This window comes from Coptis chinensis, chromosome 4, assembly GCF_015680905.1.
Source record: "Coptis chinensis isolate HL-2020 chromosome 4, ASM1568090v1, whole genome shotgun sequence".
Lineage (NCBI taxonomy): Eukaryota > Viridiplantae > Streptophyta > Magnoliopsida > Ranunculales > Ranunculaceae > Coptis > Coptis chinensis.
The window spans coordinates 24,781,338-24,842,285 of record NC_141459.1 but is presented as its reverse complement, the minus strand read 5'-3'; the positions used below and the strand labels follow the sequence as shown (position 1 = coordinate 24,842,285).

The 60,948-nt window shown below is 36.5% G+C and overlaps 3 long non-coding RNA genes across 3 annotated transcripts; 2 read left to right on the top strand and 1 right to left on the bottom strand.

The window, feature by feature from the left end:
* Window positions 1-8,358: 8,358 nt before the first annotated feature.
* Window positions 8,359-9,402, bottom strand: LOC147502850 (uncharacterized). The gene is made up of 2 exons (XR_015220069.1): window positions 9,041-9,402; window positions 8,359-8,732 (listed from the first exon to the last, which is right to left on the bottom strand). It is a non-coding gene; the product is annotated as an uncharacterized LOC147502850 (long non-coding RNA).
* Window positions 9,403-12,320: 2,918 nt separating this feature from the next.
* LOC147502849 (uncharacterized) lies at window positions 12,321-42,753 on the top strand. Its single transcript, XR_015221818.1, has 5 exons — window positions 12,321-12,469; window positions 14,355-14,459; window positions 14,670-14,747; window positions 42,403-42,484; window positions 42,606-42,753. It is a non-coding gene; the product is annotated as an uncharacterized LOC147502849 (long non-coding RNA).
* Window positions 42,754-42,770: 17 nt separating this feature from the next.
* LOC147502848 (uncharacterized) lies at window positions 42,771-50,246 on the top strand. Its single transcript, XR_015221817.1, has 11 exons — window positions 42,771-42,862; window positions 43,036-43,094; window positions 43,252-43,349; window positions 43,431-43,507; window positions 43,966-44,192; window positions 45,081-45,366; window positions 45,471-45,543; window positions 47,457-47,517; window positions 47,954-49,420; window positions 49,751-49,863; window positions 49,942-50,246. It is a non-coding gene; the product is annotated as an uncharacterized LOC147502848 (long non-coding RNA).
* The last annotated feature ends 10,702 nt before the right edge of the window (window positions 50,247-60,948 follow it).

Below are 60,948 nucleotides of genomic sequence, written 5' to 3'. Positions count from 1 at the left end.
TTAAATTGGGAATTTGGGCATATATGATATATCTGTGTTTACACTTCTCTAAGAACCCAGTAATCAAGTGAGTGCAAACAGAGCTGCTGACTTCATGGCCAAGTCTTGTGAGATGAGAGATCATACTATAAACTATAGCATTGGACCTTTTGTTCAAAATCTAGCTGTAATTCTAGCAGAAGATGCTAATGGAGTTGTGTACAACAGATTTTGAATTGATATTAATGCAGGTTGAGCTGAGGTACCTCTAAACATTTCAAAAAAATAAAAATAAAAGTGAATGGAAGCTGAAATATAAAGAATATTGAACAGGGGATCATACTATATCTAAAACCAACAACACCTCTCCTTTTTTTCCTTCGTATTGACTTCATGGACTTTGAAACAACTATGTTGTCTTTATACCTGATCCCTGATCATATGTGGATATAGGGGTGTAATACTCCCCGGGGGAGGGGGGTGTCAAATAGTGATGGATCGGGTCGGGGCAGGTCTAGGGGATGCAAATCCAGTGGTTCCCGATGGGGTGGAGCGGGTGGGTTGAAGTGTAATGTCTTAGTACCATCACCCGGCCTGTTGGGTCAGCTTACGATGTGGGTTTTGGGTGGGTCATCCGGGTCGGGTGGAAATTATCATTTTAACCCAATTTCACTAAAAAAAAAAACTTTCAAATTCTATAAGTAATATATTTCCAATTCACAATATAAAGAAAAAAATAGAATCAATCAATGAAAAATAAACAAAAATAAAAAAAACTTGAACTTGAACCCAAAACCATATCTGCAAATTTGAAACTTCTTTATCGTGATTTATCATTTGTAAATTGATTATTTTCCATAGCATGATAAAATGAAGATGAGAGCGAAAATCTATGGTACAAAACAGTCAAATATAAACTAAAAGAATTCGAAATTAATACAAAGATGAACAATTCATCTTCTCCAAAATTCGAAAGTTGAATTTAAACTTTTGATATTTGCTTAATGTTCAAACTTGAATATTTGAAATTGATGTTGAACTTATAAGTTTATATTTATATCTCCCAAATTCCTACAAAAGTTAAAAAAAAATATAAACAAAATACAAAAATATTAGACTTGAGTTTTGAAATTGTGCAGGTCAACGGGGTTGGGTTAACGACTTTTGACACGATGCGGGTCGGGCGGCTTGACGGATCGGGTTTGAACATAGAACCTACACCCATAGCCCGACTACGTAAAAACAGTGACGGGGCGGGTCTGTTTTCGGGTTGGTGCGGATTTGGGTGGCGGGTGAAGACCGGGTGTCGTACCGGATGATGGGTCAACGGTTTTTTTAACACTCCTATAGTCCTATGTGGATAATATTTACACCTATCATCATATTAGGGCATCTCCTCAACGTAAGTGCCATTAAGATTTTACACCCTAATTGTATACAATTGTATAGCCTATAAATATCCACACTCTATACTCTCCAATGGAAAAGTGTAAAAAAAATTAGATTTTAAACTCGTACGTCACTTAAAGTGACGTCTCTCTTTAATTTAAACTGGGAAAGTGACGTCTGAGTTAAAAAATTACTTTAGAATTAAAAAGAGACGTTACTTAAAGTGACGTTCGAATTTTTTTTTACTCAGACGTCTGTTCGAGTGTCGCCCGGGCTTTTTATTAGCTGATAGCGAAAAGGGAAATTCACACCCTCTCTATCAACTAATACTCTATTATATACTGTATAACACCCTATTGGAAAGAGTTTTTGATATTTGGGGTGTAAAATTTCCACTATATACGGTTTACACCCCCATTGGAGATGCCCTTACCATTGCAAACAAGGCGGAGCGGGGCAAGGGCACCACGGCACTTCAACTTCACCAAAAAAAAAAAAACTATCACTGATATGGCGCAAATGATAAGAAAGCTAAAAAAAATAAAAAAGGGTGGCATGTACGTGCTGACTCGAGGACGATGATGGATTGCGACTCTTACGTCTTTGGATCATATGATTCCAGTGAGCAAACAATGCCCACCTGCACCAAGGAAACCGAAATCACTCCCAACGAAGAAAAGAAAGGCATCCTCAAATGTTTGCTATAGTAGAGAATGGAACTGATTTTTCCTCTTTTAGTCCCAGATCTAGGCCGCAAGATCAAGAAATCGCGTATCTCAGACTTCACCACAAACTAACTCATTATCTATCAGCTTGATGATATTTGGTATGCAAATTGTGTTATTATGTATTTAGTAATTTCAAAGTTTCATGGGCTACTGAGGTAGAAACGAAACAAAAGGGATGTGTTGATGTCTGAATTCTCACTATATGAATGATCAATATTTGGTTTGATACTTTCTGAAATCTCAGATTTACGTTCATTTTCAGAAATAGTACTATAACAAGAATTGATTTTCATAATAGAATTCTTCAATAGAATAACAATAGGATGATTTCTAAAAACACAAAACATTCGGGAGGTGAAACTTCCTGTTGAGGGAATTGAACTTCAAGCTGGTCTCCTCGGCTGCTTCAAGCCTTGGATGTTGATTGCTTCCGATCGTCATATCTTTAGGATTTATGACTTAACGAGGTTGTACTCGGGTTGTGCGGCCACCTTTTCTGCTTGATCTGCAACTGCTTCTTCCTGACTCTTGGGCTCTGACACTCTTACCTTCTGGCTCGAAAGCGAGATCGATATCCTGGAACTCTTAAGCTGCCATTGAAGCAATTATTGAACCAAAAGCAAAGCACATAATATATTACTTCTTTGTATAATATGTCTTGATCCTTGTGAGTCGTTTGCTGTTTTCGATAAGCAAAAGTTGATCTATTTTGCTCGACTTTATCCCGTTGATTTTTCAGAGATAGATCAGATGGAATTATCTGATCAGCTTGAGAATTATATTATTGATGTGCGTTCCGATATTAAGTTTGACAAAGTAAATGGAATTAGCGGTTTAGCCAAAAAAAATAGTTGAGACGCAAAAAAAGACATTGTGTACCCACTTGTGTATTTGTTGATTAAATTGGCGCTGATTTTACCTGTTACTACTGCTACCATGGAGAGGGCATTTTCTGCTATGAATATCACAAAGAATCGTCTGTGTAATCGGATGGCGGATGAATAGTTGAATGATTATTTAATAACATATATTGAAAAGGAAGTTTTTGATAGCATTGATACCGAGTTGATCTTGCAACGCTTCCAAAAGATAAATGATGACAAAAAAAGCCACCGAAGACAATTATGAATAAGTATTTGTTTAGATTGAATTATTTTTTCTTTTTTTTATTTTTTTTATATTACATTTATTACAATTATTTTATATGATTTTTTTATGTTCGAAATATACTTGTTTTGTGATTGGGTTTAAATTTTTAGTTAAAAAAAATTAGTGTATTGTTTTTTTTTATGCTTGGTTTTTGGGTGGCTCACCCTCACTTACATTCCTCCTCCGCCACTGATTGCAAATATGTAATTGAGCGAAGATCTTTTATTTTTGTGTGTGTGATTCCGCCGTCTCCGCGTATGTACGTGTGGGCCGGGTGCTGTGAGAATCATGCGTCAAAAAAAGAGTTTTATTGTGTATGATACATGATAACGTGATGTAGGTATGGCGTATGGGAAACGTTACCTAATCTAATTAATACCGTCATTGATTATTTGGCACATTTGGATAATATAAACATGAGCTGATGAGCACTCTTGATACAGCTTGCTAACTTTGGGTAGGCATTATTAGGATCAGAGTGCAACAAATACAATAGTATTGACTCGAGGGAAGTACACAAATGATGGGGAAGTTAAGGTCTTCTTCTAAGTTCTGCTGAACTTTCATGTTAAACTGGGTATATATCTATGTTTACACTTCTCCAAGAACCTAGTAATCAAGTGAATGCAAGATGAAATATAAAGAATACTGACCAAGGGGATCAGATTATTTAGTGTTTTTGAAAAATGAAACGCCAACAACACCTCTCCTCTCTGTTTTTTTTTTTCTTGGTATCGACTTCTTCATGAACTTTGAAACAACTATGTTGTCTTTATACCTGATCGTATTCATAATATTTACTCATCACCGTATTTTTTCTCATCCTGTGCCACGTTCTTTTCTGTCCTCGGCTCTGTATTGAACACTCTGCAAAAATAACGGCTACCAATAATAATGACAACGAAAATGGTGGTGATAACCAAGTTGCTATCTCCATGAAGCCTTCTGTCCCTTATCGTGGCGGGGTTGGTGGTGGAGGTGACGGCGGTAGGGGGTGGTGGGGGAAGGTAAATACCGTGGTGGGTTTTAAGAATCGAAAACTTGATCATAGATCTATTTGAGGTTTACTTGCAGGATTAGACTTCATTGGATTTTCTTCTACTTTTCTTTGATATGATGCAACGAAAAAAATTGTTGCAGTATCAAGGCATACTTGTTACCTTCTCATTCACTTACTAAAATTTAAATAATGCCAAGCAATATCTTAAAATATAAAGATATAATACTGTATACGAAGATAACTAATAAAGCTTTGAGCCTTGTACTCCAAAACTGGACTAAACTAATGAATGCAGTCCCAAATGCATATAGATATTGATCGATCAAGAGACCAGATCATATAATTTGGACCATCAGACTTGTTCATCTAGTCCTTTTTGCACCATTTGATTTCCTTCTGATGTGTGAAGAAGGCCAACTTGCAATGAAAAGAATTGAAGGGCAAGATTAAAGGTCAACAATCTCGAGATGATAAGATGATTTTCATGATCAATACATATACTCATGGTTTTGATCAGTTCCGTAGCTCTATAAGGACCAAAAGAGTTAATGAGCATATGGTGGAGACTGGAGCTTACTAGTCGTATGTCACTTAGGCATACTTAAATTGAACCAGAGGAAGCCTTTTGCATGTGAGATATGCTATATATCTAGTTCAGTAGTTCTAGCTATAAAGTCGCTCATTCTCCTTTCTACCCTACAGTGTTTGAGAAAAATTCCCTATACTAGTTGAGCATTTGGTCCAATAGTACGTGTTTTTCCCAACTCAAAAACCACCCCCATTTCTCTTCCTTTTCCTGGGCTTCTTCATGGACGACCATATATTCATAATCATCGGCCTATTTTCCATCTTAGGAGCCGTGTTGTTTCTTTGCATGATCTGTTTATGTGTCACTGATGAAAGGACTGTTGGGTGGTACTTCACTACGTGAATTTTGTAACCGGTGTGCGTCTGCCTTAATTCTCTAAATATTTAAAAAAAAAATAAAAAAATAAAAAATAAAATAAACAATACATTCTTCATAAAATGGATTCTGGGTTTCTGGCAAATTCTTTTCTAGATTTCCAATTTATTTGAGAATAATGAAATTTCTTTGAACCAAACACTGCCTTAAAGTCAGAAAGAGACGCCAACTGAAATCGAAAAGACAAACTTAGACACGAAACACGATTACCCCGGCCTGCTTGCTAGTCGTACCTCGCTTGAACTTACGTAGATTGAACCATTGAAGCCTTTTGCTTGTGGGACACGCTATTTAGTTCTACAAATAAAGTCTTAGCTCAATCTCCTTTCTACCATACAGTTTTTGAGAAAAACTCCTGTTATTTATGCTAGGAGATACATATGGTGGTTAGCTTGTTAGGTTAAAGGGATTGAGTGTGTAGAAGAAGAAGAAGAAGAAAGGATGGAGGCACAAGAAGAAGGTAGGGTTTAGAGTATATTTACCCTAACCTACAATGCATGTATTTATACTAGAAATGGAATAACCTAAATAGCAACAAACTAAATAAGGTACGGTCTCACACTTATAGAATGTGTGAGACCGACACTACATACTTCAACACCCCCCTTCAAGTTGGAGCATAGATATCGCTCATGCCCAACTTGTTACCAATATAACTCAGAACTGGACGAATCACTGGTTTGGTGAAGATATCAGCTAACTGATCTCGAGAAGCCACATAAGGAGTACTTATCTCCTTTGTTTCAACCTTATGTCTGACATAATGACAATCTACCTCTATGTGCTTAGTTCTCTCATGAAATACTGGATTAGAAGCGATATGAATGGTCTGCCCGATTTGTCACAATGAAAGGGATCGGTAGTCGCATACCTCTAAACCTAACTCATGTAGCAGACATTTAATCCACATTAACTCACTCAATCCCTTGAGCCATAGCTCTATACTCAGCCCTCTGACTAGACTTTGACACAACTGTTTGCTTTTTTTTACTCTTCCATGTCACCAAATTTCCACAAAGGAAAGTACAATACCCAAGTGGTGGAACGCCTATCCGAACCGATCCCCGTGATAATCAAGATCCGAATATCCAACAACATCAAAATTTTCATTAGAACGATAGACCAATCCACCACTGTGAGAACCTTTCAAATACCTCGAATCATTTAATAACGCCCGGTAGTGAGGAATCCGTGGTGCATGCATATACCGAGATACTACACCGACCGCAAAGGAGATATCGGGCAGTAATAGTAGCATAGATCGCCTTTCCCACCAATCTACGGTATCCCTCAATATCGGCATACATCTCTCCAACATCCGACCGAGTTTGTCGTTCAATCCATAGGAGTCTCATCGGGCGAGCTCCTAAATTACCGTTTCATCGAAAGCGTGTCTAATACATACTTTCTCGTGAGAGATGAATTTCACCAGGAAACGGTAACTTCAATGCCTAAGAAATACTTCAGTTCTCCTAGATCTTTGGTCCGAACTGCCTTGAGATTGACTTTAAGTCGATCAATACCCCCGCTTGTCGACCGTGACAATGATATCATCAACATACACAACTAAGACAATAATCCCTTTGCGGGTCTTTCGGTAAAACACGGAATGATCATATTCACACCTAGTCATTCCATTAGCCATCAAAACCTGACTAAAAGTTCGCAAACCAAGCTCTAGGAGACTGCTTGAGCCCATAAAGAGACTTCTTTAATCAATAGACTTTCCCCCCTTGAGCAACAAAACCAGGAGGTTGAACCATATAGATTTCCTCCAGAAGATCGCCATGTAAAAAGGCATTCTTAACATCCAACTGAAACAGAGGCCAGTGATGATGAACGGCAAGAGAAATCACAATACGCACAGAGGCGAGCTTTGCAACCGGAGAAAACGTCTCGGAGTAATCAATACCATATGTCTGGGTAAAGCCTTTTGCAACCAGACGAGCCTTTAAACGAGAAATAGTACCATCCGGATTATGCTTAATAGTGAAAACCCACTTACAAGCAACCGCTTTCTTCCCAGAAGGAAGATCTGTAAGAACCCAAGTGTCATTAGAATACAAGGCACTCAACTCCTCGTCCATTGCTTGCTTCCAGCCAGGATGAGATAGAGCATCCCCAGTAGTTAGTTTCGACGGGACAGACGCACAACAAGGACGTAGCAAAAGACTTGATGATGGTGGTAAATGATCAGTGGAAACATACTTAGAAATAGAATACTGAGCATACTTACTAGGAAGACGCATATTGGCAGGTGGACGTTCAAGTTTTCAGAGTGCAATCGGAACATCAAGGTCAGATGGAATGGCAATAGGATCCACGCATTATTGGGAAGAGGTGAGAGGCAGCGGAGCAGTTGACTTTCGCCTCAAACTCGAATGGCAACTGAAGGAAGGTTGGGCCAGCGCCTCCTCGAAGGCTATCGATGAAGCGGTAGCCCTTCTTCACTCACTCCCTCATTTTCACCAAGATCATATCCAGCACCACCAGATGGCATAACACAATCCTCAAATGGTTCAGAGGACATCTTCCCCTCTGAAGAGTAAAACGGGACATCTTCAAAAAAGGTAACATCAGCACAGACAAATGATTTGCGCAGATGAGGACTATAACACTTGTACCCTTTCTGTGTACGTGAATACCCAAGGAAAACACACTTAATAGCACGAGAGTCTAACTTATCACGACCTGGCTTAAGATTATGAACAAAGCAGACACAACCAAAAATCCGAGGGGGAAGATGGAAAGAAGATTGACTAGGAAAAAGAACAGAGTATGGTGTTTTGCCTCCTAATACTGAAGAAGGCATACGATTAATCAAGTATGTGGCAGTAAGGACTGCCTCTGCCCAATAAAACTTTGGGAGATTTGTTTGAAACATTAAGCAGCGGGCGACTTCAAGAATGGGTTCGTTCTTTCTCTCAGCAACCCCATTTTGTTGAGGTGTATCCACACAGGAGGTTTGATGTGTAATTCCATGGTCATCTAAAAAACTCTGGAATATTGTAGAGGTATAGTCTTTGGCATTATCAGTTCGAAAAACATGCATGTGTGCAGAATACTGATTAGTAATCTCAGCATAGAATTTTTGAAAAACAGAGAATACTTGAGAACGATTTTCCATAATATAGACCCAACAAACACGAGAAAAATCATCTATAAATGTAATAAAATACTTGGCTCCAAAAAGGCCAGTGGTTCTACAAGGACCCCAGACATCTGAATGGACTAACTGAAAAGGAGCACTAGAACACTTATTTAACCTATTTTTGTAAGTAGCACGACGATGTTTAGCTAACTCACAAACCTCACAACCTAAAGACTGAATACTAGAAGAAATACTGGGAACTAAACTTCGCAAACTAGCCAGAGGAAGATGACCAAGACGTCTATGCCACTAAACAGGAGAGACTGAGACTGTAAGAGCCTGCTTCTGGTGAGAGTGCCCATAATCATCTTGAAAGTAATAGATGCCCCCATGCTCATACCCCCCACCAACTAGTGTCTTTGTCTGTAGATCCTGAAACACAACATGAGTGGAAGAAAACATGACATTACAGTGAAGAGATTGGGTGAGACGATGAACAGACAATAGATTAAAGGGGAAATTTCGAATAAGCAAGACTGAGACAAGTGATATATTACGAGTTAACTGAATAGTACCCCGACCAAGAATACTAGCCTTAGCCCCATTTGCTAATGTGACATATGATGGTGTGTGAGTATACGCAAGACTAGAAAACAACTGGGGATTACCTGTCATATGATCAGAAGCTCCTGAGTCAATAACCCAAGAGTTGTTACCACTTGTATGAAGACATGTTTTACCTGAATCGGCTAGGGTCGCAGTGGGGTAGTCGGACAAACTTGATGAACTGGGAATAGCTTGTATCCGCTTCATCAGGGCTGCAAAGTCTTCTTGAACTCGTTGAAAATCAGTCACTTTCTGATCAACTACTGTGGCATTGTTGGCTTTGTGCAAAGGTGGGCGTCCTGTTATATCCCAACAAAAATCAGCACTATGATTTGTGCGCCCACAATGCTCACAAGGCTCAAAACTGCCAATACCACGACCACGGCCACTCCCTTGGGTACGACCACCCCCACGACCACGACCCCCTCTACCTCCTCTACTGCCATTACCACGACCAGAAGAGGGGTTGTTATTACTGCTTGGAGGGATCAATAAAGCCGCAACGTGTCATTGTGCCTTGGAGGAGGTGCTAATACGAGACAAACGGAGAGTAAGCCTCAGACAGAGTAGGGAGCTTAGATTCAGCTTGAACTTGGGCTTTCACATTAGCAAACTCGGGACGTAGCCCAGATAGGAATTTGGAGACTCAAAATTCCTCCCTTTGTTTCTTCAACTGATTTATGTCTGTAGTAAGTGGGTGATATATATTCAGTTCTTCCCACTTGCTACGAAGAGAATTGTAATATTCAGAGATAGACATATCTCCTTGAGTGAGATCAAAGATGTTCTCATACAACTGAAAGATACGAGAAGTATTCTGAGATTGAGAGTATGATTCTTGTAGATACTCCCAAATCTCCTTCGAGGTTTTAAAAAACTGCACAGTATTACAAACATCTTTCTCCATAGTATTCCACAGGAAATTCTTAACCAATGCGTCATCTTTTGTCCAGGTTGTCTTTCCTTTATCATCTGGGGGATCTGTCAAATGATTTTCCTTACCTTTTCCAGTAAGATAAACAAGAATCGCCCGCCCATTGAAGGTAATTGGCAACACCCTCCAATTTGATGAGAGGTCATACCAACAGAGAAAAACAGACGATATCAATTCATCGGATTTTGGAACAACATCAGTCATTGTAAAGAGAAGAAAACTCACTTGATGAAAACGAATACTTAAATCGCAAAACTGCATGCGAGATGACGTCTCCTCTTTATCAATACCGAGAGATCGGAAGTTTAAACAATACTAAGACACCAACTAATACTAAAACTGGAACCTTGAACCGAGGGATCTCTCTCCTAGCATTCTCTAAACAGAGTCGGCTCCGATACCATGTTATTTATGTTAGGAGATACATATGGTGGTTAGCTTGTTAGGTTAAAGGGATTGAGTGTGTAGAAGAAGAAGAAGAAGAAAGGATGGAGGCACAAGAAGAATGTAGGGTTTAGAGTATATTTACCCTAACCTACAATGCATATATTTATACTAGAGATGGAATAACCTAAATAGCAACAAGCTAAATAAGGTACGGTCTCACACTTATAGAATGTGTGAGACCGACACTACATACTTCAACAACTCCCTATACTGGTTGAGCATTTGATCCAATAGTGTTTTTCCCAACATAAAAAACATCCCCATTTATCTTCTTTTTCCTGGGCTTCTTCATGGATAACCCGAACCCTCTAGTCCTTCTAGCCATTGTAGGACTTGTGTTCCTTCTTCTTTTTATGATCAGTTTTATCTGTCGCCTTGCCACTGATGAAAACAGAAATGGTCGAAATAGCGGGGGTGGTGGTGGGAATATCGGGGGTGATATAGAAGATGGAGGCGGTGGAGGCGATGGAGGAGGTGCCAGCGGCGGTGGAGGAGGAGGCAGAAGAGGTGGTGGTGGATGTGATGGTGGTGGAGGCGGCGGCGGCGGAGGCTGCGTTTAGTGTGCCTTGTGTGTGTAATGAAATTATAGAATGTGTGCATCAAGGTATTTTTAGGGTAGACCCGTAGACTCGTTACAAACTTACAATGTTATACTGAAGCTAGTCTTGTATTCCTAATGCCTTCCTTTGAATTTGTATTAAGAGTTTAGTTTGTTGAATCATTGTCCATATATACTCCTGAAAGTAAATTATTACATAGATTTTCATTTCAATAGAGTCGAAGTTCATGAAACGAAACTCAAGATGGACGAAAGCAACATTTCAGCCTATGGTCCTTTTGGCAAGGTAAGATCAAATGAACATGTGCAATGTTAAAGAAGCAAAACCTAGTTTTAGGCAAGGCCCAAAATATCGATATCGATGAATATATCGGTGTACCTAAAAATTGATATATATCGGATATATCTATTTTTTTTTGGTAACTAGTCCAAACTATTTAAAATATCGGAAATATCAGATATATCGGAAATATCGGATATATTGGAAATATCGGATTTATATTTTAAAATGGTCAAAAAGTCAATCGATATATAATCGATATATATCGGCAATATAAAGTTTCATATCGGAAATTCCGATATATATTGGAAAAAAAAGGATTCAATATTCGGTAGATATATGTCGGAAATATCGATATCGGTGTACCAATTTACCGAGATATATCGAATATATCAGCAATATTTTGGGCCTTGGTTTTAGGAAGTGATTGTGGACCATGCCTATGTGCTGAACTTGTAAAAGTATTGACTTCATGTCAAAAAATCAAGGGAAAATTAAATAACTGGATGTTGACTATTTATTTTTGCCAAAGCCACCAGTTGACCAAGGTAAGAAGATTTTAATCACTTTTTGGACGTGTACAGTGTCAAAGTGGTTTTAGCTAACCTTTACTATTCCAATGCAAATAGTAAACTATCCTTTTTCTCAGTTTGTATCTACTGAATGCACAAAAGATCTCTCTCCTCCACTCCTCTTTGTTCTGAAAGGACTACAACTGAATTCTAATTCCTGGTCATGTCAACTCAAGACCAACCCATTCCCTGTACCATTTTCTATTTCTTTTAGGCTATTTATTGTTCTTCAGTTGGGGGGATCTGTCTTCAGTTCATACCTTTTGTACTTGTCATCCTAATTAAGTTTCATTGTCATCTATCTTTTAGCTTATTTTGTGGCTGTCATATTGTAATGGTTGTGGTGGATTTCGAATATGAAAATGACCTTGAATCTTATAGGAGGAAGGAGGGTACACTACACCATGATAGGATATTTGCAACACGCACCTTTTTTGATTTGCAACGCTTATTTAGCGTTAGTAAGTAAGCGTTGGTAATGTTGTAAAGCGTTGTTTTATTTGGGTGAATTTCCGGAATTAATTGCCAACCCTTAAAAAGCGTTGGAGAAGTGTTACAAACTTAAAAATTTCGCGAACAGAGAGAAACCAAAAATATCGAAATATAAAACATAATTTTTTTTTTCTCTCTCTCTCTCTCACCGCCGCATTATTTCAATATCCCTAATTTTCGCACTCCTCAAAATCAAATTCCCTGATTTTCGCAGTCAATCAAAGAAAGAAGAAGAAGAAGAAGAAGAAGAAAACAAGGAGTTTGGAAGTCCGTTTTGAGGTAATAATATTTCATTTTCTTAATTAACTAGTCCTGATTATCGACATTGCAAGAAATGGATGAATTCCGTTTTTTTCATTCCTTTCTTAGCGATATTTTGCAAGAAATGGGTTGTTTAGTTAGTTTAGTTAGTGTCTTAGAAATGGATGTTTAGTTAGTGGTTGTTTTAGTTAGTGTCCACAGCCCATATTTTGTCTAATTCCTCTTCTTTGATCCGGTGGTTGGTGTTTTTGTTGGCTGCCTAATTTTTCTTCTTCTCTTTCAAGTGGGATTGTGTTGTAGGAGAACGTCAGTAACAATCAGTAGATTTGTATCCACTAAAATATGCATGGCCAATTAGATTCAAATTTTCTTAAAGCATTGGTGACTAGTGAGGGATGATCGCTTGTGGATTGTGATGCAGCATAATGTGATAATTTTATGCGAGAAGTTAGATGCAATTGTAAACGAAGTCCTGTTTAGCCAACAAATACCTCTATTCGAAGTCCTGTTTGGCTAAACAAAGTCCTGTTTAGCCAACGAAGTCCTGTTTTATGCGAGAAGTGATAATTTTATGCGAGAAGTTAGATGCAATTGGTAGTGTTTGTATCAGAGCAGTGCACAATACCTAACTTCAGTGTAACCCAACGAACACTAATGCCTCTATTTGCGCAGCAAGCAGTATTTTCAAGAGTGTTAGGTGCTTGGCCCAAAAGTCCCTAAAGCGGTTTAACCTAAACAGCTAAACTCGAAGTAGTTAAGTGAGAGTGACTAGGCATACCTGTTCTCACCAGACACCAGTCACCAGTCATCAACCAACTTAACTTAAGAATTAGGACAAGCTTAATTTCATAGTTCAGTAATGATTCTGCTCATCTCAGCACTATCATTCTTGTAGGAATCATAAGGCACATGTTTTTTTTAATATTCAGATGGGAACATGTGGGCACTCAAGAATCAAAATATAATTGAGAAAGAGAGAGGGTGTGGCAGACCTATCTATTATGAGCTCTATGCCTGGGATTGCCTCATTGTTGGGGAGTTTAGAGTTCAGAATGTGGGAAGTACAGTCTTAGTTTGTGCCTTGGTATCCATATTTAATCTGATTCTCCGTGCCTTCCATGAATGATATACATTTGAGCCCAAAGTGTGCAAACATGTTTACCCCCCGTCTGATTCACGGCAATAGTTTGTGTTCCCCTAGGCTTTCTTGTTCTCTTTACAGAAAATTACTTTTGCATGCCTCCATTTGAGTTATCTTACTGGTTGCGTGACGTTTGTGTGATTAGTTGCCGGCTTGTTTTCTTCATTCATTTGATTTTAACCAAATTTAGTTATTAAGTGTGAATTCATGTTACTGTAATTGCACCAAGTTTTATAAGGAAAAAAAAAAGTGTGAGATGAAATATTCCTTTATTCAGGCTTTTGTGCAATGATTCTGTTTCTGGTAAGTTTCTTCAATCCTATTGTTTTATACGGTTTCGTCTTAGGCTTTGATATTTTCCTTTAACAGCTTTCATTGAGGCTTCAGTTTCACTAAAGATCACTTTTTTCAACTTTAGCTTGCTCTCATCATTCTCCAAGTTTTCAACCTGTTGAATGAATTGAATTGCCTTTTTGTTTCTTTCTCTGAAAAGGATATGCTCCTCTTATTCTTTTCACTTCGTCTTTTGGTTACTTGTAATTTCTGTGGATTAGCTCACTTTTATTTGTTCTTTGTTGCGGTTTCTGAATTTGTATTCTTACATATGGCTGAAGAAACCGTAGGTTCTCATTTCGTTTTTCAATTTGAACTCAGTTATACATTATTTCTGTAAATCTGTTTTAAATTCGAATGCTTCTAATATCAATTGTTATGTGGATCTCTTCTTTCGCTTTGTAAAATGCTTTGTTGATCTTGGAACAGGCTTCCTCAGACATTCTCTGATTCCCTTTTATGTGGAGCTTTCAAAGCTGTCATCCATTGTTGTGGTAGCAAATTCAGCAAACAGAAGTAAGATAACTTCAAGGGGTATGTTTTGTTGTTTAAGGGTTATTATGTCTTTGATTTATAAAGATTATATATGCATATGGGTTATTGTTTGATTTGATAAACTTTTCATTGAAATTGATAAGATAAAATTGCATTTCATAGAGCTTGATTAGGATGGTTAAGTTAAATAGTACTGACTGCAGTATGCCATGATTGCTCATTGATGAACATCCTCTGTTTTCATTTCAGTTTATTCACATACCATGAGATCTCCCAGATTGAGTGGTTACAGTGGACACCTTAGAATCTTTTCACATACCATGAAAGGTGACTCATCTATATATATATATAAAAGCTTGCACCTTACCTCTCTCCTCACCATATGATTCTATTTTCCAAACCGTGCATTCTCATTCACTCCTAAAGAATAGGCAACTCTATATATTAGTTTGACCTCCCTAGATTTGCTACTTTCTCCTTCTTTTATTCTTTATTTATTTGATTCTCCTATTCTCTTTTAAAACGAATCCTAATAAAATAAAAGTCCTAAAAACTACTAAACCAAATTCTTAAAATACTAAACGAGGATGAAGAGATCAAAGTTTGCCAGAAGAGATCACCATCCGTTGTCTGCTATGTTCTTTCACTACTTTTGCTTCATTATATCAAGGCAAACAGGTTCATGCATATGCTCTTAAGATGGGTCTGGACGTTGATGTCACTGTATGCAACACTCTCATTACCATGTACACAAACTGTTTGGATCTCTCTGCTGCATTCAATATCTTTGACGAGATGACTAGCAATCTGGATTCAGTTTCTTGGAATGCAATTCTAACAAAGATGTCTGCACGTCCACAGCCCAATGACACTTGCTGATTCCTAAAACTAATGCATACTTCTGAATATAAGATTGATCATATAACACCGGCAATGGATTAAAAGCGGATTTGATGCGCATTAATTTCGGGTTAGCGGATGCTTGCAAATATTTTGAATCAATGACTCATCCCCGACGTCTCTTGGAGTACTTTGATTGTGAGGTATGCGCAGTTGGCTATGGGGAGGAAGCTCTCAAACTTTTTGAAACAATGAGAAGTGCGGGTATCAAGCCAAACAATGTCACCTTTGTTGGGGTTCTCTCCGCTTGCAGCCATGTTGGATTGGTAGAGGAAGGGTGCAATTACTACAAAATCATGGAGTCCGACTATGGGATTAGACCTACAAGGGAACACCGTTGTTGTGTGGTTGACATGCTTGCCCGTCGGGAGTCCGAAGGAAGTTGAGAACTTTATGAGTCAAATGTTATTTGATCGACATTGTGGTGTTTAAAACTCGCTTTGCAGCATGTCGAAACCCAGGGGATGTAGAGGTTGCAAAGCGCAACAGATAGTGTATGGAAACTGGATCCGTCCGATTCAGCATCTCATGTGTTACTCGGCAACATCCTTGCATCAACAGTAACTGGGGTGAGGTCGCCAAAGTAAGGAGATTAATGCGGGCGTAGGTGTTAAGAAAGTTCCCGCCAAAGCCGGATAGAGGTTAAGAATCGAGTCAATGTATTTTCAGTAGAAGACGAGAAAACATACAAATATGGACCAGATATATTCAATCTTTGGAAGGTTTATATTTGGAGATGGAAGCTAATTGTAGTCTTGAGGAAAAAGTTGCCTCAGCTAAAGCACTTCACAAATAGAACCAACAACCCGATACTACCTTATTTAAATATATCAATACCGGGATCTCATACGCTTTATTTACATGAAGTCCGCCTATGTCTTGCTCCATTGAAAGTAGGTGGACTCTGCCAGAGAAGAGAGTTGAGAAATTAACAAAACAAGTCTGTAAAGAATGTGTGGGAGACAGACAGAGATGAATGTCTCAAGGGTCCCATGGCTCCTCAGACAGTGTTTCGACTTCAGGGTTAGTAGGAGCCCCGAGTATCGAAAATTTGAGAACATATCTAATCGGTAAAGTTTGGTCTAAATTAAAGCCATCCCATCTGAACCGGCTTATACAGAAAGAGCACAAAATACACTTCCAAATTAATAATAAAAATGTGAATGCCACGACTTTGTTGGTTCAGCTTTTCCACGTACAAAGTGGAGTTGTTCTGTACAATGGGAAAGCAGAAATCCCACCAATTAACATGAAAGATCAAGCACTCCCACAAAACACATACCTTGGCAAGGTTGGCTCTCATCTTTTTGATGTTCCCACGACTTACACTCTTGAGAAATGTCAGAAGCCCTGGTCAGTATGGCATCGCTGGAAGAAACAAATAGAGCTATCTGCAGATACGGCAAAAAAAAATGTCCGACTATTGGACAAATCAAAAAGCAAGTGCATAAAAAGATAAAAAAAAAGCATCAAGGCCGGGATATGGAGAGTCTCACGGTTTTGTACTCAAAGAATGTTCCCCGAGGCCTAGGGATCTCAACATACAAGGCCATAACCTCAATTTCACACAACAAGGCCCATAAGGTTTTAACCTTGATTCAAAATCATAGAGTACCCCAATGAATTTTTATGCACCAAAAGGACCTTTATGAGAAAGTCTAAATCAATGTCCCTTTCATTTAAGGAAGCTTATATGCTCCAAAAAATTGATAATTTCTAATCTTGAAGACGAGTGATAAATTTAAAGGAATGATGTCAACCGGACCACCCAAATTATATGGGATGTTGATGTGGCGAGAACCCATGAGTTATCGGAAGTTTTTGATTCGACCGAGAAAACAATACATAATATTTCGGTGATCTCAAACATTCGTTCCTACAATAAATTATTGTGGTATGTGCAACCTAGAAATAGTGCAATACGGGGATCTCATTTACCGCCTATTCTGATCGCCTCATCATCATCCCGAAACGGAACATCACCTTATGACCCCATACCCCAATAAGACTTAAAAGGTAATCATGGTGATAAGTTAAACTAACATTTCAAAACGCAGAGTAGCAAATTACAGGTATTTGGTTATAGTCAATTGTCACATCTATTTAACCAAAAGCAGAGAGTGGTCAAGCATCATATCTGTCACAAGGTATTGTAGAATCTACAAACCAATTGGATCTTCACGCCGACTAGATGAATAAAAACACGCAAGACCAACTACGACACTCCGGGGAAAGGTGGGTCAAAAGGAACAAATATCAACCGATGGATGCGGGACAAATCAACCTATGCCGCTATTCATACTAACACGCCAGTATCTTAATGTTAAGATAATTAGTATGAACATCACACAATAGTTCTTTGGTAGGCGTAAGGAGAACAAAGCAGATCTTTCAAAGATAGCAAGTCCGATTATCTATGTTTTTTATGCTTAAAAAGTCCAAATATAGTTCATAGGAAATGTATAATGTGCATAAATTCAACACTTTTTTTCCGTTCTCAAATTCCACAATACATACATTAAGTTCAAGGATAACCTCCATTACCTTTGCATCATCAATATCTTGAAGCAAGGTTCGCTCACATGCCAAATTCACCCTTTGGGGTTCATCAAAATAGCTCCTTCTTTCCTATTTGATTAGAGCTAATTAGCTACGCATGTCCAAATAACAGAATAGTATTCAATTGAATCAATCAGTAACGACTATATGACATTGCATGTTTATATCAATTATTACAGGTTCCAAAACACACGTACAAACTTAACTTCTTATTTTTTAAAACTCTACGAATCCTAATAAAACAAAATTCCTAAAACCTAATAAACCAAAAACTCCACTTTTTATTTCTTAAAAGAATCAATCAGTAACGACTATATGACATTGCATGTTTATATCAATTATTACAGGTTCCAAAACACACGTACAAACTTAACTTCTTATTTTTTAAAACTCTACGAATCCTAATAAAACAAAATTCCTAAAACCTAATAAACCAAAAACTCCACTTCTTATTTCTTAAAACTGTCAAACCTAGCAAACCGAAGTTAGATTTTGAATTCCTAAAACCTACTAAACCAAAAACTCAACTTCTTATATCAAACTCAACTTTCTAAAAACTCTCAATTGTATAGCTTCAATGGTATCAAAAGGAACACCAAAGCGTGCTTCAACCAATTGGTAGAGCATCAAAAATAGAGCAAAACTTAGAGCGACAAGAAGGACAAGAATAAAATCAAAGGAAAAAATAGGTATTGTTTCAATCTTAATACCTATATTTCACTCCGTGGGGAAAGGTATGCAGTGAAGAAGGTATTTCAAGCACAAACATGCCTAGAATTTAACATGTTGTTGCCTTTTGAGTCTGAAAAACCTTGAAGTCTTTGGATAAGCACACACACTGATAATAACAATAATAATCACAACTAATAATATATTATGAAAGTAAATGTCAGAAAGACAGTGCTTGCTATTTTTTCAGTATAAACTATTAGATTGTTTTATTTTATTTTTATTTAGTTTTCCGGTATGAAAGTTTTAAGTTTAAATCAACTGAATTGGAAATGGAATGATTTTATAATAATTATTATGCTATACAGTATACCAAATCTTTGCGTTTTTATGAGGTATATTCTGTTCTCTGTGGTTGTGGTTAAAAAGACCTACACCTCCACTCTTTCAAGTAGACTTTTCTCTGTGGTTGTGAAGTTGTCATGGTACCCAATACCTCATGATATCAGTTCATATACCCTCTCCTCTTTGTTGAGTTATGTTGTACACTAGCACAAATATTGCGGTAGAAAAACACTAATTGATTGATTTTGCAGGCACTTATCCAGTTTTAAGCAAAGTAGAATGTAAACTTAATCGATCTAATTGAATGAGTTATTTAGCGGAAAAAAGGAAAAGGCCTCTTGGTGTTGAGTGTATGCAAAATCAGGAAAGAAATGAATTAATGAAAACAATTTCCAAACAAAAAAGAGCTGACCTGAATAAGAAGAGGAAAAAATCCGTTGTTGCTGAGTTTAATGAGTCTGTATCATTAGATGAAGATTATTATTCACAAATGATGAGTAGTGAATCAGATGGTGATGAAGAAGACATATCAAATGAAACTGAACATAAAAGTAAAATTTTCCATATATTTTAATTTTGTATTATGATAAAAATTCCTAAAGAAATTTATATGTTTGTGTTCGTTTGGAGAGCCAAAGTCTATGTGTTCGTTTTGTGGAGCAATACTTTAGTATGAAGAAAGGGTTGGTAGAACAAAGCAGACCAAGAAACCAAAGTTTGGAATATGCTGCCTCCATGGAAAAGTTCAACTTCCTCTTTTAGCTGATGCACCTCCATTCCTAAACCGGCTACTAGATTCGAAGGTGGTTCAATGTCTACAAATTACAGAGAAAACATGAGCGATAACTTCGATGTTTGCTTTCACATCAACTGGGGAGTGGTTGATAAAAAAATAAACAATGGTAAGGGACCATATGTTTTAAGATCGTGGACAAAATCACCACAAAATTGGTTCCCGCTACCAATTCCGTGTACACCTCCTAAATTTGGGCAATTATACATATATGATACAGCCAATGAACTATAATACCCTCTTGAAAATATTTCAAAATATTAGATTCTTAGATATTAGGATATTAGATTTTTTTTTTTTATTGGCTAGGATATTACATTTTTACGTAGATATGATTTTCTTCAATGAAAAATGGAGCAAATAATTAGCCATTTGAATTTTCGTGAATTATTTTGTTTTTACATGTTCTTTTACGAAGTTAATTTGGTTTTTCCCTTTGTGTCGGGCCGGACTCCTAAATTTAGGCAGTTATACATATATGATACAGTGTAACGGTGCAAAACAGATTGAACTCTTTTAGTAAGAAGATTGAAAAGAAGAAACCGTTGGATCCAAACATTATAGTAGGACTCATTAGCATGTTAAATGAAAACAACAGAATAGCTGAGACTTACAGAATGGCGAGAGATCGTTTTGAAGAATCTGAAACCGCTGATGTTAGTATAAGACTCATTAGCGTAAGAGTAAGCGATGGAAGGCTCTACAACTTACCAACTTCTAATGAGGTAGCTGCTCTCATTGTTGGTAATGGAGATGAATCTCAAGGTCACCGTGACATTATTGTTGACAAAAAAGAATACGGCTTAAAGAGAATTGATGAAACTTTTCCAAGTTTTATGTCAATGCAATACCCTCTCTTATTTCCTGACGGAGCAGATGGATATGTGCCTGAAACCAAGTACAGAAATGGTAGTAAAGTGGGTAAAAGACAACATGTTACCATGAGAGAGTACTATGCATTTAGAATGCAAATGAGAGAAAATGAAGGGCTAACAATATTCAAAAGTAAACGATTGAAGTTACAGTTTTGGGTAGATGCATACACTGCTGTTGAGGAGATGAGGCTTTCATGGGTTAGAAATAACCAACATACTATACGTGCATAATTGTACCAAGGTTTGGTTGATGCTGTTGTTTCTGGGGACTCTAAACCTGCATCTGTTGGTAGGCGATTAGTTTTACCGTCATCTTTTATAGGTAATTAAGTCTATTGAAATCCCTAAAACTCACTTACAAGTTTTAAAAATTAATTTATAATGATAAATGATTAGTTTTACCATCGTCTTTTACAGGTGGTCCAAGATATATGGTACAAAATTATCAGGATGCCATAGCCATTTCCATATGGGCTGGAACTCCTGACATTTTCACCACATTTACTTGCAACCCCAAGTGGCCTGAAATTCAAATAGCATTGGACAAGGTTTCTAAGGGACTAAAACCTGAAGATGCCCCTGATATTGTTGCTCGGGTATTTGAAATAAAACTACACGAGTTAATGACTGATTTGCAACGGCGTAAACATTTTGGTAAAGCTTGGGCAGGTCAGTCTTTATATTTAAATGTTTTCACGTAAGTTTTAAATGTCAATGACCCTACTTTTGAAAAGTTAAACAATAAATATGTCCTAACTCAAACACATTTAGTCAAGCTCCTGTACTATCCCGACTTAGCATAGAAAACAACATAAATAACCATGGACTTAGCATTCATGTAGCGCCACACACACACACACCAACCAAACACAAAACAGTACAATGTTTTCTTTATTTCTTTTTTACTTTTTACCTGTTGCACATGTTCTTTGCAATGTTTGTTGCCATAATTTAGGAAATGTTATAGTGGATTTAGTTTGTATTTACCTGGTCATGAAATGGGAATGCCTTATTTTTACCAAAATCAAATTCCTTAGGATTATAGTGAACAGTGGAATCAAATAAGGGAAAAAGAAAAATCTTCAACCTGAACAAATGAACAACATTTGTTGAGTTCTTTTATATTCTCTGCTATAATTACCTTAGCACACGCCTTTGCTAACCCATCAAACGTGACATATTTATCTCTAGAGATATTGAAAATTTGATTGCTTGCTTTCTCATTACCAAGAACCTGAATAAAGGCAGTGGCCAAATCCTGTAACAATTAAATAAAAATAAAATAAGAAGTAGTTATAGCTGAAAATTTGAATTGTACATTATACTTGAGATAAAGATTTTAATCTTTTAACTTTAACATGGCCAAGTTAGTTATTTGAACCCGACCGGATTTGGAATTGGACGAGTAGCTTTCAATCTTTCTGGAACAGTAAAATAATGTCCTGAAAGCATGTCTTCTGCCATAGATTGCATCTAAGCAGGACAACTGTGATTGTTAAGGGATATTTCCCTAACGTAAAGGCTCTTTAGTGTATCTATTGAAAGCTGAAATATGAGAGTTGTCCATTTTGCCTAGGACTTACTTTGTAGTATCATACTCAAAATAGATGCTATACTAAAATCCATACTTTCCTTAATCTTTCTGGAACAGTAAAATAATGTCCTGAAAGCATGTCTTCTGCCATAGATTGCATCTGAGTAGGACAACTGTGATTGTTAAGGGATATTTCCCTAACGTAAAGGCTCTTTAGTGTATCTATTGAAAGCTGAAATATGAGAGTTGTCCATTTTGCCTAGGACTTATTTTGCAGTATCATACTCAAAATAGATGCTATACTAAAATCCATACTTTCTTATAGTTTCCAAAAAAAATGTTTTTTTGCATAATTTGGTAGTTAATGCCCTATTTGATTTAATGATCTTTTCTTATACGAAAAGCTTACCTTATATTCTTTTATTGTCTTTTCTTTGTTTTTGCAGCAATATACACAATAGAGTTTCAGAAAAGAGGATTACCTCATGCTCATATATTGCTTTTCTTGGATAATGGTTCCAAGCCCAAAACTCCTGCTCAGATAAATAAGTTAATATCAGCCGAGCTTCCTGACCCAGAAGATAAAGTTGCATATGCAGCAGTTACACAGTTTATGATACACGGACCCTGCGGAGATAAAAATCCAAGCTCACCATGTATGTTGGAAAATAAATGTTCTAAACACTATCCGAGAAGGCTTTCAGCGATGATACTACAATTGATCACAATGACTTCACCGTTTATATGAGAAGAAGAAACAACGGTAAAGTCCTCAATTAAAGTGTTTGATAAGATCGAGGAACTGGACGATAGGTGGGTAATACCACATAATGTCGATTTGTGTGTTAAATTTCAAGCACACATAAATATTGAGCATTGTAATAAGGCAAGGTCGATAAAGTATCTTTTCAAATATATTAACAAGGGCAAAGATAGAGCCACTGCTTTTATTGTTGAGAATGTCGCAACAGATGTAGACACGGGGAAGCAAATCATTCGAGATGTGGACGAAGTTGGACGTTTTCTTGATTGTCGTTATCTTTCTGCTTCTGAAGCATGTTGGAGATTATTGAACTTTGAAATTCAATACAGAGACCCAAGCGTAGAGACTTTCGTGCCAAGATTTCGTCTCAAGAGTGTGGATAGGTTGGTTGAGACGGTGGAAGCATTTTTGGAGGAGCATACTTAATCCGACAATAAAGAAAAGGGACTCTCCTAAAACTTTTACAAATAAACTTAGGAAACACATACACACTTAGATTTGTTTTTTCCTGTTGTCTATTTTGAAAAACTCCCCGGGTTAATATATGCTGAATTTTAATTTTAAACTATACATATTTAATTGTTCAATTAAATTTTTACCGCCGTGCACTAGGTTTGCTCGATGATGACAAAGAGTGGGATGATGCACTAAAAGAAGCTAGCGGATGGTTATGTCCTAAAGCATTGCGAGAGCTGTTTGTGACGTTAATGTTGATGTGCGAGATATCATTTCCTGAAAAACTATGGGAGAAACATCACCAGGCACTAGGAGATGACATGTTATTTCAGTATAGAAGAATCAATGGAAATCAGACATTGATTTTATCAGAGGAGAAAATAAAGAACTACACTCTATGCGAGATTGAAATAATCATGCTCAGAAGAGGTAAAACTTTAGCAAAGGTCAATGACTTCCCATTTCCAAATATGAAAGACCAGATGCCAACTGGTAATAGACTGATCGCAGGAGAACTTGACTATGATTGTCGTTCACTACGTGATGAATAACGTTAGAATGCATGAAGTTCTTATCTCGAAAGCGGCATGAAGTATTCCAGTTAGTCACCCAAGCAAAGATATTCACAGAATGGAGGTGTATTTTTGTTTACGGTGGTGGAGGAACCGGAAAGACGATCTATACAAAACTATCATCTCAAAGCTAAGATCCGAAGGTAAAATTGTTCTTGCGGTTGCCTTTTTCTGGAATAGCATCACTACTCCTACCGGGGGCTTAACAAACACATTCTAGGTTCAATATTGAAATTCCTACCAGTGAAGAGTCGACATGCAAAATCTCAAAACATGAAGAACTTGCGAAGCTAATACAAAAAGCAGATCTTATTTTATGGGATGAAGCTCCAATGGCTCATAGGCACGGATTCAAGTTGTCATTTAACTTTAAAAGACATAATGGATGAAAATAACAAATATTTTGGCGGGAAAAACATTTTTAATGGGTGGAGACTTGACATATTTTGCCAGTTATTCCAAGGGGTAAAAGAGGTGACATTGTTGACGCTTCAATAAACAGGTACCATTTTGAATATATCAAACAATCTTAATTTTATCAAATAATTCATTTAGTAACCTTGAACAATTATTAATTTTGCCATTTTTAATTCTATTTGACAAGTCTAAAATCTGGGGAAAATGTAAAGTTTTTCATCTGACTCAAAACATGAGATTAAAAAGTGACAATGTTGATCCAGAAACAACTAGCTCTATAGAAGATTTCAGCAAATGGGTTTTAGATCTGGGAGACGGAAAGTTGCCAACAATTTCTATGGAGAATGATATCGAGCCAACATGGATACAAATTCCAGATGATCTTCTTATTCCTGAATCAGAAGACTCAATTAAAGATATTGTTTCAAATATTTATCCAAATTTTGCAAACAATCACGGTTCTGTAAAGTACCTCAAGGAAAGAAACATCTTGGCCCCAAAGAATGAAACAGTTGATGAAATCAACTCATACATTATTTCATCACTTCCAGGAGATTTACAGAGTTACTTGAGTGCAGACACACTTTGTCCTATAGAAGGTTAGCACGTTAAAAAAAGTAGTTATATAAATAACTGTTTTTAACTTTTATTATCTTATTACTTCGTTGTTTTACAGGAAAGTCTGCTGAACAGGACGTTCTCTTTCCTATAGAATTTTTGAATACTTTTCAGTTTTCTGGATTACCAAACCATAACATTGAGCTGAAAGTTGGTGTTCCTATAATGTTAATGCGGAATTTGAATCAGAGTACGGGGCTTTGCAATGGAACTAGGTTGATTGTGACAAGGATGGGATCCAAAGTTATTGAAGCAAAAATTATAACAGGTAAGAAAATACGTGATCCAATAAATATTTGGAACTTTACAATCATATAAGCAAATTCATAATTACAGGTACAAACATAGGTGAACCTGTCTATATTCCAAGAATTGTCCTATCTCCAACTGACACAAAGTGGCCATTTGTCTTCAAGAGGAAACAATTCCCCATCAAAGTGTGTTACGCAATGACAGTAAACAAGAGTCAAGGACAAACTTTCAACCATGTTGGTGTTTATTTACCACGTCCAATTTTCACACATGGGCAGTTATATGTTGCTGTTTCGAGAACGACATCTAGACAGGGGCTAAAATTTCTAATCAAAAGGGAAGATGACGAGCCAAAAGGATATACACAAAACATTGTGTATAAAGAAGTTTTTCAAGCAATCTAAGGAAGGTAATCAGATTTCAAACAAAAAAAATACTTTATGGTGTTTTTAACTTTTTAATAACTTATCCTTACTATGCTTTTGGTCTTCTTTAATGCAGGAGAACCTTTAGGGGATATTAGGTAGTTGATTTAGTCCAAGAAAGTTCATTACAACTTCTATGTTGCTTTAAGTGGTGTAGCCTTTTACTTGGTTTTCTATATGAATTATGAAGTTAACTATTTTGGTGTTTATATTCTTTGTATTTCCATTTTTTGTTTTCCCAAAGTGGTTTTTGGTCATTGGAGACGATGATATATTTAATTATCAATGTTTCTTAACCTAAACAAGAAACACAAAAGGATTGTCTTAGTTGCTTAATGACCGTGTCTTAGGTGATTCCACATTAGATGTTAGGTTGGAAGACTTGGAGGTGGTGGAAAAAATTAGGATTTGGAAGCTTGGTTGATTGCTAACTCAGAGAAACAAGACAACTTAAAATAGAAAGAGATGCCAACATTTTAGGACTTGACATCCGAATAGAAACAAGGCATCTTAAAATAGAAAGAGATGCCAACATTTTAGGACTTGACATCCGAATTCTGCTGTTGAAATGTTCAGTATCAAATTATTGACGAGATGTGATTCATCCAAGAGAAAATGTAATTTACCGACAGAGCAAAAGGAAGAAACTTCGTTTAAAGGACATCACAGAGCATGATAGCACCAAGGCCATATTTATGACAGTCCCAGGCAAAAGAGCAGCAGCAGCAATTTTGCTGAACCAACAGGTTTTAATTAGTACATGGAGCAGCAGCCTTTAGGAAGAAAAAGCTAGAGGCTGAGAGGAAGCAAGAGAGGTTGTTATGCTATTGGCTCAAACCTTACAACTGGCAGCAAGTATGAATACGGCACAAATCACACCTGAATGTCCAACTTTATCAGACTCGGAAACAAAATTATAACGAATAGAATCTCTAACTAAATCTTACAGTAAGACTCTATTATTGTTAATGTTTTTTTTAGGACTCTTACTATTAATGTTTATCTGAATCTCTAACTAAATCTTACAATTTTAATAGGACTCTATTACTGCTTACAACTGGCAGCAAGTATGAATACGGCACATCACACCTGGATGTCCAACTTTATCAGACTCGGACACAAAATTATATTCAACAGAATCTCTAACTAAATCTTATCGCCACAAAGTGGAGATTATTTTGTTGATTGGCAACAAAATCTCTAACTAAATCTTACAATTTTAATAGGACTCTATTACTGTTAATATTGTTTTTTAGTAGGACTCTATTACTATTAATGTTTATCTGTTTTTCTACTCAATCGGTTCAATAAATCAACTTAATACTAAACCTATATAAATCCATCACGATTATATAACATAAAGCACTAAAAAAAAAAGGAGCCTACCTTACAAATTCAAAGGTAAATTTTGAACTATTCAAAAGTACCCTACAGTAAATCCTGCTCGATTGAATGCTTGAATTTCAAATAGTAGCAGTACTTACAAGTTTATTTAGCAACACTAAGTTCGTATATCTTATAATGATTGTTTATATTTTTCCAAAATTTGATTGTCTAAGCAATTAGTTACATTCTAGAATCAGTAAAAGTGGATGACGGTGGATTGATACCAGTGAAAATGCAAAGTCATCATGAATTATTTTCATAATTATTGATTTTGGTTCCTTTATTTTGTTTAGATATCGAAGTTATGGGAAGAGGCGAGCACATTAGCAGAATATTGCAAAAGGTATGATAATGGGTTCTTTTGATCCTGTAACTGATTTATGATTTAGTAGTCAAGAATTTATTTTCATGCAATTAATTGTATGAATATATATTACACGGTTTTATTGACTACTGTTACAATCACAACTCAATTAACTTTATATTATATATGAAACTCATGCTTCCATTCAACATAAGATTAGAAAACTATTAATGGGAAGCAACATAAGGCACATACACAAGTTATTTCAAAGACACCATATATTGTCAAATAGTGTTGATTAACAATAAGTTCATGCCTTTATGGTTTATCAGATTGTTAGCTTTGAATATTAGGTTCATTTTTTCCACTTTGAAACGCCTGATTTGTTACACAAATGTGTCTCAAGAGCCAATATTGATTATGCATGTACAACGGTCAGCGCTGTACAAACAAGTTTACTCTTTCGACATGATCATCTCAAATCTGCATATATGATTGTTTGTTGATGTACATGTAAAGATGCTTGCACAATAGTTCTAATTATTTCTAAGTTAATCACTCCAGTATACAAGGGTAATGGATGTACATGTTAGTATATTCTTCAAGCGTAATGCAAGCATCCATTACAGTTAATCACTCCACCTGTGAAAGAATTTTGTGTGTTTACTATGCTAGAAAACTTTGGTTGAAGTTAAACATTATTGAAGAATATTTATTGTTTTGTGTAGCACCTTTCAAGTAAGGTTCTACTGTCTATTTTCCACTGACATTTTTTATGTTGTTATTGTTTATTATATTAAAATATGTAGAATCGTTAAATATATTTGTCCACACAATGCACATAATGTTAATTGGTGTGTGTGTGTGTGTCATTGGTAGCTTTATATTTTTCACTAAGTTTGGTTTAAGTTCTTACACTTTATAAGACGACGACCTAAGAATGGAAGCATCTGATGTATATTGGTCGTGTTCACGGTATGTAGCTGATAATATATATATTTTTTATATTTTTCATATTTGTTTCGGCTATGTTATATTTGTTTAATATGCTCAATTTTGGGTTTCACCACTTTGTTATTTGGCCGGGGTATATAAGAATATGAGTATATTATCTAATCGGATCTGTGATTATTTATTGGTGTAACGTGACTAAATAATGTGAATTTCCTTTATGCTATAGCCTTTTATGAAAGGACTAATGTAGAAGCACTTTTTATGCTATAGAGATTAGACGATATGGCGAGGAAGTGCAAGACTTTGGACGAGCTTAACCTTTACTCACCATCTTGCAAAATAATAACACGAGTAAGCAGAATGTGGATAGCAAGGTATAAAGAAAAAGTTTTTGGAATTGAGATGATATTGATTGATGAAAAGGTAAAAGTTATTTGATCTAATTTTACTATTAGAGTCAAGTCATGATATGTTTTCAATATATTATTGTTTGCAATTTATTGTCATTTTTGAACATAAACAGTTTACTATCTCTCTTAAATTTTATCCATAAATATTCAATTAATAGCATGTTTTTTTTCCCCTGTATTATCTAACATATTTGTATTAAAACCGTGTCATTACAGGAAAATCAAATTCACGCTAAAATCGACAAGGAAATCCAAAACTCCTTTGAAAAAATAATCAAACAAGGAGAAATTTATTGTTTTGAAAATTTTGAGGTTAAGGCAACAAAATTTCAATATGAGCCGTGGGGGGTTAACTTCACCATTTCCTTTAAAAAGATACACTTGTAACCGTTTCAAAGGAAGATGGAAAAATTCAGACAATACAAGTTTTCATTTGTTGATTTTGAAGAATTCATGCAAAAAGAAGACTACGTCAATGCATTCAACACAGTTCAATACTACAATTTCTGAACTACTTAGGGGCATCTCCAATGGGGGTGTAAAACCGTATAGAGTGGAAATTTTACACCCCAAATATAAAAAAACTTCTCCAATGGGAGTGCTAAACCGTAGGTAATAGTGTATTAGCTAATAGAGGGTGGGGAATTTCTCGCTGTTAATAAAAACCGGAACTTAAAATAACGCCGTTTAACTTAAAAACTCGGACGCCACTTCAACACACGTTTGAAGCTTTATTTTTACCTTCGGACGCCACTCCAAGTGACGCCCCAGTTTAAATAAAGAGGGACGCCACTTGGAGTAACCAGTTTAAAATCTATTTTTTACACTCTTCCATTGGAGATATAGAGTGTGGATATTTATGAGCTATACAATACTATACAAAGAGGTGTAAAATCCTAAACTACGTGGAGTCTAGGTGGAGGTGTAATTTTACACCCCCATTGGAGATGCCCTTTAAAGAAAGGGGGTAAAATCATATCCCCTAATTCAATTAGAAAATAGATGCAATTTAGTCTTAAATAAAGATCCGGAAGAGATTTAAAAAAAAATAGTATTTTATGTTTTTATAATTGATACATAAATCATTTTATTTGTAGCATAAGTCATTTACTTGCAAAGCAAAATTTATAAAGCTTTTTGGAAATCGTTGGAATTACAAATCTTGCCAATTTCAGATCTTGTCAAACATGTGGAAAACGGGGATGAGCCATACTGCAAGGATTGTAAAACTACTTACAATAAACCATCTGAGAGGTAAACAAATTGAAATTTTAAAATAAAATTATGTTTATATGTTACTAATATGATCAGTTATGTTCTCTTTATACACAGGTACTATCTTAAACTTTGTGTGCAAGATGAAACAAATCAAACAACATTTGTTGTTTTTGGAAATAAAGCAGAAGACATAGTGCAGCAACCATTTGACAAAATTAAAAAATGAGTTTAAAGGCGAGTATATATACAATTTTTTATTGATACCAAGTAAATTTTTTTTAGAAATTTATATTAATGCATTTTTATTTCTACAATCCAGGGCAATAGTTGGGATGAAATTAAAGAAGAATTAGAGAAAAACACTGGAAAGACATACGTCTTCAAAGTTGTGATAAATGAGTACAGTATGCATGAAATCTATCCAACATTCAGTGTAAACAATATCTTGGAAGAAAAAATGGATAAGGAAAACATAGAAGAAACTGACACAACAGACATTCAAATCATCGAGCAGGTATTTATCTTTTAAACTAACTTCCCTTACAACCATTGGTCAAATATTTTCATATTTAAATTTGTACATGTCAAAAATACAGGAAAATGGAGTAAATAAAAAGAAAAATAAAAACAAGAATCCTACAGATGAGGTCTCTCCAAGCAAAAAAAATCGGAAAACTCCAGAATCAAAGGTATTGTGTTCAAAATATTATTTAAACAATTTGATGTAACTTTTAAATTACAAAATAACTTACTTTGAAAAACTTTTCATTCAATATGCAGAACAATGATTTGGAATAGATGCCGACAATTTAGTTTGATGCAACATGATTCGTAGCCAATATGTTATTTGAATAACGGCCAACAATTCAGTTGGAAGATATTAGATTGTTTTCGTATGTATGACTTTCTTCAATGAACAATGGAGAAAATAAGTTGACATTTGAATTTTCTTAATAATTCTGTTTTTACATGTCCTTTAAGAGTTAATTTGGTTTTTCTTCATTATGTGAATGCTATTACGATTTCAAACTTATTTATGTAAATACTATTACGATTTCAGATATTTAATAGTTGGAATAAATGAAAAAACAATCAAAAAAGGAAAAATCAAATCGGATAATGGAATGATAAAGAACAACAGAATTCAGACTAGAAGCGTCTCCTTGACCACCACCACCATGATGACAATACTCTAACAATGGAAAAATAAAGAAAAGGGGTTAGTTAGAATTACCTTATCCATCAGTACATTGCCTATGTTGCATCCTCTGGCTTTCTAAGCTATTCTAGATTTCATTTTTAGAATTTCTCCATTTTCTTCTGCTTGGATCCTAACTTGCATTCATGGCGACGAAAAAAGATGCCATCATACAAATTATTGACAGCCACCACAACATTTTCCTTGATTGCTTTTTTTAGCATTAACAGGTACCTGCACAATGTCCACATTATTAGATACAAACACAACACCACACACACACACACATAGAACATAATTATGGTGGGATCCAATCATGTGGCCCTCATCCACCAATTGGAACATTACGGAGTGCACCGCCTTTAGTCTAGTATCTCCTACATGTCTTACAGAAGTGGCGTGGCTGAATGAGATTGTAGTTGTTGTAGTAGCAAAACTTGGTGTTGGTTGAATAACATCTTAGACACCTCAAATTTTTTACAGAAGTCGTTGCAGTAGTAATAGTGATGTTATTGGTAGTGGTAGGTGTAGATGAACAAGTAGATGGTGATGGTGTAGAAGAAGATATTCCTCCCAAAACTGCACCATGGAAAGACAACTTTCTCTTTCCATTTTGTAACATCCACTAGCACCTTTACTGATACCTCATGACAGCATTGAGGACTGTACAGTTAACGGTTACACATACCTCAAAAGTCTCAAATCATTATAAACACATGGGCAATAGGACATGATCCAAGCATGTTTAGATATATTTGGCACCATTGCTACAAATGCTCTTTTTGCACTAATTGCTTCAAGATCACAATAGCTAAATCTAAATTCAGATGTTCAATCATGCCTGTAATCTAATATTTGTCGCCGATACAACATGACAACTTAGGAAACCGGCATAAGTCTAATCCCCAACTTAAGAAGTCGATTACGATAATGCCCATTCGAGTAAGGCAAATTTTAGTGGCAAAAATGAAAAAATAATTGCGGGATGTGTGATCCGATGAGTGCTTTACCAAGTACACAAGGAAAAAAAAATAGGGAAATACAAATAGCTTTACCATACACAGGGAAAATAGAGGGAAATCAAATAGTACATATAATATATAATTATTTACAAATTTATTACTCCCAAGTCATAAACATATATGAAACACTTAAAAAAAATAATTTTAACAACACATTAGTATTTTGTTATTTCCTGAACCTACCAAACCCAAAAAATGGGAAACAAAAATAAAACCTCTCCAACATCTCCAAAGAAGATACTATAGCCCCAATTGAAAGTAATCTTTACTTATAGTTTCCATCCAAGTGTAGTATACTACCATGCGACCATAGTAAAACTGTATTGAAGTTTTACAGATATAAATGCAAAAGGCATGACCACGCTCCAACACGTGACGTTGTTATTGTGACACCAGACGTCCAGACAACAAAATTTATTTACATTTCAGCTACATTTGTGAAGGGAAATGAGGTTTTGTCCCATTGAAGCTATTGTTGTGTTATGCCCAGACTACAGAGTGGCCAAGGATAACACCAAATGGCTAATTTCTATATTAACTTTATATGCAGCAATCCGCAAAAGAATGACAAGAAAAATATGTAAAACACCAACTAAAATTTAGAAATCAATAAAATGGTGCAACTAAAAACTAATGAAATGGTAAAGCACAAACTCGGGCGCAATGCAAAGATTGGCATTTTGTCGATGATTTTTCCCCGACCAATCGAACAGCATCCATAATTACATCCCATAGAATGCGTACGACCTCAACATCGGGCAGCTTAGCATCCTTAACACGTTGTTTCCACAGTGTCAATGACTTCAGATATGTCAATCTCGCTTATCCGGGTGGTCAATGCAGATTTCATTTCCTTGAGTTTGATCTCAAATATTTTCTTCTCATTGTATTCGACCAACCCGGTCGGGGCCTTCCTTGCTAAATAGAAATAGACATAACGCAACATAAAGCACAATTAAAACTCAGTAAATCCAATACCACTACAACATCACATGAATAAATTACTCCATAAACTTATTAATTTTCATCTCATTGGCTATTCCCTAATTTCATCATTTTAGGCATACAAATGGTATTCTGAAATGCACTACGAAAACAAAGATATGCTTTAATCTTCGAAAGGAACACTCACGTGAAATGCTCGAGAAACCTTTAGAGAGCTTTGCGGAAGGAAAAAATCAAGGAGATTGTCCTCCATCTTACCCCACTTCAGAGTGTAATAAAATCATCAACATTGTTATCATCGGGTACTCCTTGAAGAAGTCTGTTATGAATGTAAGCACTAGCCCCTTTCCCCAAGATTATCCTTGAGTAGCGGTTGCATAACCTGTCTCTCGGGAAGTCCGGACAACTTCGGGAGAATGTAAGGGCTGTGAAAATAGCAAGCTTCTTTCTTTTTCATTCTCTTCAAAAGCTCCAATGACTGCAGGAATCATAGCATAACATTTTCGAGATTCTTTATGAGGAAAGGCCTCCTGCGCTAAAGATCTTCAGAGGTAAAGAACGAAGGCAAAATAGCTTCAATGTTGGCTCACAATCTATGACAGAATAGGTATGTCGCCCCCTTCATCAGATTTTGTTGTGCGGTTGTGTTCGGCCTCCTATGAAAACCCACCGCAGTTGTCAAAACCATTAGATCCTAATACCACAATAACAATAAGAAACCATCGGCCCTTTAATAAAATTGCAAGATAAAGAGAACAACATGTCCCCCTATGCTAATATGAGATCAAATAAATACTTAAGAGTCTTTTCTACTCTGTAAATATACCTCTTACTTGACCTAGCAACTAGGTAGGATTACACAATCAAGACTACAAAGAGCTTCTATATAAAAGGACAAGAAAAGAGACTTGACTGTTTTTGTAGATATCTCAAAGAGGTGACATATCTACAGTGCTCATATAGAAAGCTCTTACACTTGATTTTCTTAATTACTTTTTCTATTTATAAACTTTGTGTTTTCCAGAAATAATCAGTGCCTGACCTTATGAACCAGATATATCTGGACCACTGCATCTGCAAATGCGGTAGGGTCCGGAGAGGAGTCATATATTCCATTTATGGTCTTGATCCGCATGCCACTAAATATACAGGAAAAAAAACACAGCAAATCATTACCTAATTTGAAGAACGAAAACATATAAAGAACAACCAAAAAACATTAATATAGTCACTCCTATCTACAGTTTACATATTATTCAAAGTGGACCAATCTGACATTTCAATCTAATTGGCCCAAACGAATTGCTATAATGTGGCTACCACCGTCTGTAAACAATGATTTATATAACACCGTTTCATTGTTAATGATAAAAGTCGGTCTTTAAGGTCATCCATTAAAACTGGAACCTAATCCTTTGGAATGGAAATTGCTTCTTGAAGTCTAACAAGGGAATTAAATTATAATGAAGATTTTTCACCAAACAAAACCTGTGTCATTATATCTAAAACATAAAACATATTAAAGGCGGTGTCCAAAGGAGAAGTTTCTAGAGTTGCAGTTAATTAAAAGTATCCAGTAGAACAAGTAACAAGGGAAAAGGAAGAGGAGAAAACAAGTATTCTCTCAAAATTTCAACTCTTAACTCATTCAGTGTTCATGTATTATTGTTATGCATAATAAGGTACCTCAGATTAAAATTTTCAGCAGGACTATAGACTTCAAGATATCTTCTGTACACAATACACTTGACCAAAAAAGCCGTTGAGTTACAATGCATAAGCATTTACATCTCATCCTTACATAACACAAGTATTTTAGAAGTAACAGGTTATGAGTCATCCGAAGTACTTGAGAAGAAATAATATTATATACCTAGAACAAGTTCTTAAAGATTTGCTAGGACCTGGATAATATAAAATGGCTGAAAAGGGTATTCCCGACTTCAAGTTGGTTGGAGAAGGGCTTGGATTATGATGACGATCAATCCATTCCTAGCATACAATTCGCATCATGCTTGGGTAGAAAGAAGCATGAATAACGAGCTAAAATTTGATAAAAACCTACGTAGATTTTCAATATCTAAAAGTTTATTTGATTACACGGAAGATATGGGAAGTAGCATATCGAAGTTTCACTTGCCCCAGTTATTATATTCTAAAATGCTTCACATCTACCAAAAAATATCCAACGAAGTGGGATTAACCCATGAAATTTGCAAATATTCAATAAAAAACGCCGGCTATTATTGGAAACCAGATCCAAGAATTAGCTAGAAAAGATACCTTAAATTACACATGGCATCCGTATCTTGAAAAGTTAAGGTCGAAGCTTTGGATGCAGATCTTTTGCATTGGCTTTCTCCTCCTGAAACGAAAGGCGATTAGATATAAGAATGAAACTGGAACTAAATGACAAAGTTATATCAAGAGCTGATGGTGACCGATACAAAAAATATGTACAAATACTAGACTACCACACACTCAAGGACAGACTTACCAAACATCTGAGTACCGTATCCAGAACCCTAAATACGTTCCATAACCACCCAAAGAAAAAAGCACAACGGCCTGAAAAAGGAAAGTGGAAGAACGCATTACTAATTAGGTGGTATAAATTTAACTTTCGTATATCAAAGAGGACCAAGGGCTATTGTTCATCTATTTTCAGTATATCAATTAAAAATAGTTATATCAATTAAAATCAGAATAATAGGAACTCACCAAATCACCACCATTATCCAGATATACCTGGACCACTGCATCCAAAAAATATCCAACGAAGTGGGATTAACCCATGAAATTTGCAAATATTCAATAAAAAACGCCGGCTATTATTGGAAACCAGATCCAAGAATTAGCTAGAAAAGATACCTTAAATTACACATGGCATCCGTATCTTGAAAAGTTAAGGTCGAAGCTTTGGATGCAGATCTTTTGCATTGGCTTTCTCCTCCTGAAACGAAAGGCGATTAGATATAAGAATGAAACTGGAACTAAATGACAAAGTTATATCAAGAGCTGATGGTGACCGATACAAAAAATATGTACAAATACTGGACTACCACACACTCAAGGACCGACTTACCAAATCACCAAAGATTATCGGATATACGGACCCTTTGCATCTACAAAATGCAGGGTCCAGAGGAGGAATTTATATTCCATTGCGAAGTCTTGATCCGCGTGCCACTAAATATACAAGAAAAAAAAACAAAGCAAATCATTACCTAATTTGAAGAACAAAACATATAAAGAACAACCAAAAACATTAATATAGTCACTTCTATCTACTCCGACTCACGCCATAACTCTAACCATGGGACGGATCATTATTGAGAAGCAACGTAAGACTCACCATTAGATTGTTCTCGAATCTAAAATGCCAACCATCTTCTGAATTGAATCATCCTTTGATACAATGTTAGTTTTCCGGGCATTGAGCTTCTCAAAGAAAAGTAAATTTTTCTTGAAGTATGATGAGATCTAAGTCTCATTGGTGCTCTTTAATAGGAAATTTCTACGAGAATGTAGACAAGTGTAGCTTAGCTCCGTCTACTTTTGTGATCCCTGATTCTCTTATTAATATATTCTATATATACGGTTATAAATAAAAAATAAAATAAGAAAACCCGGTGCTAACTTATATCAAGCTCCTCCGATTTTCTGAATAGCTTCGAAAGCGGCTTTAATGATTGATTTGCCATGCCAAGATGAACTACCTCAAATAATGTAGGTAGAGTTGCGTAGAGTCGGGAAGAGGGGCCAATAGGACCAAGAATGACATGAGGGCTGCAAGCAAATACAAAACTAATTGTCAGTATATGTATGTAATCACACAAATCATGAAATTATTTAGAGAATTTGGACAAATTCTAATGAGCAGATGATAAGAAGAGGACATAAATTTCAAAGAAACGCTGTGCATTGGACAAAGTGACAAACTAAGACATGATTATAACTGTACTCAAGTTACTAGACATCTTAGGTATCGAAAATAATATGAATTGATATCAGTACAAGAACAAACATATGAGGGATAAGCCTTGAGGTCACCTCTCAAATATACATTTATCAGATGTAACTAAAGATGTCATTCCACCAGTTGCCCTGGGAGCAAAGAAGACAAACATTCCAGTATCTGGTTTTTATGGTCATGTTGCAGAAACAACAAGTAAGACCTCTGCCTACATCCATGACCTTTAAAAGTTTAAAGTGTTTCAGGTAGGAGGGACATAATATCATCGTATTCAAGGACATACTTGAATCGATTACAAACCTAAAAATTTATTCTTTTCTTTTATTTATTTTTTCAGTGAAACATAGCAGGAGCAAAATAAAAAAATAATTGCGGGATGTGTAAATATTATTTACAAATTTATTACTCCCAAGTCAGAAACATATATGAAACACTTAAAAATAATTTTAACAACATTGTTATTGTGACACCAGACGTCCAGACAACAAAATTTATTTAGAAAAAGCAATCATCATAGTTACTGAAGCCTCCAGTGTGGTCACTCTACCAAGCAACACACAAAGTAGACCTCCAATTGTTTGCACCACCTAGAGGCTCCAGAGCCTACCTCTCATCCCATACCTCTTAGCCATCATATCAGAGATTAATCCTCCACCGGTCAAGAAATGAAATTCGCTAGACCAAAACTTGCTGCAATGATTCCGGCAGTTTCGAGCTTTAGATTGAACCTGTCATAAAAGTATTGTGCAATTATGTTGTCCACCGTCGATTCCACTCCAAAACAATACCCATAAGTCAAGGCCAAAATCCACCCTCTGTAATTGGTGACCCCGTGGTTGAACACCTGCGACTATTTATCTTTTGGTCTCTCTCCTGACTTCTGGAGCGGCTTGAATGCGAACTGCATGTTCAAAGAATATCCTAGCAGCTGAGGATCCCGAGATCCTCACCTTCACTACAAATCTATCACCACTCTGGTAGAGCACAAAACAATGTCGAGAGACAGGTTAGCATCGAATTACGATGCTAACAAAGATGGTATGATGTTTAAAGCATTACTCTTAAGGGTCCAAGAAACTTCGGTGACATTTATGATAATGCAAAGCTTCGCCATTACAGCAATTGCATCTGCGCTTTTGAAAGGAAGTGCGTGGGAAAAACAGATAGCGATTTAAATTTGAATTGAATTTTAGATTCAATACTCGCAATTTGTTCGGCCCAGGCCCAACACTAATAGTATACTTATGGGTTTCTAAACCCAATAGCTTCTACCTAATTAAAAAAAATATATCTAATTTAAAATAAGGTGATTTAGCTTTAGGACGTCCCAATAATATGGATATTTGCGTTGGACCCAAAGTTTTATGTTTCTGAGCTTTAGTTAACGATTCATTTACCAAGTTTAACCGTCTATTGTGGTGTGTCTGGTGTTATGCCATTTCAAAATGCAACAATTACCCCTCACACGTTTTGCACGTGCCCACACCATAAAACTCAAAAATTATTTAACTAATTATTTCATTCTTCCTCTTCTCTATTATTTACAATTATTTATTGACTTCATTTTATTATGTATATTGCAGATAATGCATGTATGAAAATTACAGCTTATGTAAAAAAAATTGTTAAAGGAAATTCTAGAAGCGGGGACTTAACATTCAACAAGATCCAAATCTACAAACACAGAATTAGAGAGCGGACGATTCAAAAAAGCACCGTGACATTAAAGATACCAAAAGACTTATTCTTTAACAATGAAGATGTCATAGCTAAAGAAATTGATGGAAGCCCAACATATTACATTTGCAAAAGCAGAGGATTCAAAGCAGACTTTTTTCCTTAATCTGAGTTTATAAAGGATGAGCGTGATATAGAAATTGAAGACTTCAATTTCAAAGAACTTATGAAGAAAAGAATAGAAGTTGAAGAAAAGCAGAATCAACTCGATATCCTCAAAAATATTATGCTAGATTGTTTGGTTGATGATAAACACAACAAAGATAAAATATATTATCTTGAAGAAAAAATTAAAGGAATAAAAGGCATGTAGATTTCCATAATAAAAAAAAGAAAACCATGAGGATTAGTACTTTAATACCAAAACTTTATTATGTTGGTCACATAGTATTTTTTTAATGGCCGAGGTTTAACGTTTTTTATTTATGAAAGTTTGTAACTATTGAATCCGTTAATTTTTAGTTTAAATTTATAATATTAGCACACTCGCTTTTCAAATATGACTACTTCAAGTTATATTGTGTTCGATATCGAAAAAAATATAAGTCATTTGTCACCTTTGGAGTAGGTATTCGTATCATAGCATTGTTTCGTTTGCTGACCTTCTAAAAGAAGTGAGTAATTGTAAATAAGTGGATGCACTGAACATTCAACAATGTAAATACTGGACAGTGTCTTCCAAATATTAATGAGATAGTGAGTTCCTCCTTCAGTATTCTAATGCCAAATACCAGATGAACTTTAAAAAAAAAAAACACCATTGGTAGTGCCAAATAATTAGGCAGTCAGCAACATTCTCAGATGTCTAGATTTTTTTAGTATTATCGAGGCAGTTTTGCAACTCCATTATATAAACTCTCCTAAATCACCACAAATTACCACAAGAGCACAATCGATTATGAAAATGGTGAGCTAGAAAGCATTAATATTATAATAGCTTTGACCAAAACTGAAAGATACTTAATAAACTTGGATTAGGTTTTGACACACTTAAGTTGTGACAGGAACTGCTCTGTTCTGTACTCACTGAATTATCATCAAAATGTCGACTGCAAGCATTAGGGCTCATCTTTGCTAATAACATGTTGCAGAGACAGTACGCGTTTTGCTTTAGTTCTGCATAATAATGTGTTGAATATCTTTGATCTCCCATTTCAACATGAACATTGGTTAAATAGCCATTCCTGCTCTTTGTACTCCCTCTACATTGCCCAAAATCCATTTCCACAACCTTGACATTGTCTTCAATGTGTCTATCAATGTACATGCAGAAAAATCATATTGCTGATTAAAGGGCGAATAATTTGTATTTCTTTTATTTATAAGAGAGATTCTCCCGTCATAATAGTGGATATGCTCTTAAGTAGTGCAAAATTATAATTTCATATCTAAGAAACGACAAAAATAAGTTCATATATGTGTTATAATTACAAAGCAAATACAAGAGCTTCACCTTCGTTTACAGCAGCACAGTCCATATCCACATCTGTATTTAATTTAAGAGATTTAGACGTGAAATCAAGTAGTATGTTGAAATAACCAACCTCAAACATGAAAAAGAAAATAAAATCCTCAAGTCTATATGTGAAAAATATAATGGCCTTAAGCCCAAGTTAAATACACCAAACCATATTTGCAACATTAATCGAATAGTACAATTATAGATATACATGAAGTTAGAATAATAAACAAACTAAACTTCTAATCAAATAGGTAACCCTAATCAATTTAAATCTATAAATACTGCGCAGTGAGATAAACTTTGAAGTAGTAGACTATAACTACGAAGAAATAGAAGAAATTTGGAACAAACTTAAGATTGTAGAAAAGAACGACATGCTTAGAAATCAGTGCATACAAATTCAGGAAGAAAAAATTCACATTCTGAAAAAAATATTAATTATCTAAAGGCAATTATAAATAGGGAATGATAGAGTTATGATTCTCTCTACATAACCAAAATTCTTTACATAACCAAAATTCTTTGTTAGTTATCCGAGTTTTGCTTTTATTTTTGTCTGCATAAGCTTTTAGACTATCAAATGGTTAACTATCAAGGTAGTAGATTGAATATTTCTAGAAATTTGTGTTTTTATCAAAATTTTAATTATTATAATATTCTATAGTTAAAACTTTTTAGTATATAATAATTCAAAAATTAAATTTATAAAATATTAAAAATAAATTAAATTAATCAGATGAAAACGGTCATTATAATATTCTATAGTTAAAACGTTTTAGTACATAATAATTCAAAAATTAAATTTATAAAATATTAAAAATATATATGAAAACGGTCCCCGTTCGTTGAACGGGCTCAAAAACTAGTTACTTTCAAAGCTACAATGCTACTTCTTCTTTTAATTTTTCTGGCGATGAAAATTTCATTGAGATCATTGGAATTTTCTCCATTTTCTTGTAAGTAACTAGTCACAAAGCGATGTAGTATTCATTTGTAAGCTAAGAAATTTGACTGCAATATTCATGAAAGGCACATTTTAAACCCATACAGAGAATAATTACGAGTTAAGAATTCAAAATGTGTTTTAGTATTCCACTTGTTTTCTTGTTTAGTCAAAAGCATAAGACAACACTTTGGACTGTTTTGCGGCGTTGTTGTTCTCTCTAACTATGAAATGATGCAACATGCAAGTGATTACTAAAAACAGGATGGAGTATAAAGCTAAGTTAGCTACTGTAAACTACTCTACATGTTTTCTTCTTTTTGTTCTCTTTATTATGAGCTTTTCCTGGAATGCTAGACAAATATCACTACATCTTTGGATCATATCATCTCATTTACTAGCAAGGGTATTTATGATTGCTATGCAATCATCAGTCTTATCTACCGTCATAAATACCTCATTACTTGCACGTTTAGGTAATTTTAGCTACAAAAGTTTGACTTGATTAGTAACAAAGACAGTACTCTAAGCTGTGGCTGTAAAATCCATCTTTTTTCTTGCTTGGTGGAGTCCGTCTAATGTCTATGTTTTTCTTTCCGTCGTACTCTTTCTCCATCTGGGGAAAATTTTTAGGTGGGACAATGAAATCTTTGTGATCCTTTTGTTTAATTCAGGAACCAACTGAAAAAGATCTTGAAACCTCTTTAGACAATTTTCATGTTCAAGGTCATAACCTTCACATCTTCTCTTCAATCCTCATATATTTCTGCTGTAGTAGACATTACAAGGGATATCAGAAAATCATCTTGGTTCTTGTACGTGTACCTTTTTGGTACATTTTACACAAAGATATCCTACTAGTACATTTGATTCCACATTGTTAAGGTTTCGCCCAATTGAAAACTTGGCAAGAACAAACTATTTTATTACTCGGGTTGAGGTACCAGCTCAGCCTGTCCGTTAACAGCATGTAATTATGTCTGCCCTTGTGATACGCCACAAATACTATGACGTAGGTGTTTATGTAACTTTTTTCTTTTTCTTTTTTTTTTAATTGTCTTGTTCTCTTAATGAAATTTTTGGGTTTCTATTGTCTGCATTTGGGTTTCTATTGTCTGCAAGACTGGTCGTAAAACGGCTTCCTTTGCTCTTCGATACAGTTAGTGCATATACAGTCTGAATTGAAGTTAAAAGTAGAATATTAGTATTTTGATTTTCTTACATTGGATCTTGATTCGCACTATGTTAGGAAATCCAAATTTGGTAATGGTGTTGGTGGCAAACAAGTCTGATTTGGAAACAAAAAGACAAGTGAAAACAGATCGATGGAGGTATGTAATTCTTCGTTTATACTTTTACATACTTTACATGTGCCCAAGTTGTTCGGAAACATGTTTATATTCGTTCTCTTTAGTTCCCCGTATGGAAGTTGATTTTGTTTAATATATGCAGATGGATGTATCAGAATTAATGGAAGGCGCTCATGAGTGGGATCTACGCCACACATGCCTGGACCTGCTAAGGATTTTGTGAGAGGCAGCATTGGCAATCGTCCTTTCCGTCCAGGAGGTCTGGATGTATCTCAGTCTGCTCAAAAGGTAGTCCCGAGGGTGCTCGGTGGTCAATGGGTACGCGAAATTCTTGATGGCGGTCCTGCTCAGGGTATTCCTCCCGGTTTTAAGCATGGACTGGATCTGGGAGATCTCATGGTATGTGGATGTAGTGCCATACCATGTAGTGCTATATGTATAAGAAAGTATCTATCGAGTCAGTAGGTTATGTGGATGTAGTGCCATCAACTGATGAGTGGTTGATGGTTAGTGTTCCTTTTCATAAACTTAATATATTTGCGCAAAATTATGCAGACTGTTTTCTACTGCAGGATTCACTACCGGGGTTCCAATTCATGTCAGTGTGCCAAATACTGATCAAAGGGGAAATGTGAGTTTTCTCAGAAATGTGGTTTTGTATGATTTCAAATTTCATGAAGCAAGTCAAATTTTAATAAACTGTTATGCACTCAATGATAAATATGTTATTGCACTCATCAAAAGTATGGTTCAAGTTTTAACTTTCCTCGTGTATTCTATTTTTTCAGGAATGACTTCAAGTACGGTGTGAGAGCAGTGCAGGTGACCTCTTTTTCAGGATTATAGCCTATAGGCCATCTCATGCAGATGCAACCTATGACTTCAAGTACGGTGTGAGAGCAGTGCAGGTGACCTCTTTTTCTAGTAGTCAGACTCGTTTTAAATCTGATTTTGTTGCCATTGGTAGAGTTGCAGGTGACCATTGGTAGAGTTGCAGCTGGTGCTGTTGCAAAGATTATTCTTAGAGCATATGCTTGAACAGAGGTAGGTTTCTTATGTTTTTAATTGCATGCTAATGTTCATACACCAATATTTTTCCTTTTTGGAGGATTTCTAATTAAAATTTAGCTTGAATTAAGTCAGTAGGCTATGGTAGCTTGAATTAAGTTAGTAGGCTATGGTAGCTGGTCATTCAGTTTATACTAGTAGTAGTTGTGGGAAAGTTGATAAGGAGGATTCATGGTTTTTAGAGAGTTATCAGAAACATCCTGGACAGGCTACTGATTACTAATCAATATGGTAATATCTTTCTTGACACAATCAGTTTAGTGTAGTAGTTGATGCATAGCTTATTTATATTCTTGTATTTGTTGAATGTTATTATATAGGTGGTTCTTGCTGTTTCGGTTTTAAGTAAATCTAGTAAAGGTCAGTTTGTGTATGTAGGCTCCTTATTTAGCATGATTATATAATGTTTATATTGGTTTTTTTTTGGGGGGCAGTACTTGTTTCTAGGCAGTTTTTTGTGGATACAACTCGTATAAGGATTGAAAGGATACTCGGAGCATTCCCCAACTTGGTTTGCCAAGGGAAACAACACACCTCCTTTGAGTATGAAGACGTTCGCTATGTTTACCATCCAATGGGGGGATTCTACTTGTTGCTTGTAACTGACAAACAAAGCAACATTCTCTTAGATCTTGAGACGCTGAAGCTGCTCTCCAAACTTGTATATTTTTTGTTCCTCCATGTCTCTACTCATTTCTTGCTTTCTTTCATATTGGTTATATTGAAAAACATTTTAGTTGTATCATATATTAAGCATCAGGATGAAACAGTTTATTTACTAGTTTCTGTTGCTAGATACAATCATTTTAGTGATTCAGAGGTATGAAACAGTTTATTTACTAGTTTCTGTTTTTCAACATATTAAACTATTTCTTCTTAATCACGCCAGAGTGATGATATAGATCATCATACTCACAACATATTAAACTGTTTTTCAACATTTATTGTATTCTTGTATTTATTGTTTATTGTAGGTTTAGCTGGTCTCGCTACAAAATATGAGATTTTTTTTTTTTTTTTTATTAGCAACCCATCAGCAACGGTTTATAACCGTTACAAACGAATTTTAAATTATTATTTTTTAAATTAACTAACAACTTTGCAACGGTTATAAACTGTTGGTAAAATTTTTAACAAACTACCAACGCTTAAAAAGCGTTTGTGAAATAAAAACCGTTAAAGGTTTTAAAATATGTGTGAAAAAGTATAAGTATAATAAGCGTTGTTTTAAATATTTCCAATACTTTACCCACGCTTTTAAGCGTTGCAAATATTTCCAACAACGCGCCATAAAAGTAACGCTTAAAATTAAAAAATTATTAGCAACGCTTTTTTGCCGTTGCAAATAGCCTGTTATGGTGTAGTGGTAGATTTAGGGCAAATAGAATATGGAGATGACATGTTGAGATAGGGACATTTGATGAGTACTGGCTGGTGGGTAAGAGTTCTGAAGAGATTGTTGGTATGGTGAACAGTAACGATTTTAGGTTATTCTTACAATGTCATCCACAATTACCTCCACTACAAGAAAATTGAGATTTTGCCACAGGTACAATCTTGCTTTAGCCACGGTCATCAGCTGTTGACAGGGTCCAACGGCCCACAGCCGTGGCCAAGTTTTTAAGTGGCCGTGGGGTATTGTTTGGGTAGTTGGGTTTAGTTCCCATTTTGGCCACGGCTGTGTCGATATGTTTCGTCCACCGTTGGATTAGACTTGGATTTTGATGTCCGTTAAGATCTCATGATGCCCTCGTGAAAATAAAGAGTAACAACAACAATCGAAGAAGAAGACTCGAGTTGTTTGAAAGAAAACTCGATATTAAAGCAATAACAAGGTTTGTCTTCCTTCTCTCTCTCTTCTATAAACAGTACTTCTCTTTTATTCACTTCTCTCATGTAATAGAACTTTCCTCCTCCCCTCTCTCTGTCTCTCACCCAGGTTGAAGATCGAGGAAAAACATTAATTTTTTCCCCTCACACTCTCTGTCTCACGCTAGAGTCAATTGGACCAGGTTCGATTGCACTCTTATATCTGTTTTTGTTTTTGTTTTTTTTACTTATTTTGATGTTAGGTGCTAATTTAGGGTTCTTTGAGAAGTATGTTTTTGCTTAAGAGAAGTATGTTTTTGCTTAAGGTTTGGTCATTGTCACGTTTTAAGACCTCAATTATAAGAATATCAATTGTTTATTTCTAATGAGGCATCCTTTCTACTGATACACTGTTTTATTTGCAAATTCATAATCATTTTAATTTATAAATTCTGCTAAGGAGGAGCTTATAGTAATCTAGAAATTAATTAAAGGAAATTGACAATTTTCTATGTGTGATTGGGGTATTGTAGTATTTTTATTTTCGACTAGAGTGTACTCATTTTAGAATGAAAACTGTTTATTCCAAGTCTCGTTGCGCTGGATGGGTATTGGTTATTAGCTCTTTTAGATGTATAACAATTTTGTTTGGTTCACTTGGTTTATTGTTAATTTGGTAAAATTTTGTTAAGTTGCATGATTGTAATACACTCGGATCTACTTGTGCTTGTGTTTAGTAGTAAATAGTTGGTTTGCTTGGTGTGCAAGCACCATGTATTGGACGCCCAGTAAGTATAAGGGATAGTAGATAAAGTGACATGGGTATGGGGCTATGTGGTGTGCGAACACCTCATGCTAGTATATTAGTAAGAGGTGGCCATGCATGTATGCAAGGAAGGAGGTGGTGGCTGAAATTCGGGATGCAAGGAAACCTTCTGTTTACATATTTAGGTGTAAAAAAAGCAAAAAAGCAAAGTATAACTGCTGGTCATGTTTCAATGAAGGGATTGGACCCAAAGCTACAAGTGTTCCAATTACATCTTGGTGGAAGTGCTTGGAAGTATGTAAACAGTGTTTGGTGTTCTAGTAGGACTTCTGTTTAACAGAAAGTAATTGTATACTTTTGCTTGACTTTTATGATTGTGACATTTATATGTTGTGCTTGTGCATAATAACTGACACCATTTTGCTATTTGTAAGTTCTTTTTGATTCTCAAGTCCTGTAGTTTTGGTTTCATACTGGCCATTGGACTGAGGCCGTTTGACCAAGCTGCGCAGCTTTAAGTCACTTGTATATGTCATAAGAACTCAATTTCTTGGGTTGATTAGCGTTTCTTTTGCTTTTCTATTGCTCAAAGTTATTTTGTGGAGTTTTCACTATTGGTGGAAGTGCTTGGAAGTATGTAAACATTTTAGTTCCCTTTACGTCTTCCTGGAAGATACAAAATTAGAATCTAGAGGAGGTGTGTAGTACATATTACATTCATCAACTAAACCAGAGTTTTTAGCCATATAATCCACAGTTTTGTTGGTTCTTCTAAAACTTCCACCTTACTATGAGAAAGCCGTCTCCTTTCTTGAATCTTTTAGATTGCTATAGTGGCACATAGAAATTCCATTCTTCAGCTTTAGTTGACCTCTCGTTCGAGCAATGTGAGTGAATTAGATCGGTTCATTAATTATGTTGCGTTGCGTCTACCCAAACCCAGAACTTTGAAACTGTTAAGAGAAAGGATGATCAAAATACAGGTGTTCTTTCATTGTTACCAAAGCAGCATATAGAATGTGTCAGAACACCTTTTTTTTACCAGCATATTTTGAGTGGGAAGACTCCCAGATAGCTACTGCCACCTGCAGGAGTGACTAGGCACAAGAAGTTTATATGCTACAAGATTACTCCATCTTACTTCATTTCCAATATTCTTCAAAGCCATGTAGGCTGATTTAGAAGAAGTTGACCAGAGTGTGATGGTATTCAAATGACCCGTTCAAAGTCTAGCATAGAATTTATCACTGTTAAGATCTTATGTTTCAGCTCATATTTAGGCATCCTTGTCACCTTGTTATTCCAGCAACAATTAGTGATTGAATTACTAACACATGAACTGTTGTGTAGGTTTAGGTACTGTCTAGCCTGAGTATGCTCCACCAATGGCTTCTCATCAACCAATATTAAGGTTTGGTCCCTTTTAGCCAACAAATGTCTGATTATGTATCCTTTAGGTTTGATCCCCCTTTAGCCACCAAATTTCTGATAATTTAGCCAGTAGGTTTGTTCCCCTTTAGCCATGTAGGTTTGTTCCCCTTTAGCTGTGTAGTACCTTCTTTGCTTGAGCGAGTATAATCTCTTAATTTTTGATCCTCTACCCATTTCTGAAGCTTTCCGTTCTCATGCTTTGGCATTTTTCTTCTTGAAGATGTCCTTAATGGAAAAAAATGCTTCATAACAGGTCAAGTATGAGAATTTTTTATGTTTTCTCCTGATGTTCTATTTTGAGTTGACCATGGTGGTTTTATTTATGTTAAAACAATCTTCTCAGTTTCATGATTGAGTTATCACAACTCAATGACATTTAAGAATGACCTAGACTGCCTTTTTTCTTAACATTGCAGAGACCAGAATCTGTAAAAGTAGATGCTCAAGACATCACTGGGGCAAAATTTACTGCTAACTTGTCGGGCCTTTCTGCACACGTATTCCAGCATGAATTCGATCATTTGCAGGTACCTTTTAATTGCTCAATCTCTTTTTTTATCATTTCTCTGTCTACCAAATTTTTTGGCAGGTTTTTATGATAACAGATCAAACAAACCATTCTGTAAATGTTGTCAGGTTGTTCTTATGGCTAACTTAGCTGTAGGCTTTAGTCCACTCCCTTAGTTAGCAGTATATTTGCAGTCCCGTTGAGCTTTTAGATAATGTTTGCGTGCACAGTTTTCCTTCAACATAACGTCCTTCATTTATATTAAATGTATATTATACTGTGTTCACTAGTTATATGTTATGACTTACAACTGCGCACATTATTCAGTGCTCTTGCAAGTGATTGTTGCCATCACACTAACCAATTTGGAATATCCTTCAAGAAGTGTCAATACCAATCCACCGTTTAACTTCTCAATTAGCCTAGGCCAAGATAATAATATCTGATTCCATTGCTGAACCCTTATACACGTCTAATTTTAGATTTCCGCTACACAGTTGCGCACTTGCGCCTAAAAGTAAAATGCATCTTTTTGTAGAATTTGACTATTCCAAGTTAACCCCTACTTCAATCAAGAAAAGAAGTGAGCTTGACTAATTGGTTGGTGTTCTAGTGGGACTTCGATTTAACAGAAAGTACTTGTAGACTCTTGCTTGACTTTTATGATTATGTCATTTATATGTTGTGCATAATAACTCACACCATTTTGCTCTTTGTAAGTTCTTTTTGATTCTCAAGTCCAGTAGTTTTGGTTTCATACTGGCCATTGGACTGAGGTCGTTTGACCAAGCTGCACAGCTTCAAGTCACTTGCATATGTCATAAGAACTCAATTCCTTGGGTTGATTATCGTTTCTTTTGCTTTTCTATCGCTGAAAATTATTTTGTGGAGTTTTCACTATTGGTGGAAGTGCTTGGAAGTATGTAAACAGTGTTAAGGACTTCAATGAAGGGATTGTACCCGAAGCTACAAGTGTTCCAATTACAGATACTCCATTGACTAGGTCTCCTTTATATATGATATCTTTCTTTGCTAGATATGTGAGCAGTGCTGAGTTGGTAAAAAATAGGAATTCAAATTCTGGAAAATAGTTGTTAATTTTGTGTGCGGGAAATTAGAATTATCTTTATAATCTCTTGTTTCTTTTGTTTCTTTTGATATAAAGGATTAAAATGTTCACTTTAGGCTCAACTATCATTTTTGACGCAAGGCGAGTTTTTATAGTTTTGTTTCTTCTATTTTTCTGTTTTTTTATTATTGTGCCAATGTTAATTCCAGGGTTTCTTTATACTAAAAAAACAAATTGGAATTGGAGCAAGGGGGTTCTGCCACTCAAATTCTAATTCCTGTTTGAAGACTTGATGTCTGTTTTACGGTAATATATCGAAGTCAAACACCGATCTAGCTGTTTTCTAAAGGAGTCAATCTTGCTTTAGGAGTTCTTATATAAACCTTGAGTGTTGTTTGCAATAGAATTAATGTAAGTTTTGTAGCCTTTGTTTGGATGAAGTACACATGCTAATGTCTACAAACCACACCCCCTCGTTTGGTATTTATTATAATAGAGTCTGGTTTGTATCCCGCAAATACAAAATACCCCCCCCCCCCAATGCACACGGAACCCTGCGAATCATAAATTAGAATGACTTCTACTCTTCGTGATTATGGCCTTTATTATATCTCATTCGGATATTTACTCGCTCAGGTTGTTCGAAATATAAATTAAGAAAAGAAGTTAGAGGCGATGAGTGATTATGATGCAGACATTGGCAGGGATTAATTAGAAGAACATTCTATATACATTTACAACATGTAATGGTTAGTAGTTTCTCTTTAATTTGATATTTGCTATATTAGACAATTTTTAGTTCTAATGATTGTTTTTAACTGTTGTAGCTATATCTTCAAAGCCTACTCTAAACATGAAAAGGTACAAGAGAGCGAACAAAAATATGCAAACTTTGATCCGAAAAAGTTGAGGTGTTGTTTAGATGCTAGGAATGGTGATGTTTAGGCGCTATTTCAATTTTTTTTAGGAGTCATTCTCAATAGTATTTGTAAATTCTTAAAGAGTAATATATTTGTTCTTTTATATAGGTTAGCATTCCTAATTGGATCTATTAGGTAAAAAAGTCTTATGCCAAGTACATATAGTGTATGAAATGTTGAATTGTGGATAATGCTCAGTATTTTTGCGGGTTTGATTGGAATGGTAGAACTTTATATGAACGGCAGGTGTGGTGTGTGATATAGAGGCATTCGAACCAATTTTTTTTTTTTACCCAATTCAAGTCATTTGCCATGGCCTAGAACCGTGGCCAAACTATAGATCCAGACTAAAAACATATCCCACGGTCCATGTCAGCATTGGCCACGGTTGAATGCTGTGGTATAAAGGTTATTAGCCACGGACCATGGAACGGTCCAAAACTGTGGGCAAAAAACAAGTTTTTGCCCATAGCCGCTGTGGCAAAAAGGTTAGCCACAAAGATCAAGAACGGATTTGTGCAACGCTTTTATAGCCGTGGCAAAAGGACTTTAGCCACAGTCTATGGCCGTGGCTAATGCTCAGTATTCTTGTAGTGCTCACTATGTGGATTTAGACACCTATGCCCACATGTGGGAAATATTCATAGTCACAGTGAACTGTTTGTACAAACTGACTTTGGATATGATGACTGTTGAGAGTGAAAAGTTTTTCAATATTGTGAGTGACTTAGATTTGCTTACGTACTGGGGATTTGATGTTAAATTCTTGGTGAAGTATGTTTTAGAAATGAAACATGACTGTTTGGAGATGGATTTGGTGAGATTGAAAATGGACAACTTCAAATTGTGTGCACCCTATCATGAGTATGCACGGGGCATGTCATTGATAAATAAAGACTGTAAGCCTGACAGTAAAGAAAGTCTGAGATGCATACAAATGCTCTGCAAGGTCTTTTATGCGAGATTTGATAATGGTGATGCCAAAAAGAAGCTAGGTTGTTATGAGAGGTTTACTTTTGGCTAAGTTGCATGCGCAATGGGCATTTGAGATGCGGTTTCTACAGTTAGATTCTTTCGTGTCTTCCTATGAGTTGCTTTCTAAGTTTGACATTCCCAGATATTATGAGAGCCCTATTTTCCATGATGAACAACCCCCACAATAATTCCTCCCTCTGCGAGGAGTGCTTAAGAAGGTCATTTTCACTATATTGTGATGACAGTGCTTTATTATTTATTTTTATATTTTCATTGTCGAGTTTGGCCATGACATTGTATCATGAGATGTCTTGGTGTATCATGAGATGTCTTGGTGTAGTTATTGCTAGGGTATATTGCAACATCGACAATTGTACATTAGTAATTTTCATTGTCGATTATGGTCATTACATTGCAGCATGAACTATTAATTACTGTAGATGTTGGTTATTTTGGGACTACGACCTGATGATTTGTTGGATAGGGAATGGCTGCACACTTCTTGGGATAAGAGTTGCCTACGTATCAAGTTTCTAGGGGTAAATTTGAATCAAGCCTTACATAGTTCATCTCTCTCTATTTATAGATGTGTGCTTGTAGATGTTATGGATTGCAAATCCACCTTGTATGCTATCTTGATGATTCGACATTACTCTGATGTTACAAAGTAAATGTCCTCTTGATTGTTGCGTTGACTGAGCTCCAGGATTGCGCTAGTTGATATCTTTCCATGAATGGTTGTAACCGCATCGGGTAACGAAATTTGGGGTGTTGGGTCGTTGGTACGATCTGATGTTGTGGGATGAGCTGAAGTAAGATGCCCTGCCTTGTGGACACGTGCTCTGTAGTGTAGAACGGAGGATACTTACACATCCCCTTTATTTTTTTATCCATTCTGTGGACAGCGGTTGCGTGGAGAAAACAGTTTAAAAAGTAAAGTTTGAAAGCACGTGTCTGACAGCTGTTTTGTTTTGAATTTAGGTTTTGGGGAATGTGCGGGAACTGTTGGGCTAGATTCGTGGGCCCGGAGTTACGACGATTTGTGGGCGAGTAATGATTTAAGTTTTGGGAACACAAAACGTTTTGATTGTCTCAAGGTGTTTGGGCAGTTGAGGGGTTTTTGACTTGTTAGAAGCTTTTTTGTTTGTTCACTTTTCAACCAAAGGAAAAATAATCCAGAGTGAAAGAAAAAAGAAAGAGAAAGAAAGCAGAAGAAAAAAAAGAAAAACCTTCTCACCAAAGTTCTTGAACCAGGTTCGCCTTTCAACTTTTTAAAAAATTTAAGCTTTCTTTCTTTCTTTGATTGTGTAATATCTATGACTAGTGATAGTTTGAGTGGTGAGGTTGAAGTTAATGAATAGAGAGAGAGAACTGTAAGTGAAGAAGTTGAGGAGATGGTTCGTAGTGGTGATGAGGCTTCGTCATTTTTCTTGTTGGAGATGGTGGATGAGAGGAAGCCTAAGTCGGTGAATTGTTATGCCGCTTTGAGGAAGGAGTTTGGTTGGGTGAAATCTGACCTGGCCATGTACGATCTGGCTGGGGAGAAAAATTTGTATACTAACGATTACGTTCCTTGGGGTGGAGGAGTAGTTGTTTGTTATGGGTAGTTGAAGGCTGGGATGAGGCTGCCCTTTTCCCGTCTTACTATGGAGGTTTTGAACTTTTTGGGGAAAGCTCCCTGTCAACTTGTGGGGAACAGTTGGAGGATTCTCTATGTGTTGGATCTGTTGAATGACAGGGGATACAACATCTATATAAACGATGTGATGGAGCACTTTGTTGTGAGGAGGTCGGGTGCTATGAACTTTAGTTTTCATGTTTATAAGGGGAAGTCTCCTGTTATTGTGGGGGTGAGTAAGGAGGAATGGAGTCGTAGGCCGTTGTTGGCTGCGGGTAGATATTGTCCTCCTGGTTTGGAGATTGATAAACGTGTTGTACAATTTCGTGGTAGGTCGTTGGTTGTAGGTCGTAATGTGTGTGTTTTAAATTGTAATTTGGACGTTCTGATTTATTTGGGTTTGTTTTTGCAGAGATTTCTATCCCTTCTCGTACGAAGAACGGTGTTATTGAAATGTTTGCTTGTTTGAGTTTGGAGGATAAGCAGGCTTTGTTGGGGGAGGTTGCGCATTACTTTAAGAGGCGTGAAGGGAAGAAAATCAACCGTAAGAGGCTGGAGGGAAGGGGAGCTAGGGCAAAGGTAGTGGTTGAACTTTCTAATTCTAGCTCGAATCGCCATAGAAAGGGAGAGTCACAAGAAAGCACCTATTTCGGAGTGAAAAGAGTGGAGGTGTCTTGGTGGTGACAATTTGCTCAGTGGAGCTAGGATGTCGGTGGGGTCATTGAACACCGCTCGAGGCGGTGAGGATTTTGGAGGGTGACGCCTTCCGGGCGTCCCCGAAGTTGGGGTGACGAAAATCGTTTGTTATCCCAACGCTCGATTTGGGTGATGCAAATCGTTTGGCACCCAACGTTTCGAATTTGGGGGGCGGAGGCGCTCTGCGCCCAACCGCTCTCTCCGGTGATGTAGATCGATTCGCATCCAACCGCTTCTCCTCTAGAGATGCGGGTCTTTGGAAGTCTTTGGTGGTGTTGCAGTGGCGCGTCTTTGGTGGGAGGGTGATGCTCCCACTTTGTTCCGAAAGCCTAATCTAAAAAGGTGTTCCGAAGTGGTTGAGTTAGAGGGGGCTAAGAAGGCCCGTACTAAGTTTGAAGACCGACCAAGCTCTGTTGAAGGTCGTTCGTCTTCAGGTCGGGTTCCTCTGAAGAGGATAAATCTGATTGATGTGGCTGCTGATGTTGGGGTGGTTTAGGCCCGATGAAAGGAGAAAGTTGGTGAGGCTGAGCCTATTACTGAGCAGGGCAAGGGGTCAGGAAGTACGAACCCAAGTAAGAAGAGTGATAGTGTTGTCCTTGATAGACTGGTTACTTATGAGGACCCCTATAGTTTGTTGCCGAAGTTTGTTGTGAATGGTGATTGTAGCTTCAAGTCCCCTTTGGTTGGTGGGGCGTTGTTGGAGAGTATTGCGCTTGTCGGGGATAGGCGCAAGCTGGATGGTAAGGGCCTGGATGTGAACTTTGTGGAGATGGAACGATCGTTGTGCTTTGTGAGTATTCTTCCGTTCTGAGCTTGCTCCTTTTGGGTCTTTTTGATTTTGATCCATTTTAATGTCTATATTAATTTATTATCTTGTTTGCTAGGTTCTGGCAATGTATAGGAAGCTGAAGGATATGGCGTCTATCTCCGACCGTTATAAGAAGGAGCTGGATGTCAGCAAGCAAACTTGTAGCAGACTGGTGGCTGAACAACAAGTAGAGAGAACGGAGGTTGCAGGGCTGAGGGATCAAGTGTAAATTTGGGTGGTAAAGTGGCTCTCTGTTGCAACCCGCCTGGATTCCGCAAAGTTTGGAGGTTCAAAGAATGGGTCATTGAAAGGTAAGAGGTCAGCGCCGCCGTTCTTGAACAAGCCGGAGACCGCATATAATGACTTGGTGGACCGCGGTGTAGGGTGACGATATTATGCGTGTTGTTGGATGATTATGTTGGCGTTGGATAAGTATGATCGCCTTTAAGATGTCTATTGAAAGTGGGCCGCGAAATAATCCTGGCCGCAGATGCTGGTGTAGATGCTAGTAGACCATCTGATCTGCAATCTGACCAAGTCATTGTGCCACCGGTTGCTCCAGCTGTTCCTTCTGTTGTTTCTGATTTGGATGTTTCTGAAGTTGTTGTTGATCAGGTTACCAGTTTTGGTGTTGTAGATGGCGGTGATCTGGACCCTTTGAATGTGGATAATCTTTTTGTGTGAATTGATTCTAAACGTCTTGTGCTTGTCTTTGGTTGGGAGGTCTTTGAACGTCTTATGCTTGTTCTTGTTCTTGGGTTGGGAGGTATTGAACAATATTTAAACAGCTATTTGTTCTTGATACTGATACAATATTATTTTTGATAGGGATACTGAGGTCGTTTTCCCGAGATAACCTGGGGGCCTCGGTATCTAACCGATTCTGTAATTAGAAAATTTTAAATACTTGTTGAAGTTGGCTTGAAATATGCATGTGATTGCTTCTGTTTTGACTGATTTGTTGTTTGACGACCTGTGTTGCGTAGTTCTAGTCCTGATGGACTGCTTGACTTTGCTAGGTCGTCTTTTGTCGCAGGTCGTAGAGCGTTTGGGTACGACCTGGTGCATTTGCGTAGTTGGCATCTAGGCTTCGTCTTGTCCCTAGGTGTACACCCTGACTCGTTCCTTTTGGGGGAACTTCTGATTGATATAATTAGCCTTTGAGTGGCCATTATATTTGAGTCTGACTTAAACCCTTTGTGAGGTTGTAAGTTGACTTGGGGTCCTTTTGGGGGTCCCCTAGATTGAATTTGTCTAATAATTGGCCTTTGAGTGGCAATTACAGTTGAATCATACCTAACCCTGGCGTTGGTGTTAGGTTGGTTTAGGGTCCTTTTGGGGGACCTTGATTTGAATTGATTGAAAAGTAACCACTATGTGGCTGTTGTTGTTGAGTCGTTCTGAACTCCGTCTTTGATATCCGACCTGACATTGTGATGTCTTAGGTCGGGAGTGTGACATGCAAGTTGCTCATGTAATGCAAAAATGATAGCTGCACTCAAAATGTTGATGAGATTTCATTCATATTGACTTATGTACTTGGAGAAAAACTTATTAATAAAAGCGCTTGAGGAGAGCTGTATTCCAAGGTCGGGGAAGCCTATCACCGAGCTGAGTTTTAATCTAATATGCGCCATTTCCAACGACTTTGTCCACAATGTAGGGGCCCTCCCATGTTGGGTTGAGCTTGGCTGGTGCTAAAGTCTTTTTGAGGACTAGGTTGCCAGCTTGGAAAGATCTTGGGACGACCTTCTTGTTATAAGAACGTTGGATTGTTTGGTGGTACCAAGCTAGGGATATTGCGGCAGTTTCTCTACGTTCTTTTAGGAGATCAACTTCTTTTGCTAAGATGTTGTCATTGACTCCTGATTCAACAATGTCAGAATGTGTAGTTGTGATTGTGAGTTCTGATAGTATCACTGCTTCCGTTCCGAAGCAAAGTGTGAAAGGAGACTCATTTGTACTGGATCTAGCTGTTGTTCTGTATGCCCATAGAATGTTTCGAGTTGCTCTGGCCATTGGTTTTTTTTGCTCTCCAGCTTCTTTTAAAGGTTTTCTTTGATGGCCTTGTTTGTGGCCTCTGCTTGGCCATTGCTTTGTGCATATCTAGGTGTAGAAAATGCTTGAGTGATGCGCCATTTTTGTAGAAAATCCTTGACTTGTGTGCCAGCAAATTGCGTTCCGTTGTCCATGACTAGGGTGTGGGGTAGACCAAATCTAGTGATTATATTAGTCCAGATGAAGTTGATTACGTTGACTTCCTTGACCTGGACTAGTGGGATTGCTTCAACCCACTAGGTGAAGTAATCTGTGGCTGCTAGGATGTATTTGAGCCCTGATTTCTTTTGTGGGATGAACGGTCCCATGATGTCTAGCCCCTACATATGGAACGGCCATGGGCTGGCTATGTTGATCAATTCCCTTGCTGGACTTAGGTGATTGTGGCCAAAAGTTTGACATTGGAGGCATTTAAGAACGTACATTTTTTCCTCGATATGCATGCCTAGCCAATAATACCCTTGGGGGATTGCTTTGTGTGCCAGTGATCTTGCTCCTGCGTGGTTGCCACATTCACCTTTGTGGATTTCGTCGAAAATGAGTTGTCCCTCCCTTGGAGTGATGCACCTTAGGAGGGTTCCTCCTGCTGATTTGCAGAACAATCTTCCTTTGATCACTGTGTATCTTGGGGATCGGACACTACAAAAAGAACGACTTTACCCGACAGACAATAACTATTGCCAAAGGTATTACCTGACAGCTAGAAACCATCGCACGACCGTTGGAAAACGCTCGGTCGGCATAGGCTCCCGACAGTTAAAAATAGTCAAAACAGGCCGTCGGGGTTTGGTATCTATGCCGACGGACATTGCAGCTGTCATAGACCGTCGGGTATTGCTGCAGACATTAACCGTCGGATATTACTGCTGTCAAAGACAGTCGGATATAGCTGCTGTCAAAGACCGTCGGGTATTGCTGCTGTTAAAGACCGCCGGGTATTGCTGCTATTCGATAGCCTTTGACTGTCGGATATTAGTTTTTTTTTTTATTAAAAAAAAATATTGGGATTTTAATTAATAAAAGATCCCAACATCACATTCTTTTTCATACCAACATTACAATTATTACAAAAGAGTTATACTTGGTATCTAGCACAAGTAGAAAGGACGTGTAACAACAATAATTCGATGAAATTATAACACCATCTCTCCATACTACTGTAGTGCCCAAGTCTATAAGGATGTCAAGCTCTTTACATAAAACAAAATGGAGTCTTCTAACACTTTTTAACTTCCCAAGCCAAACCCTAACAAAAACCAAGTAGATTTTCACTTTCTACCATTGTTTCGATCCAATATGTGGTTTCCCTTTGACTTCACTTTCCTACAAACAAAAAAAAAGAAGTCAGAGAGAAATTCTTTACTCATATTAAAATTACATTCAACCACTTGAACCCCCACATGATAAAACATTAAGGAAAAGGGCATAAACTACCACTAATCATAGTCGTGGATAGCTCAAACATTTTTATCAGACTTTTGTAATCTTAGTCTCAAAAAAATTCCAGGTACTCTGGGCATGAACATGCAAATTCTTATGTTTAGCACCTATCCTATCCAGATCTAATGAAGTTTTCTAGTCTAACCAGAACCTAAGAACGTTGGGCACAAAAATAATATGGTAGTATGGTACAGTAAATAAACTTATATTCAAGTTAATAACTTAAGTGTTGCTACCTGTTGTAAGTCAAGTTAAATATAATTCTTCGCTGCTAATGGATTATGATTTCATGCACCCTTGCTCCAGTCATAACCAACCTGTGCATGATGACAAAGATCTACTAGAGTTAGTGTAAGAGCTAGAACAATTGTCTTGATATCACTAGACAACAATAAACATGTCACAAGAACAAGACTAATATACTCCCTTGTTACAGATGTTAATAAACATGTCAATAAACATCTCGATGCTAAAACAAATAAGCTAAAACCAAGCATCTAGTTAAAGTGTTCATCAATTATCATCTACAAAAAGTTAAAACTAAAGCAAAGAAACAATATTTATTGAGCTGCATAAATGACTCCCCCGCCTAAAGCTTTGCATATTCGTTTCCCCATGAAAAAGCTTGAAATCCACCTGGAAGGAACCAATGGAACACATGAACAATATTATATGTCTATTCAGTAGACTACTTTAATCATAAACTAGCAAACTATTTTCTAGTGTTATTGAAGTTAAACCTACTCCCCCATCGTTCTTACGAGGATCATTTTCTAGAACTTAAAGGGTGTGGATGACACGGAGACTTCAATCTTAGGGCTTAGTTCATATATATCAATGTCTTTATGTGTCTCGGTAAGGTGGTCTCGATCTTATGGAAGTTGGAACAAATCCCAACCACCACCTAGATGAATACTACTATTACGCCCAATCAATGCTAAAACAAAACATGAAAAGAAAACAATGTGACTTTCAACAAAGGTATTCAAAAAGGGGGAACACTGCGGTAATGACTAGAGCATACAAAAAAAAAAGGAAAATTTAAGTTTTAAAGTATAGTTGAAAATACCAAGTTAAGGGAGGGGGGGAGCTGGAAATTAGCATTTACATCAGAAAATCAGTAAGTTCTGGTACTTTTTAAAGGAATATTGTCGAACTATTAAGTATGTTTTAGTCTTGATTTTCCGAAAAACAAAAATGAAGTTTTTTCGTGAAATTCTACAACTGACATGATTAGCAATCAAAAGCAGAAGAAAGCATAGATACCTGGCAGAGAATCGGGCTTTGGCGGCAAAGGATAATTCTCTTCAACAAATTTTAGCAACAACTCGCAAGGCCCAGAAATGAAATCATCCGGTTCAAGACCACCTTCAAAACTAGTGAAAATGTAAACCAACAAAACAAGCAAAGAACAAGTAGAGGGCAGCACGCAAAGCAGGAGGAAGCAACATGGGCATGCAAAAAAAAGCAAAGAAAGACGTAGGGCAGCAAGCAAAGTAGCAGGCTCCGACCATTATTCCAAACTTGACCCTTCCCCATAATCCTCATTTATGAAGAATAACTCCTTATACTATTAGTTAAACTCTGTACCACCTAACCCAACATCTACATGGCAATGTAAAAGATTAAAACACAAAAGCCGAGTAACACATAGTATGAGGCTAACCAAGTCTATTTACAATACATATGGATAATAAGGTGTACACTATACTAAAAAAAAAAAAAAAAAAAAAAAGAAAAAGATAACATTAATTCTAGAGATGTGAGTCAAAAAGATGGGTCAGTATATGTAGTGCATTATTGGCTAGCCTCAAATAAGGGGTAACTATACTACAAGCCACAAGGTTTTCCTTATACCATATTTTACTTGTTTAAGTGTAATTGTCCAAGTATTATTCATAATCATTTTGATTAAAGAAAGACTTGTCCAATAGGAGTTCAGGACCTCCAGTCACTCTGTAAGATAGTATTTCAAAGATTTTCTTGGCGGTAATTTAGCGGTCGGGTTTGAGAGCACATCAGTTTCAGCCCTGCTCTAAATGCTAAGCTAGTCACACTCTTAAGAAAACAAGAACACTTAACTACTGGATCACTCTAATAACTTCATATCAAGAACCTCAAGTTCCTTTTTTTCAACACTATATATAACATTAAACTATCTAGACCACTTCTTTTTTCCAAAGACCCATCCATAAGAACAGTTTGTTTTAACTATCTAGACCATGAAAACCACCTTCATATTGTATTAAACTAAGAAGAGATCATGATCACGAAAGCCCATTTCTACTTCATACTAGTTTAACCTTTAAGCATATCTGATTAAAGAACGACTACTTATGACCAAATCCGAAGAAGAAAAAAAAAACATGAACCTTGATGTGAAAACGCACAGAAAACCTGTTCACATCAATTTTAAAAATATAATGAATAAAGTTACTTCATTTGAGCTCAATAGCTAAACCCATCGGAAAAAATACTATCTTTAAAATCAAAATTGAGAACGAAGTTAGAATGGAAAGAGACACATGAGTTTAAGAAAAAAAAAAATTACCTTTGATTCTTTGGCGTTGAAAAGAGAGATACAATTTGGAGAGAATATATGCGTTGAATTTCCTGAAAAAGAACAAAAATTTGAAGGTGAGCTAAGTGTTTGTGAGATATTGAAAATTAGTTTAAGGAGTGAGCTGAGGGAGATGACCTTGCCTCCCTCTTGTTGCAGTTGTGTGAGTGACCTAAATTTTTTAGAATACGTTATTTTCTTTTGTGGGGTACTAAAACATTTTTTATTTGGTGAGAGTTTTCCGGGGGTCCATTTAATTTGACGGTTGCTAAAAATCTCTAGAAATAGTCCGCATACAAGAAATATTCGTCAAAAGTGTATAACAGTTATTAATCGTCAGATATATCGACGGCGTAAAATAGAGGGATGTCCGTCGAGTAAGAATTTTTTTTAACAAAATGGAAAATAACTAATCCGACGGGCATTATTTGGTGGCCAACTAGCTAGAATCGTCGGAAACATCCAACAGATCATAGCCGTCGGCGTACCTCTATTAGGTATGTCGGGTAAACTCAATTTTTTGGTAGTGGGAGTTGTATTGCACGAGCATGCTTTGTTTCTGATGGGATCTCCCCATGTAAGATGAACTTGAGGAATGGGCCCATCCAAGATTGACTGATCTCTTCTTCAAATGAGGGCTGGAAATCTGTGAGGTTGTTGATATTTTCTCTTTGGTAAGCAGGTCGTTCCAGAATGTCAATGTAGACTGTGGTCGGACATGCCTCTTGTGTTTTGGAGGCTAAGAAAGCCAAGCTGTCT